Source organism: Akebia trifoliata, chromosome 3, assembly GCF_017979445.1.
Source record: "Akebia trifoliata isolate Shusen 1 chromosome 3, ASM1797944v1, whole genome shotgun sequence".
NCBI lineage: Eukaryota > Viridiplantae > Streptophyta > Magnoliopsida > Ranunculales > Lardizabalaceae > Akebia > Akebia trifoliata.
The window spans coordinates 55,397,414-55,469,502 of record NC_141377.1 but is presented as its reverse complement, the minus strand read 5'-3'; the positions used below and the strand labels follow the sequence as shown (position 1 = coordinate 55,469,502).

At 33.4% G+C, this 72,089-nt stretch overlaps 4 protein-coding genes and 1 long non-coding RNA gene across 10 annotated transcripts in view; 3 read left to right on the top strand and 2 right to left on the bottom strand.

Moving 5' to 3' along the window:
* LOC147408119 (RGG repeats nuclear RNA binding protein A-like) overlaps positions 1–7,046 on the bottom strand; it is a 7,203-nt gene extending 157 nt beyond the window's left edge. The window contains exons 1-7 of the mRNA XM_086436997.1: positions 6,664–7,046; positions 5,313–5,622; positions 5,138–5,203; positions 4,314–4,446; positions 2,073–2,231; positions 1,904–1,960; positions 1–291 (exon numbers count right to left, since the gene is read on the bottom strand). The exon at positions 1–291 is cut by the window's left edge and continues 157 nt beyond it. Of these exons, the coding sequence (XP_086293123.1) occupies positions 109–291; positions 1,904–1,960; positions 2,073–2,231; positions 4,314–4,446; positions 5,138–5,203; positions 5,313–5,622; positions 6,664–6,838 (1,083 nt within the window). The 5' untranslated portion in view covers positions 6,839–7,046 and the 3' untranslated portion in view covers positions 1–108. The remainder of the gene's footprint in view (positions 292–1,903; positions 1,961–2,072; positions 2,232–4,313; positions 4,447–5,137; positions 5,204–5,312; positions 5,623–6,663) is intronic.
* Positions 7,047–12,930: 5,884 nt separating this feature from the next.
* Positions 12,931–16,162, bottom strand: LOC147408118 (uncharacterized). The gene is made up of 5 exons (XM_086432880.1): positions 15,810–16,162; positions 13,901–14,097; positions 13,738–13,800; positions 13,533–13,649; positions 12,931–13,359 (listed from the first exon to the last, which is right to left on the bottom strand). The coding sequence occupies exons 1-5, from the start codon at positions 16,129–16,131 to the stop codon at positions 13,042–13,044; spliced, it is 1,017 nt and encodes a 338-aa protein (XP_086289006.1). The 5' UTR covers positions 16,132–16,162; the 3' UTR covers positions 12,931–13,041.
* Positions 16,163–20,657: 4,495 nt separating this feature from the next.
* LOC147408117 (polycomb group protein EMF2B-like) lies at positions 20,658–40,232 on the top strand. Of its 5 annotated transcripts, none has more exons than XM_086436993.1 (15): positions 20,658–20,814; positions 23,823–23,991; positions 24,140–24,195; positions 26,042–26,106; positions 28,095–28,147; positions 28,265–28,318; positions 28,417–28,476; positions 28,967–29,013; positions 29,126–29,262; positions 30,146–30,440; positions 31,714–31,762; positions 33,550–33,633; positions 34,453–34,532; positions 37,266–37,355; positions 39,784–40,232. In XM_086436993.1, exons 2-15 carry the CDS (start codon positions 23,866–23,868, stop codon positions 39,905–39,907), a joined length of 1,320 nt encoding a protein of 439 aa, XP_086293119.1. In that variant the 5' UTR covers positions 20,658–20,814; positions 23,823–23,865; the 3' UTR covers positions 39,908–40,232. The 5 variants fall into 5 exon arrangements, with proteins under 5 accessions (XP_086293119.1, XP_086293121.1, XP_086293122.1 ...); XM_086436995.1 differs by having other exon boundaries at positions 20,676–20,767; XM_086436994.1 differs by having other exon boundaries at positions 20,680–20,921.
* A 9,439-nt stretch (positions 40,233–49,671) lies between these two features.
* LOC147408116 (disease resistance RPP13-like protein 4) lies at positions 49,672–60,123 on the top strand. 2 transcript variants are annotated; one of them, XM_086436991.1, is made up of 4 exons: positions 49,672–49,739; positions 49,830–49,900; positions 56,275–58,942; positions 59,680–60,123. In XM_086436991.1, the coding sequence occupies exon 3, from the start codon at positions 56,279–56,281 to the stop codon at positions 58,925–58,927; it is 2,649 nt and encodes an 882-aa protein (XP_086293117.1). In that variant the 5' UTR covers positions 49,672–49,739; positions 49,830–49,900; positions 56,275–56,278; the 3' UTR covers positions 58,928–58,942; positions 59,680–60,123. The 2 variants fall into 2 exon arrangements, with proteins under 2 accessions (XP_086293117.1, XP_086293116.1); XM_086436990.1 differs by lacking the exons at positions 49,672–49,739; positions 49,830–49,900 and adding an exon at positions 53,001–53,739.
* Positions 60,124–66,868: 6,745 nt separating this feature from the next.
* On the top strand, positions 66,869–69,851 carry LOC147408115 (uncharacterized). The gene is made up of 2 exons (XR_015175827.1): positions 66,869–66,948; positions 69,551–69,851. It is a non-coding gene; the product is annotated as an uncharacterized LOC147408115 (long non-coding RNA).
* The last annotated feature ends 2,238 nt before the right edge of the window (positions 69,852–72,089 follow it).

Genomic DNA, 72,089 nt, shown 5'->3' with positions numbered 1-72,089 from the left:
TCCTGTTGATATTCTACTAACTAATCAAATCCAAAATTAAAAAGAAAGGTCAACCCCTAATAGAGAAAAACCACAGTATGCACGAGAGAGTTTAGAGGTATAATTATCTCACTTGGTACTTAGGGTTGGGAACTGTCGAGGATCTTCAATGGATGGAGCCGCCACCACATTCATATCGCCTCCAGTGTACCCACCACCTCTTGAACCACGGCCACGTCCCCGGCCACGTCCTCCTGGGCTATAGTACCTCTCCCCATCAGCAGGCTTCAGAAACTCATTTATGCTCACAGACTACAAGGACAATAACAAGTTTAAATAAATATAACAAACCAGTATGGAAGACAATGACCAAACAGCAGCTAAGGATATTTTCGCTAGCCATTTAATGGTTATTTTTTATCACCAATCTAAAGAATGATCAAGAACCCTATCACCAATTGTCATTAAGGGATATACACAACGTGCCATGTTAAAAATGGTGTCATATAATCAAGGTCTCGATACAACTGAACTCGTGTATACCACTATCGACTTGTCACTTAATATCAAAGATTACATATGACCGCTCGTTGTGGAAAATTAATTGTAAGAACTATGACACCATAAGAGGGCACATGAGATCACAGTTCTCATTTCCTAAAGCTGACACCACTGTTTAAGCAATATATTAATATGCAGCAGGGCTATATTAAGATATAAATGGCAAATAAAGAATCCTAGGGTGAAGTAAAAAATATTTATCTGTCCAATTCATGACTTAATATAAAAATTTCAATAGCAAGTTTAATCAACTTGAAATCAACTACATAGAAGGTGACCTTCTTGAGGTATCATATTAATTTGACAGCAAAGCTATATATAGATCATTGGCAAATAAAGAATCTGAGGTGAAGTTCACAAATTTCATTCTGTCAAATTCACATCCATGTTCATGCCTGGAAATTTAAGACATTACAATATTTAACCCTCTCTTTGACTCCAGGTCTGGGCACCCTAGAAATTGCCAGAAAACAACTTAAAACATACCAAGGCAAATTTGATGGTTACCAAGAAGACAAGTTTCTGAGTCTAACACGAATGAAAAACAATAGGGGAATCCAACATTAAACCCCTAAAATCTCTTCATAACCAAAATTCATTGAAGAAAATGAAAAAGAGAATACAAAGGGACCTTAAGATTGAGGTGACCCCCTACACAGAAAGGGGGGAAAAAGAAGTAATTACTAGGCCCTCCCATCAAAAAAGAACAGCCCAGATTACCCCACCCCACACACCGTGGACTCCCATCCAAAGTGAAATAGTAAGGAATCCCGAATAATTAAGCAAGGGAAAACCTCCAGCAACAAAAAAAAAAAGGGGGGGGGGGGGGGGGCGCGGCCAAGTCAGGATTTGGGAAAACATCGGAGAAATTTAAAAACAAACAAACTTTATAAAAATCTAGAATAATATAGAAGCGAAAAAGTGAATACAATAAACATATAGCATAATTGGTGGTATTTCTTCAAATTTTGCCAATTTGAGATTTTTAACATAAATAGGTGTTCACAAAAAAATTGATTTATTCGTATTTTTTCAAGAAATTGCCAATTTTAGTCACAATGCTCCCATCTAAACACAACTTGGGGAAAACCTTAATAAACTTTAGACCAAAGATTTCAAGAGAGCTTTGATGCCCTTGAATCATGCTGACTCCCCCCCCCCCAACAAACAAATTAAACTATCTCCTATTTCTCTCCTTCCAAATAAGCCAACAAAGAGCAAATGGAAAAATGTAATCCAAAGAATCCTACGTATTAGGCGTGACAAGATCAACTACTAAAGACATCTAAAACAAAAGACAGGGGAATTCAATAAATGTAAATGAGAGAAACTGGCACCAGATGCAAAAATAAACGAGTACTACCTTTTTGGATTTATCGTCCTTGTCAGCAATTTCTTTTCGTTTATCCTTGTCAGAGCCCTAATATTAATAAAGCGAGATGGTCAAAATCTTCGGCATCAGATTATTAATTATAAGAGATCGGAAAAGGTAACAAAACATTTCAGGAGTTTCAGTAGAATCTAAGTCTCACCAATTTGATGAAGCTCTCATCATTGGCCTTCTTGTTCGACAGCTGCAGCATGGATTCGAAGTCCTTGTCCAAGTCAACCTTCCTCACCTCAGTCTTCAGGGCTTGTAGAGCCTTCCTCTTCTCTTCCAGTACCTTCTGATACTCCTCAAGCGTCATTTCCTATTTCAACAAGAACAAGGATACTATGCATAATTATTATATTGAAGGTGAGAATATCATAAGAGTGTAGTTTATTTCAAGGGGATACAAAGTGATTTAGTTCGCTGGGAAAACAACCTTATATGTGATAAAAAAGAAAATATGAATATTCAAAAGGTACAGAGAGTGACAAATGTTCAAACTTAGCAAGATGGCTATCATATAGAGGAATACACAATAACACACATGTGTATGATCCCTAAATCGATATTCATGAATTTTCCAGAAGGAAAAAAAGAAAAAGTGGGTATTCTATGTTGATTTCATGAAGAGTTGCCATAAATACAATAACTGTGATTGGTTTCCATTTATAGGTAAGTAATTACATTTTTCCTCTTTGACAATTGCTATATAATGAATTAGAATGCAATTTCTTATTATTAAAAAGAATACCATTATAAATGAACAAGTAACCCAAATATGATTTGTGTAGATAGTTGTGATCTGTATTTGACATCTGTAAATAGATTTAAAATATGTAACAGCGACTCTTTCTCCGAGAATTTGCTTCAAGTGTAAAACATAGGCCTACCAATTTACCAAAGAATATAATTTTTTTCAACTATTTATTTCAGCTATTATTTATATCTCACTTGTAAGTGCAATGTTTAGCAGCTTACTCTAGTTAAAATCACATGAAATATAGTCATTTCATGCATAGTAACCAAGTCAGGGTTCAAAAATTAGTCAGCAAGAAAATATTTTTTTTAAATGGGAAAAAAAGTAAGGCTGGGCTACATAATTGCTCTTACAAAGTGGTGTTCCCATATTTTATCATCAAATCTCATTAAATTAAATTACAATAAAAAAAATCAAAGCCAATACCGATATAAAAAAAATGAGTATCAATAAAATAAAAAGTTACTTATAAATGTGATAATCTAACTTGTAATTCTTCAATTGGAAGTTAAGATCTACAATAAATTCTTCAAGCAAATCAAACTTTTGAGAATAAAATCATGGAAAATTATCATTATAAATCATTTATTTGTCATTGAAATTGTATAAAAAACAAATGAAAAATAAATGGAAGTTCATGTAGAGAAAAGGTAAAACTATGGACTTCGACGTTTTCTTTGTATTTTAATTTTACATCAACTACATTTACTTCAACTATCTCTTCATAACCATTTAATTAGACTACTAATTTTATTATAATATTATAAATTTACTAGTCGGATACCCAACGGGTACCCGAAGGAGACCCCATTCTTACGGGGTCCTTAAGATAGTTTCCCAGAACAGGACCCGAAAATGATCGGGTCCATATTGGTAAACCCAAAACTGACTTAATCAGTTCCGAGTACATCAGGTACCCATTGACTAGTCGGATACCCAAAGGAGACCCCATTCATATGGGGTCCTTAAGATAGTTACCCAGAACCGGACCCGAATGATCAGGTCCATATTGGTAAACCCAAAACTGACTAGTCAGTTCCGAGTACATCAGGTACCCATTGACACCCTTCGTAGGAAACATATTGCAAATCAAGCAAGAAATTGATCAGGGAGAATGCCCGTGTTGAGCAATTATTCATATAAACGAGATTTGCAGTGCAGTCCACAGACCCAAACAGCATGCTATTGCAAATGACTACTGTGCCAAATGGATAGGCAGGGGAGTGAACCATGTTATCTAGACATTAAAACCATTTCAGGATATACTCCATGCGGAGTAAATATTTACAACTAAAATATAGCAGCCAAATTGATTTTTTAAGATAGCTTTTAGGCTGCATTAATGAACCAAAACTTATCAAAATAGGGGACGCGCAGAGATCCACAAATGTTTTAATACTATCAGGAACATAGTAGATAATTATCATGCTCATATATTACCTATCTCCACATATGAGAAAGCAGCCAATCACAAAAGATTTTTTTAGGTCAACTTTTACCTTACCTAATTTTGTGATACTTTGGATAACCACATGTCTCCTCAACAATCAAAAGAAAAGAAAAAATCATGGGTGACACTTAGAAATTAGAAATTTGGCTTTGAACAAGGGAACATATATATATTCAATAAAAGGAAGTATTCACCTTATCTTCGGGTTCTTTCTGTTCAGGCTCATTCACAGGATTCTCCTTGCTGGCATCTACAGCATCTTCCTCTCCAGCCTGTTTCTCTGTGCTCAAGCTCTTCTCATTTGAATTGACCAGTTCCTCAGTGTCCCTACATCACGTAAAGACACTCAATAAAAATGTTTCTAGGTAAGGAAAGTAAGTACAGAACATAGCTCGGATAATATGGAATGGCGTATAGGGCTTAAAATGAGTAAGATTTGGGCCGGATCTGAGTGTATCCATATCCGAATTTTATATAGATCCACATTCATTTTCGAATCCGACTTGGATCCTACTAGATAAACCATTTTTACGAATAATTTTGATTTCACTTAATCCAGATCTGGATTCAACCCGACCGAATTGCTTGATTCAGGTAAGATAATTGCGGATAGTTCAACATCATTTCTTCTAAACTTATTTGTTAATTGCTATACTATTCTATTTTACCATTGTAATCATATTATTTTATAGAATTTATGTTATAATAAAGATTTAAAGTACTATAAAAATGATATTTTGAAAAACCTAAACATCAATCCAAAAAAAGACCTAAAAAATATAATTTTCAAAGCAATATATAATTAGGATCAAGGCAGACATATGGATGAATCCATATCCAACTCAGATCATGGGACTCAAACCATATTCAAACCCACTAAATTCGGATTTCGGATCACTCGGATTTCAAAAATAAAATCCGACCCATTTTATGCCCTAATGGCATATGCAATACGGTCACCAGATATTACTAAATTATATGTAAAAAAATGATTCAAAAATGCAAGGAAGGTACTCACTCAACAACTTCATCAGTGGTAGATCCCCAATTTCCTTTACCAGATCCATAACGTTTGATCTCACTCCTGCACATACAACAGAAAAGCAACTAAAAGATTAGAAACAAATACTCAGTTACTCCATTATAATAACATACAGGATAAGTAGCCAAAGAGATTAATGAACATTATTCACCCGCGTCCAGTGCCACTATGACGTTCAAATACCCTCCGAGGGCGTTCTCCATCCCCCGCTTCTCCATTATTGAAACCACCTCGACGGCCACCACGGAAAGGACCACGAGGACCACCACGCCTTTCTGATTGCTTCTCGACATCTCCATCTTCAGTAGCACCATACCCTACAGGTGCTTCATTGTTGCTAAATGCATTTTCATTATTGATCCTGTCACGATTAAATCCTCCGCCACCACCACCACGTCCACGACCAAATCCACGTCCTCCACCACGGCCCCCTCCACGCCCTTCACTCTTTGCCTCCCTTACTATTCAAGAGAAACCAAAACCAGAAAATCCTCAGAGAGAGTATCAACTCTAACAAAGAACGAAATCTCCAAGTAAAATTCCTCATGTAACGAACATACAACTAAAACCCAATGAGCAAACAAGGCAATAACAAATATGTTACATTCCAATCAAATAAAAAATAGGAAAAAAAGGATGGGGTTCGATACAATATTCCTATCTACTGAAAAAATAAAAGCATTAGAAATTTGGTACAAAACCCTGACCAGTGTTTTCAAACACTAAGGCATATAGATCATCCTCGCAAAAAACTGTGGACCGTCCAATTTTTGTAAACCAATTTTCACGGGATTAGAAGTTTCAAAATGGCTGGTTTTTTGTGAGGATGATCTCCTCACCATAGATCATCCTCGCAAAAAATCAGCTCATTCCAAAACTTTTTAATCTATATATTGAAAAATGTTTGGCACAATGTTTGTTCTGTTATATGCTCCCCCCCCCCCCCCCCCCCCAAATATATAATAATAATAATACCAAAATTCTGAATACAAAAATATCCAAACTCATTAAAATTGAAAGCAACCAATGTTTGCTTCAAGGGGCAACAACCTTGACACTGCTATTCCTCGTGAATGTAAACAGGCGTCCATATCTAAACCTGTAAAATGGATAAAAGATGGCTCATTTCCTTCGCCATCCAATGATCATGGATTCAGTTGTTCCCAAAAAGGGAAAAAATGGGTAATCTTTTACCCTTCATCTTCTTATAACAATAACAAAGTGCAGATGATTGACTTTACCCCTACTTAAACTTCAAAGGTTTAGGTTAAATTAACGAGATTGCCTCCAAACAAACAACCAAATCATGATAAATAACAAAATGTTGAATTTCTTATTCTACTAATCGAAATTTCAGTCAAACAACAACAGATATACAAATAGAACCCATCCAACATTCCAAGCACCCCTAACTCTCACTTTCTCTGAAATCTGAAACTCAACACAATCGAATCAATCACAAGGAGGTTAAAAGAACAAAATAAAAAACACGGAAATGTCACCAGATTGAGCAGGAGGGAGGGGCTTGGAGGGTAACTTGGCCTGAGGTTTGGGTTGGGGTTTGGGCTGCTGTTGAGAAGGAGGAGTTGTTGGAGCTAGGGATTTCTTCGCAATCAACTGCGATGGATCATCATTGTCATCGTCCCCCAACAGATCAAAAGGGTTTCTGGACGCCATTTCTTGGTTCCCCACTCGAATCAGAACCCTAACTCCCCTCAAAAACCAACTGCAACCTCACGAACCCTAGTGGTTCATACTCATAGTTTCCATGGTTGTAGATCTGTAGTAAACGATCGATCAGACAAGTTTACTTTGAGATCGATAGAGAGTGAGAGAGCGATCTCCAGCCGCAACAGCAGGGAATAGATAGAGAGTGAAGAAGGGGAAAACCTAATCTAAAAACCCTATTTATCGCTTTGAACAGGTCCTCGTGAATTGCTTTATTAATGTTTGCCACTTTCTTTCAAGGAAATTACGATAGTAACACTTGGTTTGAAAGCCTTCGAACTTGGTCTTGGGTAACCTTGTCTTCTCCTGCCGAGTGTCGAGTGATCTTCGGTGAATAATCGCGAACGAGGGTTTTAGATTTGGAAAAATACTTAATAGTCCCGACGATAACTTTTTTTTCAATTTGGTCCTTAACTTTGGCGTATTATCAAAATAGTCTATTTAGGGTATGTTTGATTGCACATGAAAAATAGGGTGGAAAATCAATTTTCATGAAAAATAATATTTTTCAAGTGTTTGATTGCACATGAAAATGAAAATTCATTTTCCACCCCATTCAAAAAGTTCACTAAATCATGGATTTCACTTTCCCACCCATATGGGTGGGAAAATGAAATCCACTCATATTTTCCATCCTCAATTCTTCGCTACCACCACCACCACCATTACACTAACCTCATCGTCGTCGTCATCGCCGTCGTTACCATCGCAGTCGCCGTCGACTCCATCTCCGACCACCTTCTCTCTCTCTCTCTTCTTCTTTTTCTTCTTCTCCTTATTCTCCATCCCTCACCTCTTCCGCCACCACCACCACCACCACGTTCTCCCCCCATCTTCCTCACTTACCTCCGTCGCCGTCACCACCGTCACCGCATCCTCCCCCCTCCCTCTTCCTCGTCATCTTCTTCTTCCTCTCCCCCTCCTCTCCTCTTCTTCCTCCTTCTCCTCTTCTTCTTTTTTTCTTATATTTTTCCATGATTTTATTCAAGTGAAATCAAACAATGGAATTTGATTTTCCAACCCTACCTATTTTCCACAACTAATTTTCCATGGACTTCAAATTGCATGGAAAGTGACTTTCCATGCAATCAAACATACCCTTAGTGAATTTCTCTTTTTAACAATTCTGGAACCTCACTCTAAGCATTTCTTGCGATTGAAATATCGAAATTACTCTAGTCATTCAAACATATCATTTTTTTCAATAAAAAAAAAAAAGAATTTTTGACATCCCGATTGAATTTTGAAGATTCCATTTCGATGAAAAAAATTTGAGAAGGAATAAGAAATCATTTTCAAGTGATTTTTACTTCTTTTTTTATTATTTTTTTTTTTTAGTATTTTGCAGATATATGTAAAAAAAAATACTTGGATTTTTCAATTGTTTTACTTCTTTTTTTTATTAAAATTAATTAAAGGTGGTTCTTTTGACTTGAAATCATCTATATATAGGGGTGGAGCCAGGATTTTCTTGTAATGGGGGCAAACTATGGTTAGTTATATAGTTGAAAAACTTGAAAATGAATGATTTCAGAGAAAAATTCAAAGATTTTTTTATTATAAATTGAAGAAAATGATATTTAAGTCATTCCCAATTAATATATGAGAAGGCTTGGTCAAGAGGTAATGTCATAAACAAAAAAATTGAAAAAGGGGAAGGGATTGGACAAATGAGGAAAGAGGCGAGGGAGTGAGGACAAATGAGGCATATAATTAGTTGAAAATATAGGGGTGTCTCAAAGTTTTGTGGGAGCAATTGCCCCTACTAGCTCCGCCATGTCTCTACAAGTGGTTATGTCAAGTTTTAAGTCAAATTTTCCATATATTTTAGTTGAAAAAATGAAATCAGGTAGATTTTACAAAGTCCAGGTCAACAATTTTTATTTTTTATTTTCAATATTTTTATTGTTGAAGATGCCAATTTTTTAATTATTGTCCAGCTCAACAATGAAAAAAAAAATGCTAAGGTCGACAATAATTAAAAGAAAATTGGTGATATCGACAATAATTTTTTTTTAAATGTCGATCTCGACAATAAAAATATAAAATTCAAAAATAAAATTTGTCAACCTTGACATTGTAAATCCACCCGATTTCATTTTTCAAGTTTTTTACAACTAAAATACATGGAAATATCAACTTAAAATTTGACATGATGACTTAAGTAGGTGATTTCAAACTAAAAAAGTCATTCTTGATCAATATTCATCCAAAAAATAAAAAAAATCAATTGAAAAAATCTCAATTTTTACACACAGCTTAAAATCTATTGAAAACGACTTCTTCTTCCTTTTCAAATCCCTTTCATCGGAATGGAGTCTCTAAAACTTGATCGGAATGTCAAAAGTATTATTATTTTTTTGACAAACATGGTGAGTTTGAATGGTTAGGTCAATTTCGACATTTCAATCATGAAAAATTTTTAGAATGGGGTTCAGGGATTGTTTTGAAAAAATAGAATTTACTAAATGAACTATTTTGACATCCCGCAAAAATCAATGACTAAATTGAAAGATAAGTTAGCATTATGAACTATTAAGTAACTTTAACTAATAGATTTGTAGTAAAGCACCTCGCACAAAAGTTTTTAACAAATTTTGGTTAATTTGGACATAGTCCTTAGGGTTTCGATGAATATTTGAGATATCTTAAAAGTTTCAAAATAAGAACAAACTACCTCCTATAGTCCTATCGCCGTCTATAGATTACAAAATGATCCAAATACCCTCATCTCAATCTCTTGTCAAGAAACCCATGATTTTCCTCCTCAACTTTGGATCTTGATGATAAGATCATCGCTCCCCTGTATGGTTTGATTAATTTCTTAATCTTATCTATTATTCAACCTTCTACATCAATTAAAATAAATAAATTTTTGTCAAAGATTACTTTACCAAATAAAGTAAATCAAGGGATGAATAATATTAAGAAATATCAAGGACTCTTTTTGTAAGTTCTAACGATGTGGTATCTCAAATATTCACCTAAACACATTAAGGTATATCTACATCTTCTTTCCTAAGAAAGTTTTGAAAATCAACCTTCTAGGAAAAATCTATAGAACACCTTTCCTTTTGACCCCTCAAAATTGACAAATAGATTTCTATAAAATGAGAAGATTTCTCTTCTCATTATTTAAAAAGAGAACAAATGAGGTAATGGATTACATTTGTGGAACATCACAACCCAAGAGGTGGCCTATTGGATGGATGGTATAAACATATAGATTGATCATAACCCATCGTTAAAGATGTCAATGGGTTGTATCTAGGTGTGTAATGAGGCCTATTGGATGGTATAAACAAATGGATTACATTTGTTTTATGTGTGATTCAGACATAACCTTTAATGTTTTGGTGAACACTGACCTCTGTATTTGCTGAGAGTCCAACAAAAGATGACCAGAATGCCATTGTTTTCAACAAGGTCATTTTCTTTCTCCTAGACAAGTGCCATTCTCAACCTCAAGGATTAAAATAAATAAAATAATGTATTTGTATTCTATAGTTTACTATTACAAGGAGAGAAAGTAAACTAGAAGTCGTTCGGCACAAAACATGGAAGCTCACAAATGCCCCCCATCTTTACATTTAAAATAAATGTATTTGTGTTTTATATTTTACTATTGGTTAGTTTCAAAATTACAAAAATATCATTTTTTATCTAGGTAATATTAAAATACATTTTAATCAAGATTTTAAATTATAAATAAGCCCTTTTGATATATGTGTATTTGCACATGCCAGTTTCTAATTTGTTTAAATAGATATTGCACGTCTACATTATATATATTAGTATTGGATCCAAATAATGTGATTTATAAATCCCAATATGGCACGTACCAATCTAACGTGCATTGAATCGGGTTCCAGAACTGATCTGATCCCTATCGGATTGGTCTAGATCAATCCGAACCTAATCCATTAACAGCCCTGATTTACAAGCAATCAAAGGCAAGCTGGCCCTAAATAGAAAAAAACAAAACAAAAAAAACTGGCTAATTGATGTGGGATCTGAATTCCTTGACATGTGGGTCCACTAAGAGATTTTCTTTCAACGCAATAGGTTAATTGGAGGGGATTCTGACACGTGGCATGTTATTATTGGCAAGACCTACATGCTGATTGGTGATTTCCAATTGAGGTTATGAAATTTTTAAAAAGTTTATATTGCCACACCAACTTCATTTATTACATCCCAATCAATGAGATTATATGAGGCGTGGGCGCTGACAATAAGGGTCTGTTCTTTATAGAAGTCAGCTCCAGCTTCAGAAGCTGGCTTTTGGAAGAAGTAGAAGTCCAGAGCTTGAAAAGCCACATCCAACAGAAGCTTGTTCGTTACAGAAACACATAAGCCAGAAATTGATATTCGTTTGACAGCTTTTTATTGTTGAATTCTTATAAAAAGATCAGAATACCCTTAATGTTGATAATGCACAAAAAATTAACAGAATACCTTAACAAATATAAAATTACACTAAATATATATATTAAAAAATTATAAAAATAATTATTTTAATAAATTTATAAATTTTATAATTCTATTGAAATTTCGATATCATCTCCACTTAAAAATGAACATATAATAAAGAAACTACCTGCATAATATACAATCTAACATCTACATATAGATGAAAAGTGTTTTGGTAATAAAGTAGTGATGATGAATTACTTTTGGTATTTGTAGTAAAGATGAAGGGTATTTTGGTAAAGATGATGGGTATTTTGATAATTCTGTTTTATTTTTTAAGGTTAAATTTGATTGGAAATTTGATTAAAGATGAAAGGTATTTTGGTAATTCTATTTTATTTTATAAGGTTAAGTTTTGTTGGAAATTTAATTAAAGATGAAGGAAATTTTGATAATTAGCAAAGATGAAGGGTATTTTGGTAATTTTTTTATATTTTTAATGTTAAGTTTAGTTGAAAATTTGATTAAAAATGAAAAGTATTTTTATAATTGATAAAGATGAAGGGTATTTTAGTAATTTCATTTTATTTTTTAAGGTTAAGTTTGATTGAAAATTTGATTAAAGATGAAGGGTATTTTGATAATTCCCTTTTATTTTTTAAGGTTAAATTTGGTTGAAATTTTGATTAAAAATAAAGGGTATTTTGATAAAGTCGAAGGGTATTTTGATAATTCATTTTTTTTTTTAAAGGTAAAGTTTGGTTGAAAATTTGATTAAAGATGAAGGGTATTTTGATAATTCCCTTTTATTTTTTAAGGTTAAATTTGGTTGAAATTTTGATTAAAAATAAAGGGTATTTTGATAAAGTCGAAGGGTATTTTGATAATTCATTTTTTTTTTTAAGGTAAAGTTTGGTTGAAAATTTGATTAAAGATGAAGGGTATTTTTGGAAGATGAAGGGTATTTTGGTAAATATGAAGGTTATTTTAGTAATCTTATTTCATTTTTTAAGGTTAAGTTTAGTTGAAAATTTGATTAAAGATGAAGGGTATTTTGATAATTACACTTGAATTGTTTTTATGTTTTTGGCTTCTAACAAAAGCCATTTGAAGAAGCCCCTCTTAGACGACTTCTTTTAGAAGTTACTTTTGGACTTCAATTGAAATCTACAGGAGTCAAAAAAACCCAAACGAACATCATTTATCTGACTTTTTTCTGGCTTAAAAGCAAAAAAAGCAATAAAAGCTGACTTCTGAAGTTGAAAAGAACAGGGCCTAATTCTCTATTTTTTTTTAAAAATAATTATTACACCTTCTTCTTCCTTATCCCAAGGTGTGTCTTAAACAATCTTGGTGTGGCAATATCACCCCTAAGTATATATATGTATATATTTTTTTTTTCATACAAATCTCATTAGATTAAATTTGGTGGCCAGTTCCATCAAGGCTTGGCCAACCAAGCATTTGTTAGTGGGCCTCTTTACTCTAAAAAGTGGTCCACTAATTGAATGGTCTTGATTGACCTTAACTGTGTCAAATTTAAGAGCCCCCCTTCTGATTCTTTAAATCATCATTTTAGATGTCTTTAAGATACAAAATGATTTGATGTTTAAATTTGGCTCAAGTACTGTCGAAGTGAAAGAATAGAGCTAGAACTATCAAAGAAATGGAACCAATGATATTTTATTTCCAAACTCTTGAAAAACAAATGCACTAATTTCACAATCCAATACAAATCATCAGATCACACTAATGGCGCCAACCGAATTGGATAACTTGGTCTGATCATGCACTTGAGATGGTGCAATACCAAGCTCCAACTCAGTGTTTACAGTCGACGAATTAGGGGGTTCTGTTTTAGCTGCACAATCCAGGGTTGTTTGAGGAGATGCAATCACGGCTGAGTGGGGAGCAATTGGTGTGTAGTTAGTGAAATTATCATATGGTTTAGGATGATAAACGTAACTTCGGTTAGGAAGATTCAGCATTGGGATGAATGACAGCGTTGGGTAGACTTTAGCTTCCAAGTAACTTAGCTTCCCATCGGAACTTCCCTCCTATTTAAAAAATCAAAGATTAAAGTAAGCTAACGAACAAAATGGTCGACCGAAGCGCTTCTATAGGATCAATCGTATAAGAATTTCAATTCAAATATGGATTGTTTGGTGACATTGTTCGGGAAATACACTTCCGAGTTAGGAGCACTTCCTGAAGAAAAAAAAAATCTTACCAAATATGGAAATCCACGAAAATACGGATAGGCACCAGTGGTGGCCATGGGTATAGCTTGGGGTGCTTCGATGGCTCGATCAGCTATTTGGTTTGCAATATGAGCTGAACTACCAACCTAGAACGTGCAAATATACAAACAAATCATCACATGAAGGCATCATAGATAAAATTCTTATTTTGTTTTCGTCGAAGATTAAATTTACCTGTTCAAGAACACCGTTCCTTTGCTTCGTGGATTCAGCGGATTCAGTTTTCGATATTGGACCCTGTATATATGTAATATACACTTAGATTATCAAGACGAAGAAAATGAATTTGGAGGCTAAGGAAAGTGTGGAAGTAATGGCTTACGGAATCTTTAATTACCATGTCGAAAAGGCTTGATCGGCGCTTGTTCTTGTTGGAAATAGCCCGCCTCATAAAATACTTCTGAGCATGGCTGGCCACTTGAGTTGGAGTCCTAGTGGTCACAAAGTTCTTTGAAATTCCTCTCCAATTGCCTTTCCCAAGCTTCTCCAATCCGGCGAGAAATGTTCTGTGTTCTTCCTCGGTCCATGGAATTCCTAAAGCAAGAAAAGAAGGCATTAAAACAAGTTGATGTGTAATTACAAGGTTCTATTCATCCCCATAATGATAGATTCAATAAATATGATTTTGATCCTAAAAAAAAAACTGTTAAAAAAACAGTGATAATAAATGAAAAATAGACTTTGTTTCAATTGTTCAACCCAGAGAAAAATGTGTTGGATGCTTTGAATCTGATGAGCAAAAGAAATATGTACATGTAAGAGATTCATTCTTAGCGTTTGAAATAGGATGATCAAGATCAGAATAAATCCTTTGATTTATATCTTATATCCAAGATATATCAACATGAAAAATCTTTTTCCGTGGAAAATCTAATCTGATGCGAGAGGTGATCGAGTTGACGATGAATTAATTGGAAAAGTAAAAAATAAAAAATGAAACAAACCAAGGAATTAATTTATCCAAAATCTGTTATGAAAGGAAGAAGATTGAGAGATTCTAGCCCTATTTTCTCGGAAATATTGAAATGATCTCATCATGGCATGAACCTAGACATCTTGTCAAATCACGTAAATCTTGTGTTTCTTATTTGTTTCATTGAATACATCACTATATTTAGGGTTCCACACTAAAAAAACCATCGATAATGTTACATGAAAAGAAAACCACATAAACCAATCCAATAAAAAGTTGGGCCTTCATCTCATGACAGAGATTCCCATGGTCAAATTCGACATTCAACAAATCCTATATTTCCCTTAGATTCTACCAAGTGTAAGGCAAAATTAAATCGAGAATGCTGTGGGAGAGATTTGATCATCAACGTGTTAGTCATGAAATTCGTAGCAAATTATGCCTACGAATCCTATTCATTCAAGTTCCAATAGTGAAACAGGTATTCCCGAAATGTCAGGTAACCGGGTTGAATCAGAATCAAGTTTCAAAAACATTAATGCTGATGCGTCCTTATTGAGTATTGGTCATATTAATTTATTTCATGTATTGCAACCAGGTAATTGGTTGGTGGAACCTATAAACTTGAGCATCAATGGCAGTCATGGGTCGGGTACCGAACTAGACCCGATTATGCAAGTCAGATTATAATCCTATTCCTTTGAATTTCGGATTCGGGTTTGGGTCCAATATTGAATAAGTCACAAAATGTCAGGTATTTGTTGTTATTTGGGCACCCTATATCCATTGCCATCTCTATTCCCTCCCATCAACCAAAACAATTAACTAAAGAACAGTTCTTCATGACTATAAATGGCAATACCACCTCGTCCACAAAATTCCAACAAATTAACAATAACCCACTATAGAAGAAAATAAAAAAAATAAAAATTGAAGAAGGTCAATCCTAAGCATGGTTTCAAATCTCGTCGGAGACCGGACGAGATGACTCGCCTGAGTCGTCCTGGTATCACTCATAAACAAATCGGATTTACTCATCCAAGACAGCTCGGTCTCATCCATGAACGATGACACGACATTTCAAACCGATATTTGAAACCATGATCCCAATGGAAAACTATAAACCCATCAAAGCAAATATTTTAGATAAAATCGGAATACCAAAATAATAATAATAAAAATCATGATCAACCATCATAAATTTTTTGCAAAAAAACAGCAATTACCTATGAAAACCAACAAAATATTGATCCAAATAACGTTTTCAAAAGCTTAAAGTCGAATTAAAAGAAAAACAAATTTAGAGAGAGAGAGAGAGTATTGAATCAATCACCTTTTTTTCTCTCGTTTCCATCTCCTTTCAATCGAACTAGCCCATCAGAGAGATATCCACGATCGATGGAGGATTCAGCTGCGTTGTTTGATGTCAAATGTCCCATACTAAAGCTCTTCTTCATCGATTCATTTACTTTATGTTTCAATATCGTCACACCAAAAAGCTTCAATCCAACCTTCTCACTACATGTTCTTGAGTTATGGCCTTTGTTTCCACAATGAGAACATTTCGTACCAGATTGCTTCGTCATCAAAGCCTCTGTCTCTCTCTCCCTCTCCCTCTCTTCTAACACATGAGATGAGAGAGACCTACAAGACATCTATTTCTTATATAAAAGATTGAGTTGGGACTCCACACTTTCTATTTCTAATCTAGGTGTCCTCATTATCGTTCAAAGATTTGGTCATTTCAAATGACGAAAATACCCTTGAGTTATATTAAGGAAATAAACTGGAAGGATTTAAATTTTCTTTGACACGACCATATAGAACTGCCACGTGGTCAACGAACTTCTACTTGAAATAACCTTTTTAGGAAATATAATTACGGCCGCAGATGGATCTGTTCAAATTGATGATCATATGATAACTGCCACGTGGTCAACTTTGAAGGGCCCACATGGCCAACGAACTTCTGGTCTGTGCCCTGTCGGATATGCTACCTGAAAGAACCTTTTTAGGAAATATAGTTACAGCCGCATATCTCTAGAAAATCAGAATGAATCTGCTCGAATTTAATCATTTACTTCAAATGTTGTTTTAAGGTTTAAAATAGCCTATTTTCATTAAGGTGTTTAATTGTGAGTCGTGATGAATTCCCGCCCGGTAAATCATAAATGCGGTTGATGTGGTAGGGACATAGAATTATAGATATTTTTCTTCAGAATACATAAGAAAAAATATTTGTAATTACGTGCCCTTATCACATCAGCCGCGTACACATGATTTACCACGTGCATTCATCGTTGTTCTTTAATTATAAAAGTGTACTGTCAATGGGTACCCATTTAATCTGAACCAAATCCAAAAACCCAATTTTAATTCCATTTTATTAGAGTGGACCTAAAATGGAATTAAATTAATAGAAACCCATCTGTTGGATTCTATTAGATATATTTTGTAATTTCTTTTTATATCTTAAAGAGAGGTTCACCCGGTAAACCCAAGTGTTGCATTTTTACTATAAAAACTCCTTTGGAGGTCTAACAACTCCAAGGGGACCTTATATTATGAAGTTTGTTACCTATCGAACCTTACTTTATCAGGTTTAGTAGCCTGTAAACCTTGGAGTACGATCCATATCATAAAATTCAAATTGATGTGATTAATTTATTATTTAACATACCTTGGAGTAGATCTTAATTGTATCAATTTGTGACATCCAAAAATATGATCTAATGCCACAAGGTTATAAAGGAGAAAAAAAACTAAAAACTTTGAAGAAAAAAAAAAAAAACAAAAGAAAAAAAAGTTAATTTTCACCACTGAATTTTAGTTTTAAATTTGAGAGTTCGATAGTCATTAGGCTGGCAATGGGTTGGGTGTGGGTCGGATGAAGGTATTTTCATATTCTTATCCAAATCTATCATATCCAATATTTTACCCACTTATACTAAGAATATCCATATTTGACTTTTTATCTATTTTTTTAAGGATATCTGTATCCAACTTATACCCTAACTTCAAACAGATATCCAAGTCCGATATATATATACACACCTCATTGTGATTATGACGGAAAAATCTTAATTTTTTGTTATACATATATTTTATTGTAAATCTATTATATTAAACTTAGATAAACATATAATCTAGTTGGATATGACGCATATCTATATCTAACTCTAAAAATATTTTGATAAAAAATAATTGTGGATAAATTTATTCAAATTCTTAATTGGATAACAAATTTAATCCCATACCTGAATAACTTAAGTAGGATGAGTTGGGTAATATAGTCGGATAAGTGGATATTATCTGACCCATTATTAGCCTTAGTAACCATACATTTTCACCACCTTCAGTCAAACTCAAAAATCTATAGTGCTAGATTGCCAATTTGATACTCTATGTGGGCCCATTAGCCATGTTAGCCTGATTCATAAACTAAGGTTCATTGAGTAGCAAACTTGATAAAGTAACAACCCACCAGGGGTTAGTTGAGATGGCAAGACTTATTGAATTTGCTCCCTAGATCATGACTTCAAATCTCTATATGCCCCTCTATAAAAAATATGGTTATTTAATTGTTATACAAGTGCCAGGTGGGATGGTATGTGCGGCATGCCAAAGCAAAAAAATAAAAAAATAAAAAATTGATAAATTGAGAGAGTTTTTGTAATAAAATTACAACAAATGAGTTTGTACGATAAATCCATCTATCTAAAATGTTTTTTTTTTTCAAAAACCACAAATTCACATCTTTGGTAAAATAAATTATAATTAAAATATATTTTGCTAGATGATAGTTATTTTTTATTTTTTGAAAGAAAAACGTTTAAAGTAACCCTATAATGATATTGTTGCAAACTTCAATTAACATTCTCTATCTCAATCACCACGATACCCAAGAATAAGACATTAGTGTCCAATTTGTATTCTCAATTTGATTAATCATAACCTCCCTGAATTCTGCATTTATCTTAAGATTGTTATCAATAAAATCAAACCATCCACTTACAAACACATAATAACCTCGTGAATTTGACTTGACATATAAAGTATATTCGTATGGGTATTTTTTAAACTTGTGACCATGGAAATGTATGTCAATCCATATGTACCATGACCTAAGCGTCTGTTTAATCTCATACAAGACTTTCAAGCATACCATTTAGAAATGCAGACTGCACATCCATTTGAAAGAAATTCAATGATTTTGTACATCAAATACAATGACAATGTGAACAATATCAAGTATAGAAACATATGCAAAAACTTCATAGTAGTTAACACCTGATTTCTGTTTGTAACCTTTTGGCTATCAATCTTGTTTTGAAACGATTCACAACTCCATTCGCACTGTATTTGGTTCTATATATCTTCTTGACACCAATTGCATTCTTACCCATTGAAATATTAGTAATTTCTCAAATATCATTCATTTCGATTGCATGAATTTCTTTGTCTGTAACTAAGACATACAAACCATTACAAATTGTTTCCTTATATGTTACGAGAGTGCAACATAATTAACATGAATTCGAATAATTTCTATTATTTATTTATATTTATATTTTTTTACTTATGGATGGCAGGATATCGGTGGCACAGTTTGGTGGAACCAATAGAATAAGGTTTTTATACATTGGTGCCATCAACAACCATCGATAACCAATTTCTTGGTAGCATGGACATACCTTAGAGAATTTTGAATTTTTTCTTCAATTTTCAATGGTTTTCAGATGTGAACTACTGTTAAATGTTTCAGTGATCACAATTAAAAGGATTTCGATTTCACATTAAAAATTAAAAGAGGGGTTTAAATCATTGATGTCCACAATTTGAATCATTGATCTTGATGATTCGTGTTAAAACGTCGAGATTGATGATTGTAACAACGTTAATCTTGACAACTTGGATCATTGATCGCGTTCAAATGTCTAGATTGATTATTGATCTCGACAATTGTAAAAGGTTGTTCTCAATGATTTGAAAGGTCAATCTTGACTATTTGAATCATCAATCTCACTAATTGAAAGGAGATCAGGGGCATTAAAAAATATGGAAAATGAGGTGGAAAATCAATTTCCATAGTAAAAAAGATCATTTTTCATGTATTTGATTAGTTTTTACGATGAAAAATGAATTTTCACCTAATTAAAAAAATCCACCATGTTTTTCATCCCTAAATCAAAATCCTAACCTTATTTCATATTCTTCCCCAACACCATTATAGTCGATATCATGTTCACCATCTCTGTCACCGACCACCTCCCTCTTCCACTCTCTCTCTCTTTATCTTTTTTTCTCACTTCTTTGTCTCTCCCCTCCCTCCCTCCCAACCCTATCACTCTCTTCTTTTTTCTCGTCCTCCCTCCACCCCTCTCTCACTCTCTTTCGTCAATTTATTCCTCACGATTTTGTATAGATAAATCGAATAATGAATTTTAATTTTTCAATCCTACTCATTCCCACCATCATTTTCTCATAAATACCAAATTTCATGGAAAGTCACTTTCCAATATTCAAATTCATTTCGTGATTTTCCCATTTTTAAAGAGAGGTACTCTTGTCGCCGCAACTTTTAATTATTACACTCCAATTTTTTAATTATCTCTCACATCTTAATTAAAAACTAGGACACACCACGTTATAAAACTTGGCCTAGATTATTACTTCAACATTGCAAAGCATTATAGTAGATACAAACACTTTCAACAGTTGTTTACAATTAGGATCATTAGGCTCGTGTAAAATCCTAAATCTAGCTAGAAGAAATGTAAAACAAAAAAGGAAATATCTATTGTCATCTCAACCATTTATTTATGAGTATTTTAGAAACACCCTTTATAAAATTAGTGATATTAGGTTTCCTCCTTGCAAAATTCAAGATTAGGTTTCAAGGAGGTAAACCTAATATCACCAATTTTACAATGACGTGTTTCTAAAATACCCTTTACTTATTTATTTTTTAGTCGTGCTCGAGTGACCTCAAGTTGGAACCTCATATCGCACTTCTTGACATGATAGTGTATGGGAACTATAGATGCTTTTCATCGAATCATCATGTCAAGAAGTGCGATATGAGGTCACTTCAGTATTATTCTTAGTTTTTATGTTAATTGGAGTATAACAAGTATAAGTTGGGGTGCCAATAGTAACTCTCTTTTCAAATGAAAAAGGACTCTTTGAGATATCCAATTTTGCGAGACAATAGGCATCACCTTCGGAGTTCAGAGACTATTTCCAGCTGTTTTAAGCGGTTAGATTGGATTTTGCGAACTTGTCAAACAGGTCTCTCTCCCTCTCTTTCTCTCTCACGACGCTCGTTCGCAATCTAGGTTTGTTTATGTATCCTGCTTTTTTATTCGATTTCTTCGTCTCTCAATTCGCCACTCGATCTCCATCCCTAAAGTTTTCATATCGAATTGCTTTAAAGCTAGATCTGGTATGTGAGGTTCTTTGTAAAGGTTATAATTGTTTCAATCAAACCTTTATTTTCTTTTTATTCTGTAATTGTTAATATGTATCTGTAGCATCGATGTTTCTTGTGTAGTTTTTTCCTTGATTTCTGAACTGTATTTTTGATTTGTTACGGAAGAGTCTTTTCGTGATGGATACTAAACATTTGGGAACCAAAAGAAATGAGCTAAAAGTTATATATTTTTTAGATGCATTAAGACTTAGCATTGATATGTCTAAAGAAAATGGTTTATTGATAATTCTTGGATGAATCTAGGGTATTTATAGAGATTGGAACAACCAAGATATAGAAAGTAACCTAATATAGAGATACTAATTATCTATAATTCCTAATGTAGAATATCTTAATAGATATCCTCTTTTGAAATAAGGTGAACCTTTACTTTCACAAGTTAGAAAACTGAAAAATGTAGCTTCTTTGGTCATTTCCTAGTATACAAATAAAGCATGTCAAGGATAGGGTCACCTGTTGGATTGATCACGATGAAGAAATTGCATCATTCAAATGGTCTTGAGGCTTGATCATCGAGTATATATCTTGGATAGTTAGGTTAATCTACCCGTAGAATGTAGGCTGTGGATGGTTCAAGCAAGGTTTCCAATTTTGGATTTTTGCCTCGTATTGTTCTTTGATACCGAGATGACTTGGCGTGAAGGAGGAGAGGGAGAAATCGATTATGGTGTCTCGTTCATGAACAATACCGAGATGATTCAGGCGAGTCATGTTAGTCTCAGATGATTTTTTTGAAACTATGGGTTCAAGTGGTTGCGCCTTGAATGAAATCTTGATCAATGGGATGATACACTGATGGAAGTGGGTGTTGGAAGTATGGAATGCATTGCATTATGCAAAGTCACCTCTTAATTTTATAACAAAATAAAATAAAGCACTTACTAAATAATAAAAAGGTTAATCGTGGATTTATTGGGAGTTAAAATATCCTTATCATGGTTTGGTTGGATAGTTGTGGACTCCCATTGGACATAAGCCTAATCATAGCAACCATGTTTATGATCATATTGAACATCAATTTGCTTATTTGGAAATTATAACATTTTGTAGGTCACGGGCCTCGTAGGTCAACATTATAATCATAGGAAAAACATGTGCCACATTAATCAACCCAGAAAAGTATTTTCCACAAAAAAGGGTAATCCACATGCTACTTGATGGGCTAATGGAAAATAAGGTTCAATTGGTGTTCAGTCATATGTGAACAACGTCACCATAAGCTGATGACACAATTTTTATTCAGCTACAAGAGAAGACTTTGAGAGCACAACTGGTTTCTTTTTCAATAGTCACGAATAACAAACATACAAATGAGTGGCCAAGCATTGGAATTCAGACAACTAGCCTTTTGGCATAAACTTCACCAAGGAACTTTGATGAGGAGGTTGAGGTATAGGCAATATGGGAAATGGTCTTGCTTTACTGTCGAATGAGGTCTTAGAGGTTTTCACATATTTTTTTCCTTTGTTATGGACACAACAAGAGATAAAAGGCCGAGTCATCATTAAGTACATTGGGTTTTACCCAAGTACCCCATCTAGAGCTTGACTATAAATTGGGCGCTCATGTTGGGCATCCTTGCACGATCTCTACAACACTTTTCTAGAGGGCCTACTTTGATTTGTTCGTAAAAGAAATGCGATTCAAGAGAAAATCTTTTTTTTTTTTTTTGATAAGTGGATACAAGAGAAAATCTTGAGGAACGTGTCATCAATGAAATGCAAAAAAGACCACCCATTGTCCTCACAACAAAGCCTTCCAAGTCCACACCTTCAATGACTTTTGAAACCATTTGTCCTGAAGACTCGTTACCACAATGAATAGGAAATGGGGGAGATTGGAAGACATGGTCCACCACGTTCAACTGATATCAAAGCCCATTCTCCCAACATTAACCCTAGAATTCACAATTTATGTGGGTGTAGATTGAGATATCGGGATATGGCCTTCGATGAATTTTTTTTTTTGTTTTTTGATAAGTACCTTTGATATGTTCAAATGGAGGAATAGGTTCGATGTCAACCTCTTTTGATGCTTGTGATTTTTTTCTTCAAGAAACTTTGGAAAGTTCATTCTAATTTTTGAATAAAAGGGGCTTCCCTAAACGTTTATATATTTTTTATCGCTTCACAGTTGAAGTTTAAATTTTTATGCAAATTGAGATACCGTGTTCATAAAATGTTAGACTCTTACGGTTACGGCTTCTTTTATCGATTATGGACCACTTTACCATATTAAAGGAGAACCACTTTACCATATTAAAAGGAGCAAGAAATAGAACCGTCAGGTCATCTTGCAATCAAGGTGGAACCCCATATATTATTCCAAGTAACTTTGGGTGTTGGGATGGTAGCGTTAATCGTCTTCATTGCAGTTCATCAATCTTATATATTGTCAAAATCTGTGAAGCTTGAGTCATTCCCTGCATACACATTTATTTTTCAGCTGGTTTTGTACAATAGGAATTAGGAAGATTATTGTGGGATAGAAGGTTGGAACTTTAATCTCTTGTCCATTATATTCTTCTAGGAATTAAATCTAGTTGTTTTTTGAGTCACTTTCACATTTTTGGCGATTGCTTTGGTAGTTAACTAGTCACTTTGATGCTAATATCTTCTAATTTCTCCCATAATCTTATGTGATCTATGCATCTTTATGACACATTTGAAAATTTGGTTCTGGATATGACAAATTTCCTTATTAATGTTCTTGGAGTCTATTTCTAAGTTAAATAGAATACAAATACTTTGTTGGATGTTCGTAAGATGTCAGAGTTTTTCATCTCATACAGGCATGCTTACTTACATTGTGGAGAATAGATTGAAGTATTGGCATGTTATTTGTGTGGCACAGGAATCCTGGTTGCAGTTGCAGCTATTCTAGGATCGTAGATAAGATGTGCCGTCAAGATTCTCGGGTTCATTTATCTGCAGAAGAGGCAATTGCAGCTGAAGGGAGTCTCTCAATATATTGCAAGCCTGTTGAGCTCTATAATATCCTTCAACGCCGTGCTTTACAACGTGTAAGGTTTTGTATTTGTCAGTTCAGTTGAATGAGCAGCCTTTTGTGGAAAAGCTTGTCCTTTGCACTCTATTCTTCTAGTTTGGTGGGGATGTTATATTTGGAAATCATTTGTCTATGATTCCAACTGTATATTTTTTGTGCTGTAGCCTTCCTTTCTGCGAAGATGTTTGCATTACAAAATAAAGGCAAAGCGCAAAAGAAGGTAACTTATTTTCCATTTCAATTAATTGCTGGTAACTCTAATATATATATATATATATAGGGTCAGGATCCGTGCGCACATATATCTACTCATATATCTATAGCGTGTTTTGTTCTATGTGGGATAAAAGTTCCAGATTGAGCTGATTTTTGGTGAGGATGATCTCTATGATGTAGAGATCATCTTCACCAAAAATCAGCTCAATCCGAAACTTTTAACCTCGTCAAAAGTGGTTTACAAAAAATGGACGGTCCATGATTCTTCAACTCATAAATATGGGGTTAGAAGTTTTAGAATTAGCTGATTTTTGATGAGGATGATCTCCTCGTCATAGAGATCATCCTCACCAAAAATTAGCTCAATCCGAAACTTTTATCCCACATAGGACAAAACACATTGTAGATTTATGAGTAGATATATGTGTACATGGATCCTGACCCATATATATATATATATATATATATATATATATATATATATATATATATATATATATATATATATTTCACTAGAGTTTGCATGTGCCTACGGCACGATCATCCTCTTTCGGGTTAAGGGTGTAATAGAGGAAATGCTATAAGGTTGTAGGGTTATTATTGGAAAAGAGGGAGAAGAGGAAAGAGAATAAAGTTGGAGGAGATTATTGGAAAGGGGGTAGAAGAGGAAAGGCAATAAGGTTCAAAGTGTATTCTTGGAAAGGGAGGAGAGAGAAGGAATAAAATTGAAATAGTACCTCAAGATGCATGCGAGATTGAGTATGAATGCTCCATTATACATTCTTTCATTCTTTAAGCAAGTAGGGTTAGATGCTTGATTGTTTATCGGGTTACGGTTTTTTTTGTGTGTGTAATAATTAAAATACCCATCTTTTATTGGTCTCTCTTGAAGAGGAGAATTTCACAATCGTTGATAGACGTTAAAGTCATAATGCTGACAGTTGGACTGATTTTTATTCCATACCCATGTCAATCTGATATCTGAGTCTATTTTCCTACATAGACAATTAAAAAAAAAAAATCAAGTTTCGAGAAGGGATAAATAATCTACACGTTGTCGTCAGTTTTTTTTCTTCAATCAACTTAAGAAACACATATGATGGAGTCTATAGAGAGTTGGCTTGGTGGATATTAGGAAAAAAAGGACTCTCAAGTAGACATTTAATTAAATGCAAGATAATTAAACTGAGTTCTGCTCCATAATAATGTGAGCAAAGAACATGTGAATTGTTTTCTCTTTCATTGGGGATTTGCTAGAGGAGTTGGAGTTCCTTTCTTTGAGATTTATTGCGTTTTTCTATGGTCAATGTTGGAAGTGTTCTGTAGCATTCCCTCAAAATTCCTTTGTCTTTGGAGCTACCTTCCTTTTGCCATCCGTTGAGACCTATGGAAGATAGAAACTACAAGATTTTTTAAAGGTTAGAGAAGAATAGGTTCACTCCATCATTCTTAGTGGTTTTACTGTTTAAGGCTCCTATGCAAGTCTTTGACGCTGTTCATTGAATTTAAAGGGTGGTTCTGTGATGAATTTGCATATGAATGGAGATATATTGTATTTGGAGGTAGATCCCTTATATTATAGTCTTTGGAGGTTTTTGGGACCTCCCAAGACAAAATATTTTTTTGCCTTTTCTTATAAAATTTCAACATTTAACCCAAAAGGAAGGGAAAAAACTATAATTCAATTATATTATAAAAAAATAAAAGAAATAAGGGAATGGTATGCTTACTTTTAATTGCGTGCTTCTAGTTTGTCCGTATTTTCTTTTTTCTTCTCTCAAGAATTATTTATATTTTTGGTTTGCCTAGATAGAAATTCCTTGATAACTTCAAGTATTTGTGATTTCTAGGTTGAGAACTGGGAATGTCATTTTCAACTATAAGTACTATAACAACACACTACAAAAGACGGAAGGTATTCCCTATCATTTTTTCCTGACTTCTCTTTTCTGGGAAAATTGCGTTATCCTTCCCTTGTAAGTGTGTTTTCTTAGTAGTTCTTTTTTTTTGTTTGTTTTGAGAATTGGTTTAGTATTAGTCGTAGTCCATTTTCTCGAAGACTCATGCTGTATGAAGATTGTTTCTTTATGGACTAGTTTGCTAATGGTTAAGTTTCTTATATTCTTTTACTGAAATAAAATCTCACTTACTGTTTCTTATTGTAGATAAATCATGAAATGTTTGGTGATATCATTGTTCATTTTTTGACCAAAATTTGGGTGAACAATGGATTTCAACTAAACTTTTACAATTTGCCTGTGTGGCTGTGCCTTCCTCTCAGGGGGTTAAAGGGGTAGAAAAGGAAAGACAGTAAAGCTAGACGGGTATTGTTAGGCCCAAAAAATTTAGCCCGAATCTCCATGATTCCAAGGCATGATATCTATCCTATATCATAATAATCTCATATAAAACATAGATTTCTAACAATGACAAATAAACAACATACGTGGAAGCAATTTAAAAATATAATGTATCTGGCAGACCTGATCATTTTCCAAAATAGATTTGAAAACAGACATGTGTCCATGAAACATCCACACACACCTGGCATATACATGACCAAAAGTAGTGACACTTATTGTGCCCATATATAAGATCTCAAAAAATAAAATAAAACCCAACCTGGGCTTTTAGTAATGGTACCCAAACTCCTCTCTCGGAAGCTTGGATTCCACATCTAGTTGATACTCCCGAAATTGAGGCTCCTCGAAAGAGTCATCTGGAGCAGGTACATCTGAAACTGGTGCTTCATAGGGTGAGAATAGGGAAGTTATCTAGCAGGTATCTCACAAGTTCAAACAATAGTCCCCTAAGTGAAGGTTAATCATTTTAGGCATGGTAAATCATGCAGTTGTTTTTTTTTTTTGAAGAGTAAAATCATGCAGTTGTTTTGACATCAGAATATGACTGGAGGCATTTAAATATCGAAAAATCGTAAAACAAAATACAAAATTGAGACAATTCTTAAAGTAACTGAAAATATAACTTACTCATAATATATAAACCAATGATAGAGTACTATAGTAGAGAGTTGAGGGCCACGATTGATGTATACCTTTTTCCTGTTATCCTGTAGAAGTATGCAATTTTTGTTGGATGGATTAAGTTTTTGGCTGGAGTTTTAGGGAGTTGCAATGATGCAATATGTTGTCTTGTAATTTAGGAGGGTCACCTCAGCCTCCTTCCAAGATTTTAATAAAATTTATACTTTATTTGAAGGGGAAAAAATTATATTCTTAGACGGACCATTATGAAGGCTGGATTAAATTCTATTTTCTGGCCACATTGAAATAATAATCTGAAATGAAGAGGAAATCAAAGCAATTCTTTTGAGGATTGAAGTTTTTGAAGTCCTTTTAGGTTGAAGGTGACTTGTCAAATGCTATAAAGTGGCAGGGTGTTAAAGACCTATATCATTGGAGATTTGTGAATATTAGTGTGATGATGGATCATTATCTTTTCTCATATTCATCATAGTGCAAATTATGCAAGTGGATACACTTCCTAGAGGCATTTTGCGTGAGGATGCATTGTATTTACCCATAAAAATAAAATAAAAAATAGAGTTCCTACTCCTTACACCCATGTAATTTTCTTTGGACGCTGATGCAATTCTATACTAATCACAAAAAATGTTTCTAGCGTTCCTTTATAAATGAGTTCTTCTTTCCAACAAATGGAAACATTGATTTGCAGTGAGATTCTTCATCATGGAGATGGTAGAATCCAGCTTTCCTGTCACAAATCCTTTCTCACTACCTCTGAATCCATTAAAGCATGTTTCTTCAAATCTTTCTTGCAAGTGCTTTATGTTCGAATTTCTATCATTTTTCTCTTGTGTTTTTTGGTTATGTTGTAGCAAATACTTTCAGCTACTGACTGATAAATTCTCTCTACAAGCAGTTACTGTGAACTTCTCTTGTCCTTTTTGCTTGGGGCAATGTGCAAGCTTTAAGGTACACTTCCGACTTTCCGTTTTTTATATACATTATTTTCGTTGCTTTATTTGTTTTCAAATGAAGGGTTGATATCAGGTTTTTGTACCTTGACTTGATGCGGATGCCTTGTTGTAGGGTCTAAGATATCACTTGTGCGCGCACCATGACCTATTCAATTTTGAGTTTTGGGTTGGTAAACTTCAAGAATCTCCAATTATGCTCCTGTTCATTAAGCTGGCATGGTCTATAGTCCATACAAATCAAACTGTGGATAATAAATCTTGTAGGTAACTGAAGAGTACCAGGTGGTGAATGTCTCGGTTAAAACTGATGTTTGGAGATCTGAGGTCAGAACTTCTATTTCACCCTGTAAAATTACTTTTGATATATTATTGGTCATTGACTTAGTTATTGCTTTTCAGAAAATATTAGCAGTGAATTGCCCTCAATCCTAAATAATTATTTAAGAGAGATTCTATTGCCACACCAACTTTTGCTAACACCACCCCAATTCATATGTAAATCATCAAAGAATTAACACACATCTTGGGGTGGCATTAGTAAAAGTTGGTGCGGTAATAGAAGCTCTCTTATTTAATTGGACAAACATCAATATTTTTGGGCTTAGACCATAGCTCAGTTGGCTTGACACATTGAAAAACAACTGTGAGGATGTGGGTTCAAGTCCAGTAACCCATAAAAAAGAAAAAAACCAAAACATCACTATTTTTTTCCAGCCAAAACTACTGACACAATTTTCGAGTTGCTATAAGCTTGAAAAACCATTGTATCTTGATTTTGTTTCTTTAAAATTTCCCCTCATGTTTTCTTTTTCAGATCCTTGTTGATGGAGCTGACCCAAGGCTACAACCGTTTTTCTTGTGGTAATTTCTAGATTGTGGATGTATTTCTCAGTATAACTTCCTTCGGGTACATATGTTTTGCTGGTTAAAATAAGGCCAAGGACTGCAAGGAGTAACTCAATTGTTTGGGCAGCTCAAAACCACGAAAGCGAAGTGAATCAAAGAGCCTATTTCAAAATGCAAAGGATGTACATCCACTTGTCTTGGACTCGGACTCACCCGAAGTGATTGGGGAAGGTTTTCTCGTTGGTCTTCTGGTAAAGGATGCTGGTACAAGTTCTTTTCTTGTGTCTATTACAACATCCACAATGGATGCCAAACCTTCAAATCAGCTCTCTTAAAAAAAATAAAAGTTGAGAATGGTTTGTAATGTACGGACCACGAGAATGAGACTCTTTTGACTTCTTTGTCCTCGGAGACTAATGTGAAGACGGGAGAGCTATTGCTGTCTACTTTCCTGGATGTATGCATGGCACACATTCAGGGCTGTTGAGACTTGCAAAATTCATTCCATTTAGTCGAGTTTTTATTTTTGCACAATCAGAATAGAGTATTGTGACGGTTCATAAAAACGTCTAGATTGGATAGCCAACACTCACGTGATTGGGTCAACTTTTCGATCTAGGAATATTTTTGGTAGGAATGTGTGCTATTGCAGGGAGGGCAGGTTGGAATGCTTCTCCTTGTCTTGACTTTTAGGTGTATTTTTTTGAAAAACAATTTCCTTACTAACTTAGTGAGATTTTAGCTCTTACTACTCAAATGGATTACCACATATGCAATCCAACACCATAGCACTCTTGCTTTTCATGGAAAAACTCTGACCACCCCCCAAAAAAAAAAAAAATAAAAAAATTCAAAAAACTATTTTTTTGAGCTTGATCCAAGGTTTTGAAAATGGACGGCTACTGAATTTCCAAATTTAAATTTAAAATTCAACGGTGAAAATAACATTTCTTTTTTTCAAAGTTCATTGAATTTTGTTCTCTACATCCTTGTGGCATCGGATCATGTTTTTGGATGCCACAAGGTGAGCTCAAGGACCCTTAGTAAGAGTTGAAATCTTCTAAGTTAGTAAGGCTAGTCGAACTGTTTCTTTTTTTCTTGAATGCTACTTGTAGGGGAGACTAAAAATTCAACTTCATGGGTTCAGATGCTCGTTCCAGTGAAGAAAGGATTAAGGCTCCCAAGGCTTTTCTCAGTGAGAATGATCTGCATAACGGAAGGTATAACGCAGAAAGCAATAGTCCTGAGAATCATTGTGTTGCAGAGTGCTTGGAACGTGTTGCATCCAGCCCAAATGTCATGGGTGTTTCAACTGCTGCAACTCAGTCTTCTGCTGACCCTGAATGTGCTCAGGCAGTATCTGGAAGCAAACTTGCTCCTTCGGCCATGCAACAATTTGCAAAGACAAGAAAGTTGTCCTTAGAACGATCGGAACCAAGAAAGTATGGTCATCAATCTGAATTTATTTGAGCATGTTTTCACTTATGAATCCTGGATGCTAGAGCATATATGTAGTTGCCTATGCAGCGCTCTAGATTTTTCTATCTATGGGCCACCTCTGGAGATATCCCAATTCTGAATTGGGATATCTCAATATGCATTCCACAGGCTGCATTTTTCATGATATTTTGGGAACATAGAAGAGAAGGATAGCTTTTTAAAAGTTAATGGAACTGAGGATAGTGGACTGAAAATATGGCAACTAAGGCACCTAAGTCCTTTTTATCTCAAATCTTCCTTTTGATTCCTATTTTCCCCTTGTAGTTGAACTTTTTTAATACAAAAAATAGATATATTTTTTATTTTTCCCTTCGGATATTTCTTATAAAGAAAACATGATGATTAAAACCATTTCTGTTAGACCATGCTTCATTTTCGAACTTTATATTTTTTTAAGCATGGTTTAACAGAAATGATTTTCTTTATAAGAAATATAAGACCCATGATTAAAAAATAAAATTCGAAAATAAGACATAGTTTGACTGAAATGGTTTTAGTTACTATTAGGGACAAAATTACCTTTGTTTATTATTATTATTTTTTTTTAAAAAGAGAAAGGAAAAATAGGGAATTAAAAGTAAGATTTGTGTAAAAAGGACTTCGGTGCAATTATTTGTGGAAAGGCTATCCTTGGTTACCACCAGCCCACTGTTTTTAGTTGCAATAACTTTAAAAAATTATCCTTTTCTACAAATTCCCTAACATTTTTGCCACAGCATATCAGAAGAGTGCATGCTTGAGCATATCTATCATTATTCTTGGATTGATTTGGACTTCTGATTCTGTTAAGCACGAAAATATTTTCTTCAATGCTAGGCTTTAGATGTGGCTTGCTAATGAATCAATATGGATAGCTCAAGTGGTGGCCTATGACTACTGCACGTTTGCCAGAATCTGTACTTAGAGCCTGTAAAAGGCACAGACGTTGTTTCCTTGACTTACATGGCCTTCCCTTGAATCAATCTGGATGGTCGATTGGTAGGCCATCTCCTGGATGGACCAATATGCAAAAATTAAAATGACTGACTTTCTAGATCATAATTCAAGAAGCAAACAAGCAGAAATTTGGGGACAATAAAACGAAGTTTCTTAATGGTCTAAATATAGATGAGTAATTGGAAAAATAGGAATTTTATAATTCACATTCGTGCGACACATTATTATGCAAATGCGATTGCCTTAGCCTGTTTAACCAACTCGGTTCTAATTTTCCAGCCTTGTACTCCTGCAGAAGCGACAGTTCTTTCACTCTCATAGAGCTCAGGTGATAATGATTCTTTTACCTTATTAATATTTTTTCTGCTTTCTTTTCTTCTGCAAAGTTTGTGTGCATCATTGGCTTTATCACGCATACCTAGCCGTTACCTCCTGTATTTTCTGAGCTTTTTGTAAAGGGTACACTTGACCTCTGGTAAGTTTGCCTTTTTTATTTTCAGGATGGGTAAGCTAGGTTTGAACTATTTGGTGTTGCTGTGGGGTGTCTGTTTTGATCACCTTCTCAGAGCCCATGTGGACAGGAGTCGAGGGCTTTTTCTTTTGGTGAGGATGATATTTTCACTATGAAATCATCCTTACCAAAACTAGCCCTTTATGAAACTTTGACTTGCATCAAATATGGTTCGGTTTGATGTTGAAATGAATGGTCCAGATTCTTTTTTCAACTTGGAATCCACTTTAGTTGAGGTTAGAAGTGTCGAATTAGATGTTTATTTGTGATGATCTCCATTATTATTATTGGCTAAAAAGCAGGCATTAACTCATCTTAATGGGCCCCGTGATGGTCTATCATAAAAAAATTCTCTTAACACATTTAACATGTCAGATTTCCATTTCAAAAAAGGAATCCGTAAAGTCATTTGTAATTGTGCCAACATATCTACCCTGATTTAGAGGCAACTAGGGCCAGACCCCAAACATCCAAATGTACTGAAAAACAGTATATTATAGGAATGAAATTTTAGCAATTTTTCTTCTGCCGGATTTGGTGCCCTGTGAAATCAATTGAATCCAACCGGCCCTTACTGTTTTGCATGAGTCAAATGGTCCAATGGTTAGGTTGTCCAGAATCCGGGTCGGAGGTTTTCAGGGTATTTCTGGATCACATATACACGCACACACACACACTGGTTTTGACTCCAGGTCAACTGGTCTTATCAGCCAGGATAGTCATGATTTTAAAATTGGTTGGTTTAGCATTAACCAATTTTAAAATGCAAAAAAAATTGTAATTGGAAAAATGGGTGAACATGCCGTAACTGAACATGGTAATGCAAATGATAGTATAGAAAATGGAAAAATGTATTGATAGAAGAACCTTAATCATGAATTTTCATTATCTTTTGTTATTATCTTCTTGAATGTTATTATTATTTTCTATCATACATGGATTCTTCAAATGGATGCCGTGGCTGTTCCCATATCCTTGTCATATCCAGGGGCGGAGCCAGGACTTTACTCATCTGGGGGCAATGTAACAGTAGAAATTTTTTTGGAGGGCAACAAAAATTGTAATTGTTTTGTGTGGGGGCAACATAACAATGGTAATATTTTTGTGGGGGCAACTAAGAGTTTAAAACAAATTATGAGGGCACACTCTATAGAAGTTTTGAAAATTGTTATGGGGGCAAGTGCCCCCATTGCCCCCACACTAAATCCGCCCCTGGTCATATCTGGGTATGATAGGTTGGAATCATTATTATTATTTACCAAACAACATTGTTTGTGTATGGCACTTTTGAGTCATTTTCTCAGTTCAGTTAGTATTAAAAAATCTATTCAGAAATTTTGTGCATGTAAATACTGGTTTTTTGCATGTAATATCTCATTTGCAGTTTTAGGGAAGCGTTTTTTTTCAAGAGATAATCTTCTCTAAAGTTTGATTTCTTCATTATTTCTAATTGGGAAGTATTTTACGTTCTGTTAAAAGTTTTTAACTATATTTTATCAGTTTCACTTAACTCTTTTTCATCAATATTATGAAAAGAAATTACTTGGTTGTTTTGATTGCATGCATAAACTTGTTTGAAAACGGAACTTTTATTGTGCTTGAAGCCAATGGCACTGGAGCAAGTATTAGCAGATCGGGATAGTGAGGATGAAGTTGATGATGACATTGCGGATTTAGAAGACCGAAGGGTATGTAAGCAATTCCCTTAAAGACATTTTGTTATTTTTATTTGTTTTAGTCTAGTTAGAGTAGCAAGAACTGGCTAATTGTTCTGATGATTGATTATATAGTCACTGTTGAGCATCGCCATTGTCTATAAATTGTACATCAGGGTATGTAGGTGGCTAAGCGCACATGAAAATGGTTTAGACCTAAAACCTAAATCTTTAGTGTGATTGTATGGTGGTGATCATCTATCAAAATGTTTGTTTTTTTAATAGATTTTTATGATTTTCTAAAACAATGTTGGCCAACTAATTTTTTTTTACTAGACTAAGGCATTCATCATGTTGAATCAACTTTGACTTGTAAATAACGTATATATTAAATTTATTAATGTATAAAATATTTTAAAATTTAAAATCATATTTATTTTCTGTTTTCTTTAAAAGAACATAAATGTAACAAACAACTTGCTCGAGTTTCAATACAAGTCCGAGTTTATGTACTAAGTTACGTCGACTTTCCATTGATTCGAGCCTACCCGGCCAAGTTTTGAGTTGACTTGTTGAGTTTTAGTACTATGACCTAAAATGCCCAAAATATTTGATGGTTATGATCATCTTATCCAGTTAATTGAACCTAAGAAGTTTATTGATGTGACTCTCCAAGTGCTGCACCCAACCCTCCCAGTATATGTCAAATATCTTAGCTTTTTTTCGTTAATGGTGCTAATTTCTGTAGTGGGCTACCAGCCAGACTTCAGATATAAAATTATGCCTTTGAATAACCTATTTAATGAACTTAAAAGTTAATAATGAATATTATTGTACCATAATATGTTGCAGATGCTTGATGATTTTGTTGACGTGTCCAAAGATGAGAAGAAGATCATGCATCTTTGGAACTCATTTGTGAGGAAGCAAAGGTATTCTTTAATTACAATTATTACTATAATTATTATTTGTTTTTGCTCACAATCATATGCTTGTCATGTCAGAATTTTTCTATGCTTGATGTGATTGTGTGCAACTTGCCGCTCTTGATCGTCAATCTTGATGTTTGTCCTGGGATGGACCCATGGCCAGCATCCCTAGAATATCGTAAGATTTTAGGTTGTCAGACAAGGGATGGCAACAGTTTCAGTTGTCTTCACATGGCTCACGTGTCACATAATACTCACTAATGTCGGGCATAAAAAGCTTTTCTATACTTTTTTATCTTATATATTGTTCTTGTTGTTTTTGTTGTTGGTTGTCATATAAGCTGGACAGCTGGTTTGTCTATTTCTTCTCTTCTTTTATTTAGCCACAAATAGTTCATTTTTGGACACTCTGTCACCACCTACATTGCTATTATGTCAAGAAATCTTTTGCAGTAATCAGTTCTTCACTAAGGCCCTTCTTGGTACTCTACAAATGTTTTGCGATGAATGATTTACTATTGCCTCGTAACCATTGGGAAATCTCTTGCGAATCTTTTTTTTTTGTGATTGGTTGATCTTTGCAATAAAATTTTTCATTGTGATTTTGCAATTGATTTGCGGTACTTTTTGTGCTGCAAAAAGTACCGCAAATCATTTACTGAAATTTCTTAAGAATTTAGGTGATCCGTGCAAATTTTTTTCAATGCAAATCATTTTCATTGTGTAACCAAGCATTGGTAAAATTGATTTCAGAAAATTATTTGCATTTGCAAATGATTTGTGGCATGCCATGCAGGGCCTAAATGGAACTGTCAGGCACCCAGTTTTTGGTAAAATTTGATGGTAGTAAAGTTTGGTTTCTCTTTTGGATGATGAACATTTCAGTTGGAATGTTGGGTGATGATTTAGGAGTCCTCTTGGTATCTAGAGTACTCTTTATCATTTGAATTAAGCAGTGAAAAAAGGAAAAAATGTATTTGTTATTGGCCAGTAACAGTAGCTATACTGTATTTGTCATATTAATTATGAGATGCAAGAAGTGCCACTTAGCTAAATGGTAGGACATGTGGAGAGTTGTTCCCACGTCCTAGGTTCAAACCCCCTTGAACCCGTACTCCTTATGCTAACTACTAACCTACCTTTACCTATAAAAAAAAAAAATGAGATGCACGTGCAGCACAATTAATTGCACTGCTTAAATTTTGTTTATGCATAGATAATTTTTGTATTTTGTTTCCATGATGAAGATGATGGAAATTCTATCAAAGGGTAAGTAGGCAACTTTAGTCTATAGCACTATTTGTTACCTCATTATTTCATAAAAACTAATCTTTTAAAGGCGTTAATAGGATGTTTAAATAAAAATATTTAGTAATAATTGTAAGGATCTCAGCTAGAGCTATGCCATAAATAAATTTCTATGGACCGCAAACTTTCCAGTCAAAAGTTTTGGGTTTTGAAAATCTCTGTAGAAAAAAGACACTTCTGATGAGAGAGGGAGGAAGGGAGGAGAGAACCAATACAGTAAGTTCATAAGCAAAAGGCTATTGTATGGGTGGCTATACCCAAAAAACGAAGGTGGCAGACACCAACATTTATCATGTACTTTTAGTAGTATATTAAAGATATTGTATGGGTTGCCATTAACAAAAGTTGTTGGTGACACTAAAAGGGCCATATTCATTATAGTAGATTAAAATTATTTTTATTATCCTGGAATTTGTAGTGTTCCATCTCACAAAGTGGTTCAGTTAATGTAGTAATACCGTGGTATAGTGGTCATATAAAATTTGGCAAGCTAAGTGAATCGATCTAGGGGCAATGGCTTACTTGACCTTTGGTCTTTATTGCCTGCCTTCATCTCTTGCTTTTGCTTCCTTTATACTTGCCTAAGTCTCTTGCTTTTATCCAATCTACCTTACTTGCTTGGGGAAAAAATTAATTAGTTAATCAGTTTGATTCATTTCCTTTACCATTGTTTTGTTTGGTGAAAAATGTAAAACAAAGAGAGAGGTGGTTGAAATTAAAGTGTCATCTTTGTTATACAGTAAATTAGATTATTTGCATGATCCAAACCATCTAATTAATGCACCTGTTTTTCTCCATGAAATGCCCATGATACGTAGATGTGGCTTATAGTTTGGACCACGGACCACATGTTTGTCCTTTCTGTGTGATGCCTTCTGCATGGTGGAAGGAATATATAAGTTGCTCTTTTAGAACCTTCAACTTGCATGTTCCTTTTTATTGGGATTGTAATTAAAAATTCTCAAACCATCTTAGTCAATTTTATCTCAGTTTATCGCCTATAGAAGCTACTCCTACATTTTCTCAAATGTGTTTATTTTTAATTTTTATCTTTTCTAATCTTTCCACTCATCTATACCAACATCCTCAACTTTGCATTGGTCACAACACTTCAGAAGAGCACCTCTACTGTAACCATCCAACTACGATTCTATGAGAAACATCTTCAATCTCTCCTTATGTATGACATCTTCTTCTATAATGCCTGCTTGTAATTTGTAAACTGTGGCTCCTGTATTCAATTTTTGTATGCATAGAATGTCTTATCTTAATAGAACTTTCACATAATAACAACCACTAAGAAAGGGACAGATTTCTTTTTCTTATCTTTCTTCCATTAATAGCATTGTGTCTCTATGATGATTGTTGTGATGCAGTTTTTTTGTTTTGTTTTAATATCGATTAAAGACCTTGTCTTTGTGGTGGTAGGTTGTTGGCAGATGGTCATATTCCATGGGCATGCGAGGCATTCTCAAGACTGCATGGCCCAGACTTCATTCGATCCCCTACATTAATTTGGTAGCTCCTTTTGCATGTTCATTCTTAAAATTTGCAGCAGTGCACCCTAGTATGTACTTCAAACATTTTGAAAAAAAATAAAATAAAAATTGCAGAGATGCATATTCATGCATGCATCATACCAAATAAAGTTAGGGCGTGTTTGATTGCAGAGAAAATATTACCTAGCAAATCATTTGCTAGGCAAAGGATTTGTTGGGCAAATCCTTTTCTACTGTTTGGGCACAACATAGAAAATTTTGTGGAAAATTATTTTTGTTGCTTGAACTGCATAATAAAAAACCAAAAAAATATTAGTTTAATTTGACTTTTGTTATAATTTGCAAAAAATAATGATAAAATCAAATTTTTTTGGGGAAAAATTTGAATTATTACACCTCAATTTCTTAAATTATTAGAGAACTACTAGTGGCATCCAAATTTTTTTTAGAGAGCTACTATTGGCACCTTACATTTTAATTATTCCACCCCAATTTGTTAAATTATTTACCACACCCCAATTAAAAATTAAAGCACATTCTTCAAAGATTACGAAGGTTTGGCTCAAATTATATTCTCAACATTATAACACTTGTTAAAACAATTTTAGTAGTTGTTTACAATTATGACTAGGCTCATATAAAATCCTAAACCAAAAAAATAGATCAAATCTAGCAAATAATGAGATAGTTTCTTTTGGCACCCCAACTTTTAATTATTATTATTATTTTTATTTGGTGTGTAATCAATAAAATTTGGGATGTCAATAACAGTGCTCTAACTTTACTTATAAAACAAATATTGATATAATTTAAAATTAATTATTCAATCAGAAATTTACAAAAAAGAAGAAGATTGATTTAGATAATTTTAATTTTTTTTGATAAAAGTAATTAATTTTTAACAATTTAAATATTTATTTTATAAATAAAATTATGATTTTGTTTGATTTCCTTTTTTTTTGTGTTTATAAAATAAATATTGATTTTGTTTGATTTGTTGTATGCTAGCAAATCATTTTCCAAGGGGAGGGAGTAAGAAAATGATTTGCCGTTAATGAAGGAAAATCGGGGGTGTTGACAAATCGTTTTCCGCACAAATTTAGAGTTTTTGACGCATCAAACATTGGAAAATTGTCATTTTCCACGGAATTTCAATTTCCCCCTAATTTTCTGTGCAATCAAACATACCCTTAGTAGAAAAACTTGCTCTGAAACATTGAAGATCTCAAGTTTAAAGCACGAGCTTGATCCTAAATTACTTAAGGTGCCAACTTAGCTAAGTTGGCAATGGTGTGTGGAGTGTTGATCCCACGTTCTTGGTTCAAATCCCATTGGATCCACTTTCAAGTTGACAAGTAACCACTATGCTTGACTAGTGAAAAAAAAGGTTTTTGTGCCCCTCCCATCTGTACATGTTCTTTAGCAATGCATCGGTCTAGATAAGTCAATTGATAGGGCATATTTGGGATATACGCTGCCTAAAAGTCTTGGTGTAATTTAGACAGATCCCTCCTCGTTTTGGTGAACAATTGACATATCCACGTGTTCAAACCGATGAACTCCCCTTGACAATTGTGTTCTACAAGAAATTAACAAAAAAGTCCCAAAATGCCCCTCTGCCTCTTGCAAAAACCCATTTATTCCCCCTCCCCCCCAAATACCTTCATCTTCTAACTTGCATTTTGGTGACAAGATAGGTGCATATTCTCTTCAGTGTTTGATTAAGTACTGTTGATTCTCTTTATTACTTTGTTTTCTAAACCATTGAGTTTTTTTTTTTCCTAACCTAGATGTGGCGCCAAATAAATCAGGGGTTGAAGATAATGGGTTTTTGTGGAAAGGTCAAGTGTATTTGGGTAAAAGATCAAGGGTTGCCAAAAATAATTCTAGTTTTTACACTAAATACTGAAGAGGTTGAGAGTTCTTGGGTAAAATATAAGGGCTTCCAAATAAATCAGTGGTTTTATACTAATTATTGAGGATGTCAAATTCACTAGGATTTTTAAGAGAAAATTCAAGGGATTTTGGCTAGAGATTTGATAAGGATATTTCAGTCATTTATGTTAGTCTCTCATAGAAGACATTATCAAGTGGGTCTCTGTCATCGGTTTAAGAATCAATGGTGTATCTCAAATATTCACCAAAACCCAGGTGGGGTATGTCAAATTACCTTACCTATAGGATGTTCTTAATCATTCAATGAAAAGCTGAAAGTTTTGGTGGGTAAATAAAGAATGATCGTGATCGTAATCGTGCAATGCATCTTCAATTGGTTAGGTTTATTTTGGTTCGTGAGATACCATCTATCTTGTGGGACCTACTCCATAATAGATTGTGAGCCTTGGGCACAACAGTCATTCCATCAAAGATTGGATGGTTGCCCAGGAAATTGTTGTATTTTTGGTCACCCAAATTGGAATTCTAGCTGATATCTATGAAACTGGCAGGTCTTGGAGGTTTATTATGATCAAACTTTGGAATCACAGTCTTCTCGACGCACATACAATGGACAACTGTAACAAAATTCTCGAAAGATATCAAAATGAAAGTTCCGTTCTTCAGCAAAGCTAAAAAGTAGATCATTTAATGCTTGGCCATGATAGGAAATGAGGAAAATATTACCGTTCAACTTACCAATCTCACAACGTAGGAATTGTAATTTTTGTGGTGCTTCTCTTCTCAGGATTCTATTAATTTTTCATTGTTTGGTGAGAAATGGGATTATTCTTTTAGATAGGTACTGAGAAAAAGATTGTGGTCTGGAGGTTTCCTTCACAAGGATCTACTTTTTATGTAATATGGTCTTCTCCTCACTATGTATAATTCTAATACCATATCAATTGACACTACTAATTAACCAGAATTGTGGACTTCTAAGATTTCACTAATTTTCTTACATTGTTTCTTTTGGTAGAAACCTATATATCTCTTGCTTTTGATCCAGAACGTTTATCAACATTTGTCATCAATGCCTCCTTTCAACTATTTTGGGTAAGCAACGCGAATCTTTTTGTTTTGCCATTCAATTCTATCTGGAGCCAATCTTTTATTAACATGTGTTAAGATTTCTTTCTACCATGATATTTCTTTAAATTTGGTTCTGCCCTTCATGAACTTAAAAACCTCCATCGAATTGTCTCCTTGCATCCATCATCGTTTTTTTTTACCTTTATCATATTAACGAGCAGTTTTTGTCTGCTTTCTTTTCTCTCTTATTAGAGTTATTCTTAGCTTCTATTGGATGTTGTTATCTCTGAGTTATTTTCTAAATTACCAACTTGACATCCATCTTTACATTCTTACATCAAGTTGACTCAATATTTGGCTAAAATGCATGTTCTTAAGGTCTTTGTTCATCAATCTAGACTTTCCATCTAAATCAATATCTTCTTCTGGGATGGAAATTTGTCAATTGATGCATTTGAATAAAAAACATAGAGCTGAGTAATCATTAGTTTTAGTTTGCCCTAATGATCAACATCTTTACTTAGCTCTTCCCTATTTTGAATTAAACAATCTTATAGTGATTGATGATAGTATTTATATATACATCTATATAATAAAACACAACTGTAGGTCCTATAGTTGCTACAGTTTTGTGGGGGACGAACTTCTCATTCAGGTACAATTGTGTGAGAATAAACATCCTATCGAGCAATAGTTTTTGTGGGATCCACTTTATTGTCTTTCCTCTTCACCCCCTCTTATATTTTCTCTTTTACCCCTTTAACCCACTTTATTTATTTAATCTTTTATCCCCTTAACCTCAATTTTTTTAATAATACATCCAACTTTATTTTTTATTTATTTATTTTATCTTAGTTAAAAATACCATTAAGGCAAGCCTTTTTTACTTACAAAAATGATGAAAAAGCTTTAGAGAAAACAAGAATTTGTATTGTTTTGACTGAAATATTTGAGAAAGTACCCAAATTTAGTTAATATGGTGGATATTGGAAAGAAGTCTCAAATGGACATATTTACATAATTAAGGACACATGCAGGAGGGTTGTGATTTGTGTAAGAACAATTTGTAATGAGACAAATAAGTTCTTTGTTACAGTTGATTTAAATGAACTTTGGGTCCGCATATTTTTGCTAGAGTCATAAATGAATAAATGTTCATATTCAAGAGTAGGTCCCGTGTGTATGATATTGATTGATATAGTGTTAGTTGATTAAATTAGGGGTATAAAAATAAAGCTGGAATGTTTTAGAACTGCTTTGGAATTTAAGAGCTTTAGAATAAGTAAACTCATGAGAGTAAGTGGAGTGCTATTTTAGTAATGATGCCTATGAATGAATGTTTAGTAAAAGTAATGGTTAACTTAAGAAATATCTGGAAGCGATTATTTTGTTACTTCGATTCTCTTATATATAGATGAATGGATTAAGGAATATGTGCCCACTAAGTTAATAGTTGGACAAAACTGAAGTCGTCGTGTGTTTTTGGAGTCTTAAGGGTTTGATGCATTCCAATCAAATAAGAAGAAAAGATTAAGAAGACTACTAAGACCATACATATCTTATAGAGTTTATTGTGGGATGATCAAGGAGCAATATATTTGTGGATTGAGTGCCGCAGAGATGAGATGGATACTGGAAATGATAAGAAAGATAAAAGAAATTATCGCATTCTTGAAAAGTTTGGAGTAACCCTTTAATTGATTTTTTATTTTTGATCGATAAGTTAGGAGTAACCCTAATCGGTGATAAACTAAGGGATAATCGTTTGAGATGATTTGATCGTATGCAATGAAGAAAACTTCAATTGGAAGGATTGTGGGAGTTAAAGACTCTAAAAGAGTGGAAGAAATACATTTCAAAAGAATGTGGATGAAGATAGTGAAAATGAATATGAATACTTGCAATAACATAAGATATGGCTTTTGTTATTATCGAATGGTGAAACAAGATTCGTTTAGCCAGCTCCACACTTTCGAGGTTACACTTTGTTGATTATTGGCGATGAAAGTTCTTATTATATTAAATTGAATTTGGATGAGGATCCCAACAAACACCATGTGTCCCCTCCAAAATTATAAACCTCTGAACATCAGCCCTCCTTGGTATTTTACTACAAATCAAGGCAAATTTTTCTTGAGGGATTGATTGCCTCTTTTATCATTAATTTGTGTTCACGTGCCTCCCTTTAATCCCTATTAGCAAAATGATCCTTGTTTATGCCAAACTTGGATGTCCAAAAATATCGTTATGAAATATTGCAATGTAAAAAAAATTGGGACTTTACTCATATTGATGGGAAATTTTCCAAAAAATTACAGGCATTTTTTCGTTTATTCCGAAAGTGTTACAAGTGTTGACAAAGTTATGATACAATGTTGACACTTTGAGAACAATTTGTTAGTAGTATGTGGTAGCTCTATTAGTCCATGTAACACTTTCGGCATTTTTTGAAAACTTTTGTAATTATTTGGGAAATTTTCTTTTGGTAGTTTTGGGATAATGTTGGATTTGATGTAGCATAGAGTTAAATCACTTCTGACTTCAAAGAATTTAGCCTTGGATCTTCTGCTTGGAATATCCTCTCTATGGCACATGTTCAAATTCTTCAATTCTTCTTTGAAACTCTCCTTTACACCCTTCTTCTGAGAAGAAAATCCATCTCCAGTGGGACTGTAATTTGATGAATCCAATGAAGATCTATCATTAATGGGGAGTGACTTTGGTGGGGTTGGATCATTTCTTCTCCAAATCTTCCACGTTCTTGACTCACAAATCTAGTTAAAGAGAAGTGGAAGGAGAGAGCTTTGTTGGTGAGGAAGATGTGGAATTGGATTGAGATGATGACCAATGTATCGGTGACTGAAAAGCTTATGTTAATGGAGGATGAAAATGACTGATTGAAGAAAAGAAGTTTGAACATGAAGATGACTGGTTTTGGGGAAGCAAAATCAAAGGGTTTTTGGACATGGGTTAAAAGGTTGAAGATAAGGGTATTTTGGCAATTTTACAGTTAATGAGAAAATACCAAGGTCTAAAGTTCGAAAATACAAGGATGTATCTCTAATATTAACCAAAATGTAGGGATGTAGGTCTAAATTATCCAGCTCTTAACATTAAAATACCCTTACCCTATGCTCTTATTGTAGGGATAAAATCGATGTTTCACATTACAATATTCTTTTTGACAGTTTAAATAACAACTTATTTACCCCAACCCTATTCTGTAAATAAGGTCATTTCTAGAGATGATTTGGTAAATCATCTTTTTCAAAAAGAATTTTGCATATCTAAACAAAATTCATTGTTTAAAAATTAGTTAATTGTTATCATAAATTTTTATCCAAAGCATTTGGTATTTGATTAAATGAATTTTATTCCTCTATTCCACTTTTTTCAGAATCATTTTTTTTTTTTTTTGAAAGGTAATTGTGAAATTGGATTATGAGAGAGTCGAACTTAAGACATGGGAACACTTTTGTCTTACCAACTTACTAAGTTGACATCTTCAAATAAATATCACATATCCACTTCTTTAGTTGTTGAAGGTGTATTATATTTTCTTTCCATTATGCCAATTCAAGTTGTTTTTGGTCTTCTTTTTGTTTCTTCAAAATCTTAAACTTGAATATTTCTTCTAATTGAAATTATATTTAAATCTCATTCAACATGCTTAACTCATCTCTAATCTTTACAAATATATGAACGAAAGAAACTTGTAATGGCATAAACTTTCGCCACGTCCACCATTTCTTCTAAAATGCTCTGACATTTTTTAAAAGGTATCCATTGTAAAATATTTCTAATTAATATATAAAATTTATATTTATTTAAACTAAAATTTCATATAATGACCTATAATAACTTTATTTGACTTCCACAAAAATGGTTATTCTGTTGAATTATTGAGGAACATTCCTAAGTAACTCAGGGTGGGTTCGGTAAATGAGTCGACAATGGACAACTCCCATGAGGGGGCAATCCTATCATTTAAGAATATGTGTGTTTGTAACGAAGTTAAAGTGGAGAGAGTATTACGAATTTATGGGAGAAAATGTTAATAATACTCAAGTTTGGGTGTTAAAACTCTCTCTCTTTTAAATGAAAGTTTTAGTAATACACCCCAGCAAAATCGTTAACATTATGTTTATCACCAACAAATGGAATGTTAGGTTTAGCCCTTGATCGAGAGTCAACGTACCTTTCATTGATGAAATAATGGTAAAATCTAATTTATTTAAATTTAAATTTTAATCTAGTAATTAAAACTTCTCAAGTCAAAATATCAACATTTATTTAACAACAAAATGGAACGTTGACTTTCGAGATATTAAAAACAGAACAGAACAATCTGATTTTTCCTATAAAGTGTAAGATGAATTCGGATGAATTTGCCACAAACGATTTATTAACAGATAAGTAGATCACTTTGGAATGACACACACATTACACATCCTTGATCAAGTAAAGATTGTGGGTTTTCAACAAACCACTTTATTTCATTACAAATTGATGATATGTGAACATTACTTTCTAAGGGATGCCGAGTCCAAGATATGGAAAAATTTTGATTTTGAAAATGAACCATTGCTAGGGGAACACGTAAATGCATTAATCCATTGAGATATACATGCTAAAAGTGAATATTAATCATAAAAACTGTATTTTAATTTTAGAATGATAATCCCTATAATCTTACTCCACGTATCATCTCTCTTTTTTGAAACATAAACCCCCTAAAAAAAATATCTATGGTTGTCTAGCACATGCCACGTTAGGGGTATATGCGTGACTCTCTTGACGTGACAAGCTCGTGAACAGTTGATCAGTATGTCTCGAGATACACAATTCAAGAGAATCGATTGAGTGTGCCACGTTAGTGGTGTACATGTGACTCTCTCTCTCTCTCTCTCTCTCTCTCTCTCTTCTCCTTAACACTGTAAGATCTTTATGCTTTTATTTAATTTGATCTCTATTATATGAGTGGCGTTGGGAGGCCCTAAAATGAGTCCAACATTGTGTCAAACATTTTTCAAAACATGGCTTAGAAGTTTTAGAATAGGTTGATTTTTTCTGAGGATGATCTCTATGATGAGGAGATCATCCTTAGTAAAAATTAGTCCATTCCAAAACTTCTAACCCCATCAAAAGTGATTTACAAAAATTGGACGGTCCACAATTCTTCAACTTGTAAACTAAGGTTAGAAATTTCGAAATAATTTGATTTTTGGTGAGGATGATCTCTTCACTGTAAAAATCATCCTCACAAAAAATCAGCCCATTCCAAAGCTTCTAAATTATGTTTTGAAAAATGTTTGACTCTTTTTAGGGCCTTCGAACGCTCCCTCTATTATATATTGCATCATGGGATATTTGTTTATTGGATGTTTTAATTTCAGAAACCCTGATTATCTAAAGAGATCGCCAATTTCTAAGGAAGGAAGCTATTTTGCATTTGCACCAATTTAAGTCCTTTTTTTTTTTCTCTTTATTATTTTGAAGCTTTTATGTATTTATTTCATTTTTTTATTCCCATCAAATCCTATATTCTTTAAATACATTTTTTGGAAATTGGTCCTGTAAATCTGATTCAACAGTATTCGTGACTGAGACTCTCTATCAAATTGATGGTTGAGATAAGAGATAAGAGGAAAAACACAGATTTCATAGATATCAGTATACATCTTCTAGAAATCAGTATACCTCTTAGAAATCCTTAATAATTCAACCGTCAGAATGAGCCTCAACCTTAGTGGTATTTCTATTAAAAATGTCACTCCATGTACATCTTCAAATGTTTTAAAAATTGAAAAAAAAAAAAAAATACTAATTCTATTTAAAAGAATAGAAGACCTAGAATTGATCTAATCAACTCTTGTGACGCTTTCGCCTTTCCTTGAAAAATTCTAGCATTCCTTTCTAACCAAATGCCTCATAGAACTGCAAATGGGGTTAAACTCCAAATTAACTTCTTAGGATTACGAAAGCTCAATTCCAATTGTAGTTACTCCCCAAGGACACCTCTAATGGAGCCTGGAGCACAACAATCCACCCCAAATAAGGAGAAGATATGATCCCATACCACCTTTGATACCTCACAATGCACGAGCAAATGATTAGCGGATTCCTCGCTAGACAAACACATATAACACCCGTTTGATCTGCAAAAATCCCTTCTAAGAAGGTCTTGCATTTGAATTCTTTCCCAAACTGTTGTTTAAAAAAAAAAAAAAAAAAAACTTTGATAGCACCCTTGGACCCCAAACTGCGACATGAAGGGAAGTCAATTCTCTTTTCGAACTTAGATCCTTATAAAAGTCCTTAACTGAGAATACACTTTTTTTATTGGGGGGCCACAATCTTGCATCATCTGCCTCCTAACACACTATCAAGGCAACCCATCTACTTAGGAACCTCTATCAACTCCCAATTGTTTAGTAATATATTAAGATCCAAATCCCACGCTATAAATCCACTCTCCAACACTGAAAAGTTTGCAACAGATTGATTTGTTTTCACAGATAACACATATAACACTGGAAATCTCTTTCTCAAAGGGCTTCCCCCACGCCAATCATTCTTCCAAAATCTAATTTTGTCCCCCTTACCTACTTTTGAGGTTAAAATCTCAAGTCCTTAGGCTAGTTTGCAAGATAGATTTGGAGAAAACTTACAACCACGTTAGTTGGAGCTGTCTTAAGAATTTGTTGGGCAGTTTGGAGTTTGGTCATAAGTGAATTTATTGGGTGATGAGGTGTGTTTCTTCCCCCTCTTTTTCTATATTAGTGAATGGATCCCCAGAGGGTTTCTTTAGGAGCTCTAGGAGTCTTCGATAAGGATACCCTCTTTCTCCCTTTTTGTTTGTGGTGGCGGTAGAGGTTTTGGGTAGAATGGTGGGAAAAAGTAGTGGAGAATGGAGATTGAGGGAGATTTCGTTCAAGTGCAGATGGTCTTCTTGTTACCTAATTGCAGTTTGTGGATGACACGTTGGTTTGACTAGAAGCATACATTGAGTAAGTGAGGTTCTTTGACGGTTTATTGTGTTGCTTTGAGTCGGTTACTGGTTTATGTGTTAATCTTAGAAAAAACAAGGTGTATTATGTGGGCCAAGTGTCAAATGTGGATCTTATGGCAATGACTTTGGGGTGTTATGTATGCGTTCTTCCTTCGTTTTACTTAGGCTTATCCTTGAGATCTCCTTGCAAGAATAGGAGTTTCTAAAAGTCAATGCTAGAGAAAATTGAGATCTTGGCAAGCAAATAACCTTTCTAAGGACTGCAAGCTAACCTTGATTAAGAGTGTGTTATCCAACATTCCAGTATATTATTTTTCCTTATTTACTATTCCTAGAAACGTGGAGTTGAGGTTGGACAAGCTATTTAGATATTTTTTATGGCATGATAAGATAGGAAAAATCAAACTTCATTTGGTTAGTTGGAGGAATGTGTGCTCTATCAAGAAATTGGGAGGGTTCAACTTCAGGAAGTTGGGGAGTTTGAATGGGGCTTTACTTGATAGCTGGCTATGGAGGTTTAGCGCTGAACAAGATAATCTAGTAAGAGGCTATTGATATTGTGGGTTTTAATGACTCCTAAAAATGACTCATGAAAACACACGTTTTTTACCACCTTAAATACCAAATCAAATGGTTGAGATTTGTGAGTATCTTGATAACACAAATCTCATAAATAATTATCTTGGGGATAAATATCAACCATTGGATTTTGCATTTAAGTATTGGGATCATGAGTTTTTTTCATGAGGCACTCTTAGGAGTCAAGGGATCATCACCCAATATACATATATATTGAGGTGTCTGGACCCGTAAAAAAATTAATTTTGAAAAGGGTAATTTACTGTTTCCTAAATTAAAATGATTACCGTGTTGTTTTTGTAATTTTTCAATTTTATTGTGCTGTTTTGATAATTCTCTCAATCTAGAATGTATAGGAAAAAACTAGATTTTTCATGGTAGTATTATAATGATAAATGTATCGCCACATCATCAACTTTTACTGCCACCACCCCAAGTCATGTAAATCAACAAGAATTAGAACACTTCTTGGGATGGCGTTAACAAAAGTAGGTGTGGTAGAAGCTCTCATTATAATTATGTCCTTAACGAGGATTTGTTTTGTCCTTATCTATTTATTTATTTATTTATTTTTATTTTTTATTTTAAGGGAACTGACTCCAAACCTAAATGCCTCATCTTCAACCTCTTGCTAAAACCCATTGATTTTTATCCAACAAACCTACAGTTATCTTTGTTTTGGGGAGCAGTTTTTTCTACACTGGTCTAAACCATAAAAATCTTCTCCTTCAACCTCAAACCTCAAGTATAAATATTTAAAAATTAATTATTTTTATCATTTTTTTAAAATTATCTGAATCAATCGTTTTTTTTTTTTTGGTAAATTTCTGATTAAATAATTATTTTTGAATTATTTCCATATTTATTTTATAAATAAAAATAGAAAACCACTATTATTGATTACATCCCAAATAAAAAATAAAAAATAATAATTAAAAGTTAGGGTGCTAATGAAAACTCTCATTATTTGCTAAATTTGATCTGTCTTTTTGTTAAAGATTTTATATGAATCTAATCATAATTTTAAACAGTTATTAGAATTGTTTGAACAAGTATTATAATGTTGAGATTATAATTTGAGCAAATCTTTATAAGGTTTGAAGAATGTGTTTTAATCTTTAATTGGGAGGAATAAATAATTTAAGAAATAGGATGTAATAATTCAAAAAAAAAAAATTGATCTTATCATATTTTCTTATATAATTATCCCAAAAATCAAATTATTTTTTTTTATAATTATTAGTAGGCAATTCAAATAACAAAAATAATTTTGGACAAAACTTTCCCTAGAAAAGTATTTGCCAGACAAATATTTTCTCTGCAATTGAACATGCCTTCAAATTTAAATAATCCGGAAACTCCGTCAAAGTCCCAAATTTCAAGGTTTTTTTTAAAATCATTTTAGTCTTAACTTTTGCTAAAGAAAAGTTTGTTGAGGTGGCCCCACACGGTTTGGAGAAAATAAAGAAAAACAGGAGCGGGACACGATGAGCATTTTACTTTTGAGTCTGACTAGCCTTACTAACATAGTTAGGAAAAGAGGCCTTATTAAGCCTCATCCACCGGCAAAGAGGACTCGAGATTTGAATAGACATTCCTCAAGATTCGTAAATATTTCAAATTTTAATTTACGTATCTCGAGGCCTTTTTTATATTATGGATTAGACTTAGTAAGGCCTTTTTCCTCACTATCTTAGTAAGGAAAGGGTTTCTCTTTTACGTTGACCCTATACAAGTTGCCACTCAGTTTTCTCTGCATTTCCATATCAAAAATTTTGTTGCCTTACCATTAATCCCCACTGCTTTGCTTTGCTTTCCCTCTCTTCTTCCTTAACACGATAAACTGTAAGTTCTTAGTGTTTTTACGTCTTTTAATTTCATTTTTCTCTATTATTACATCATAAGATAATTGTTTATTGGATGTTTTAATTTCAGAAACTTTAATTATCTAAAAGGATCTTTATAGGCCAAGTCCAAAAGAAGGAAGCTATTTATCATTTGCACTTGTAAGTCCTTTTTCTTCTCTCTCTCTCTCTCTCTCTCTCTTTATTTTTCCAAGCTTTTATGTATTTATTTCATTTTGTTTATTCTCTTCAAATCCAATATTCTTGAAATTAAATTTTTGGAAGATGGTTCTATAAATCTGATTCCACAGTATTTAAATTGACTTTTCTAACCTCAACCCACACCTGAGACTCTCGATCAAGTGGATGATTTTACGATTCTGAATTAATGATGAATATATCCAAATGTTTAATGCAAAAAACTACCCCAACTTCAGGTAACGCAACAGCCCAGTTGGTAAACCTTTTCTTGCTTAATATGCCTCCTCATCCCTTCAATTTATCAAATTCAAATTTCACAAATTATGTGGTCGTTGACTTAAATTTACGATTTAAAATGTCGAAATCAATGCTTGTAAAAAAGATTGATATCTATGATTGGACTGAAATATGTCGAGATCAACCATTTTGGATTATACAATGACTGAGATTAGTCATTTGTAATCTTATACCCATGATTTAGATTGTCCAAATTAACACTTACAAAAAAGATTGATCTCAACGATTGAATGAAAATAGGTCGAGATCTGCCATTTTAGATGAGAAAATGGTCAAGATCAACCATTTGTAGACTTATATTTGACGATTTAAATAGTTGAGATCAATACATAAAAATAGTCAATCTCAACAATTTGAATCAAAATAGGTTGAGATTAACTATAATGTCATCCAAAGTGTGGAGGGAAACATTGAGTCATTGATTTCATTAGAGCGTTGTGGTGATCATTTCATATACCCCATTGCATATTTAAAATGCCCCTATCTTCGACCTCTTGAAAATAGCCCATGGCCAATTTTTATATTTGTAATAGCAATTTGGCTGACCCATAGCTCAATTGGTTTGACTCATTGCAAAGCGACTTTGAGATCATGTTTACAAGTCCATTCCTTGGCCAATTTTTATATTTTTATATATTTTTTAACGATTGAATCTTATAGACAATTGTTTCAAGTTCACCTTACCCCAGTTATCATAAAAAATATAATAAATAATAAAAATGAAAGAAAAGTATTAAATAGGAGATGACAATAATATAAATCAAATAACTAATTCTTCACTGTCCATATTTTAAAAATAATGTATAATTTTATGTAAAATAAATATATAATTCACGTGTAACACACCAAAATTTTGCTTGTACATAAAAGGTCAAAAACAGTAACATGGAAGCCCAAACTGAGAAATACAAAATTTTCTATTGTGTTTTGTGTATATATTTGTTGTATAATATACACTAGGAAGAAAGTTTGAATGGGCATCTTTTGCACTATCATGTATATTGTTTTAGGGGCCTATTTGTTCTTCCAATTTAGTCCCATTATGAATGGATCTCAAAATTCTGTATCTTATTTGTTTGTATTAGCAAGTAGCAACTTCTTCTTCTTCCAATTTAGTCCCATTACATTTGGATCTCAACTTCTTATTTGTAGTAGCAACGATAATTGGTTTTTTTTACCATAATAATTAATCAGGATTGCACATTCGATGATACAATTTCATAAAATTTTACATTATTTATATATTAAATTGGCTCATTATATAGACATTCGTGTGTGTTTGCATATAGGGTCAGATTCCGTTGACTCAAGAAATATGACTTAAGGAATGACACAAGATCTTGACCATGTAAACACCAAATCTAACAGTTGAGAGATATCTCTACAATACATATCCCGATATACTAATCTCAAATATAAATTTCAACCTCTAGATTTTGTGCTTACATGGTCGAGATCTTATCTCTCTCTCTCTCTCTCTCTCTCTCTCTCTATATATATATATATATATATAGGACATCGTTCCGTAGACAACATTCTCAACAATGTTTTGTCCTATATGACAAAAAAGTTTTGGAATTGGCTGATTTTTTTATGATGATCTCTATGGTGTGGAGATCATCTTCACAAAAAATCAATCGATTCTAAAATTTTTAACTCTATGAAGAGTGGTTACGATTCTTCAACTTGTAAATTGGGGATATCAATTTTAAAATAGGCTGATTTTTTGTGAGGATGATCCTTTTACCATAGAGATCATCCTCACAAAAAAAAAAAAAAAAAAAAAAAAATCAGCCCATTCTGAAACTTTTAGCCCATGTAGAAAAAACACGTTGCCTAGATTCTAGACCGTGAGTATGATCTCTATAGTAAGGAGATCATTTTCACAAAAAATCAACATATTCCAAAACTTCTAACCCCATCAAAAGTGATTTACAAAAAAGTGAGTGGTCCACAATTATTCTACTTATTAACATAGGGCTAGAAGTTTTGGAATAACATGATTTTTTGTGATGATGATCTCCTCACCATAGAGATCATCCTCACCAAATATCAGCCAATTCCAAAACTTCTAACCCATGTAAGACAAAACACGTATGACGAAACATAGGGTGTCGAAAATGACCATATATATATAGATATGGAGACATTAGCATTGTCCACTACATTTACTTTCCAATAATATCTCTCATTTTACCTTTTAGTTAAAAAGACAATTGTATATTAGCCTTTTACATAATAAATGTTAAGGAAATTTTGATCTTTTTATTTGAATGCCTTTTCTATATATATATATATATATGGGAGCGGTTCAGCAGCCCCATCATGGTGCCCCATATGGTGCCACTCATTTTTCAAAACATGGGTTACAAGCTTTGGAATGAGCTGATTTTTTGTGAGGATGATCTCTATGATGAGGAGATCATCCTCACCAAAAATCAGCTCATTCCAAAACTTCTAACTCCGTCAAAAGTGATTTACAAAAATTGGACGGTCCACGATTCTTCAACTTGTAAACTAGGGTTAGAAGTTTCAAAATCAGCCTATTCCAAAACTTGTAACCCCATCAAAAATGATTTACAAAAAATGCGTGGCACCATAAGGGGCTGTTGAACCGCTCCCTATATATATATATATATTATAGTAAATACATTACCAATCAATGCCAACATAATAAATGCATTTATTAAGGGCATGATAAATGTATTTATTATGTAAAAGATTAACATACTATCTCATTTTTAGTAAAAGACAATATATATATATATAGGATGGTTCAAGGTACAACAATTGTGACAATGGTGTTTTGTAAATCATTTTTGATTGCATTATTAGTTTCAGAATTAGTTGATTTTTGGTGAGGATGATCTATATGGTGAGGAGATCATTCTTACAAAAAATCAGTCCACTCTAAAACTTCTAACCGTAGGTCAATATTTTTGTAAATCACTTTTCATCCTTACTAAAAATCAGCTTATTCCAAAACTTCTAACCCATGTAAGACAAAAATCATTGCCACAATTATTGTCAATTGTTGTCATTTTGGCAAAAAAAATTAATTTTGAAAATGGTTTTTTCTTTTTTCCTAAGCGAGAAAATAATTTAATTAAAGAATAAGGAATCGTCGAGGCATATCCCATGTTTAGACATCAGAATTGGGAACCCAATTGTTGACCCCAATGACATCAGACCTTCTTCCAATCAGCAAAGAGAGTTAGGAAGAGCCTTATTTGAGACTAGCGAAAGTAAGGAGGAGAGCTTCACTGAACGTAAGCGAGGTGAAGGTGTTAGATCAGGGCTAGAGAGAGTTGTGAGATCGTCAAACTCAATAGAGCCAGGCAGTCATATCCTCTTTGCTTATTCGCTTTGGCTAGCGGGAAGCCATGCTTCCGTTTGCTGGGCATGGACCTACTCTACTCCTTTATAGTGTAGTTCTGTCAAGTACTGTCACCGTCTGCCCATGGTGTGTAAGATGGGGGCCCTTCTCTAAGTAGCTCAAGGAGGTACTGTTAATCAAACCAACCACCGATGAAACTTTTCTAGTGACTTTTGGTGATGCCTTGCCTAACTGCCAGTAGGATTTTTGAGGTGGTTTTATTAAAAACTATTAGTGGTTTTAGATGGCCTCTAAAATTGTTTATTTTGTAGTGTAATTCGAAACCATACCTTGTGCCATTGATATTAGTAAACAAATTTAAGAAACCTTTAGAAAACAAGATAGTCTCCCCTTCGTGCAAATTTAATCAAACTCACTTCTTTGATTACTAAACTCACCTTCTCCTCTCTCTCTCTCTCTTCTTTGGATTGGCTAGGGTTTACCATCTTGATGGATTAAGACCTACCACACTAGAATGAGTGCTCAATGTTTTGGTCGATTGCTATAATATGGGTGACAATCCATTCTTAATAAGGATTCTTCCTTATTCTAGCACTTTAGGGTTTGCCAATATATTAACATTCCTTTTGTACAGGCACTAGGCCTGATAATATGACTTGCCAAGGAGTGATTGTTTGTGCACAACCCAACACCGTTTTGACATGTGGAGCTGATACATAAGTAATAAGAGAGAAAGTTTTCTCCTAACCACACATTGACTGCCCCAGAAATGTTAATTAGTATTGTGGGATGGGATCCACCTGGATTATCATACTGGCAATCGAACACCACAATCTTATAGATTTCATGAAAAATCTCATGGTAAAAAAAATGAAAAAAGAAACAAGAAAAAACAAAGTTTTTCGAGTTGATCAATGGTATTGAAATTGGATTGCTACCAAGAACCCAAATTTAAAATTAAAATACAACGGTGAAAAATAATTTTTTTTTTAAAAGTCATTGAATTTCATCCTCTACAACACTGTTGTATTGGATCATATTTTGAATGCCACAAGGTGGTCTTTTTAGGAAATTTTGGTTTTTTACTTTGAGCAGGAGAGAGAAAACTTCTCTTAATATTGCTTATGTCATCAACACCACATGTCAAAATAGTATTGGCCTGTGAGCAAACAATCACTCCTCGCCAGGTGGTATACTCAATCGACTCCCTAGCATGGACAAGTTCAAGAATCGTAGATCTATTCGCCTCGAGATACACTTTTTTAAAATGTGGAAGTGCAATCGTGTATCCCGAGGCTTACAGATCTATGGTTCTCGAACTTGTCATATCAGGGAGTCGATTGAGTATGCCACATGGCGAGTCATATTATCACGACTCTTTTAGGTATTAAGGAACTGGTCAATTAAATCTCATGTCAACCCGAAGCTGAACCCTTTGTTTCCAATATAGTCTTACCTGGAGATCTTTTCATGTCTCATACCTTATTGATCATCTCATAGATCAACATAACTTGATTATAGATGTTCCATGGAAGAAGGACCACTTAGGTAAGTGGTAAGACCTTGGGAGGATGTCATGAAGGTCTTAGGTTCAAACCCCTACTTATACTAGAAAAACAAAGCAACTTTGAATCCACCACCTCAAAGTTGCTTTGCAATTTGTCAAAGACTGACATATGGGTCTAACTTGAGACTATGTCAAGATATTGTTTCCAACTATGAATTGGTATTATAATAGTGATTCTAACCTATTGCAAAGTCACCTTGGTCAAAAGATAGGAATTGGTATTATAATAGTGATCAACTTGGAGTAACTTGATCTGGGACCTTTCCCTCTCACTCCAAGTTGTGGCCACTACACATCGGGAAAAGGTCCCTTTTGATATTGCCTTGCATCTTGAAGTCCAAGCCCAATAAGAATACTAGACATCTCACAACATAGATGATTGTATATGAAAGATGGCGTGCCTTGCAGTTTGTCCATAATGGCTTTGGACACAATTTTCTCAATAGTACTTCTGTCTTGATTAAATTACATATTTTTATTGATGCATGGTTCAGTAAGTTCTAAAGATGTACCATTGTGGATTTTTTTTTTTTTTGGTTTAACAAGCAAGATTAGTGGTCAGTAATAGTAGATGAAAGCAGGTTTTGAACCCAGATCATGGTATCAACACTCAGCCTGTAACAAACTTAGCAAGTTGGCGCCTTCTAACATTGTGGATAGGCCTCTTGTTTAGGGATATACAATGATTTCAAAGAGTTTGATGGCTTGATCACCATATGGCTAATTGACATCACGACTTTGGCCAATCGACCACTATATAGCAATTCTTGGTCCCTGATGGACAACTATTGATATATCTTGAGAAAATATCATTTTTTGTCATTTTGCATGCAAATTCACTGATATTTTAAGTATTACTAAGCTATTTCATTACAACCGACATTAGATTTTCTATTACATTGCTCACATGATATGTGTTAATTTGTAAGAATATTTGGATTCTCTAAATACTACGGTCAATATTTAATAAATTGGCCTAGATGCCCTGCACTTTTAATACTTTAGTTTTCTTCTCTATCATTGGAACAACTACAAGCAAAAACACTATATTGGGTTTTTTTGTTATTACTTTTTGTAATTTCCTAATTTTAACTTTGAAATGGTTGTAATATTTCAATATAAAAAAATGTGCAGGGAAATGGTGGATTCGGTCATCAATGTTCTCATAGAAAAATTGGTCGAAGGCCTCCTAAATGAAGGTTCTCATGTGCTTGAATTCCACAAGCAGTTCAAGACTTTAAAGAAAAAGCTTCAGTTAATGCAGAGCTACATTGAACATGTGGAGGGAGTGAGAAGGAAGGACCACAATAAACTTCTTAAGACTGTTGCGGGACAATTGAGAGAGTTACTATATGATGCAGAGGACATTACATCGGATTGCATGTTATTTTTAGAAAGAAGAAAAAGGGCCTCGAAGTTCAAGCATTATTGCTCTCCTTCATTCTGGAAACTCCGTTATAGAATGGGAAAGAAGCTTGGTGAGATAAATCAAGACATACGAAATCATTTGGAGACGATGAGTTCTTTCGTTAATTTGGCAACTCTTATCCCTCTGAACCAAGAACAATTGGGGAATGATCGACCGACGAGATATCCAATTCTAACGAAAGATATTGATATTGTAGGCATGGATAATGATGTGAAGAAAATTAAGAAATGGGTCTTAAACCCACCACAAGGGCCCTTGCACATCATTGGAATAGTCGGTATGGGTGGGATAGGCAAAACAACCCTTGCCCAAAAGATACAAAATGATGGTGATGTCAAGCATTACTTCGATCATATCTTGATGGTGACTGTCTCGCAAACTTTTCAATTTGAAGAGTCAATCAAGGCTATGTTGAAAAAAATTAGCGGGCCCAGAGACTTCGCAAACATCAATATTCAGGATTTACTGCAGGAGCTACAGAACATAATGGAGAGGGAGAAATGTTTGGTTATCCTAGATGATGTATGGACACTAGGCTCATGGTGGCAGAGTTTGAAGGTAGTTTTTGATCACAGCAACAGTTGTGTCATTGTCACAACCAGGAATGAAGATGTGGCTCACTCAATGGGAGTCACAGAGACACGTACACATCATCCTCATCTTCTTTCTAATGAGGACAGTTGGTCATTGTTCACAAAAATAGCATTCCCAAGGGAACAAGGCCAATGTCCGAATTCAGAGCTTGAGCTTATCGGTAAGGAGATTGTTGGTAGATGTGGAGGGCTTCCATTGGCAATCTTAGTTGTGGGGGGAATGATGATGAATAAAGGAAGTTCGACTAAGGAATGGAAGCGAATATCTAAGAGCCTACGCGAAGAGTTCGATAAGAAAGATGAACTATTAATCTTTCCTATGTTACAATTAAGCTATGATGAACTTCCTTCGTATTTGAAACCATGTATGATGTGTTTGGTTGTATATCCCGAGGATTATAATATATTTTCTGAAGATATCATTTCTTGGTGGATTGGTGAGGGCTTTGTTCAAGGGAAGCAAGGAAAGACTGTATATGATATTGGAAATGAGTATCTTGATGAATTAATCAGACGATGTTTATTACTTGTTAATTCGAAGGAGTTTTATGGCGCAAAAGGTGTTTGGATTAGAGTACATGATATGGTAAGAGAAATGATTAGAGGGGTCGCAAAGGAAGAAAATTTTATTTGCATAAATGATGGGGGGAAGTCTTCCTCCATCCAAATCCAATCACGTCGAATAGGTATGGTGATGAACACAGATATGTATCTCTTCATATCTGTGGAGCATACCAATTTCAAATCATTGCGGACTGTGATAGGGATTGATTTAGATGAGACTGAGGAGTTTACTCTAAATCTGGAATCAAATCTATGCCAATTAAAATGGTTGAGGGTTTTGGATATTTGTTTTAAGGATTCATCATCTCAGAAGACCCTTAAAAGAGTAGATTGGTTGAGTGGGATAGGATCACTGCAACACCTTGTTTGTCTTCATATAGAAAACTCCCGATTAGAGAGACTTCCAGATTCTATGGGAAATCCTCAACGCCTACAAATTTTAAGCCTAATCAATTGTCCTAATTTAAAGAGATTGCCAAAAAATATTGCATCCTCGGAGAAATTATGCAAATTGAGTTTAATAGGTTGCAAGTCTTTAGAATTTCACCCCAATGAGATTGGAAACCTTCAACAACTGTGTATATTCTCTTTTAATGTGAATTCTAAAGGCAAGGATGGGTTTCGCATTTCTGGGTTGAAGAAGTTGACTCAAATCCGAGAACTTGAGTTTTATATAGATTCAGAAGATGGAATAGAAGAAGGGGAGCTGAATGTGTTGTCAGAGCTCACACAATTGGAGTGGTTGCGTATAGGATTTCTATTTTACTTCGACAATGATGTTGATGTGGAGGAGGAACGACTACGACTGGCAAGGAAAGTAGATCATCAACTACCCTCACCTCTTAACCAGCTGTCAGAGCTATATCTTGAAGGCGAAGTAGGAGAAAAGACACCTATTTGGCTCAATCCACACTCTCTTCCCAATTTACGGTATCTTTACATTGGCTGTAATAAATATCTCAGGCATATGAGTCCAGAATTCTTTGGAGATGATGAGGATTCTAACAACAATAATACTACTACCGTCTGGAAATTGGAAGTCTTAGTCCTTGGCCTCCTATACGAATTGGAGGAGGAGTGGCCGAGAATGCATAAGGCAATGCCATTTTTAAGACTCCTAACAGTTTATAAGTGCCCAAATTTGAAAGGACTCCCTTTTGACTTGGATGAAGATGGTAACGGCACTTGCAGGAAAGATTAAACTATTCATTTTGATGTAAGTTAAGTTCCCTCCTTTCATATGTTTTTTTATTTTTTATTATTAATTGTTTCCATTAAATAGAAGGTTAGGATTAAAGAAGTTCAGATTTCCTAGAAATAATTAATACTATCTTTCTAGGGATGACTCCATTTTTCCCTTAGTTAATGAAAATTTAGTTAAAAATCGCTAATCCAAATTCAAATTCCCATTTTGATGGATCAGATTTCTTTTAATGTTGGGTAGACACCATTCATTTATCATTTGGATTTTATCACTTCTTTTAATTCTTTTATTTTTATTTTTTATGTACCCATTCAAAGCTATTTTTCCTTGCTATATATTCATATGTTCCACAAAAAAATGAGCACATCATCTTATTCTACTCATCGCTATGAGCTAGCTCTTAATATTCTTCATTTATCCAACTAAAATATGTTCTTTAATCATATCCAGACTCATGGATTTCACATGTCATCTCCCATAATATCGAGTTGTTTTGTCTCAAATGAGTCATCTTGTTAAAATCATTTTGGATAATTTTTTAAAATAATTATTATTTTTCTATTATAAGCTGGATCAATAGATGTAGCTCAATCATTAAAAAATATATATAGATCATATAAATAATGTAATAGGATTCGTATAGCTGACTCCAAAATTTTGGGATGAGGTTTTGTTGTCGTTATATTTGATTGATTTGGGATAAATATAGTTGGTGATGGGGATATAACTTTTGATTTTTATTGACCCAGATGACTAGGCGTTGTGTTTGGTAATGCTGGCAGCTTCTATGATTGGGATTTGCTTCTTGGAATTGCTCTTGGGAAAAGCGAGAAATAGCATTTTGGTAAATTACTTTAGTGCTGTGACGTGTGTAAATTCTGGAATAATTGCTTGTTGAAATTTATATAACTATTGGATTCTATTAAAAATGATCAGAATACCTTTAAATGTAACTAAATTAGGAATCAGTTTCTATGTTTTAATCATCTCTGGCATATATTATATTTTGATCATAATAATAAAATATTACTAAAAGTAATTTTTTATATTTATATACCAATATATAGTCAAATTCATTTACACAAAATATAAATTATTTTTAATCAACCCTAGAAACCCTTCTCTTCCCTTAATGTGATTTATTGTTCTCCTAAATATAAATAAATAAATAAAAGGAAGATGAAACCAAACCAGTAGAAGTCCTCCACATGAAATTCAAGCTTGGATTGGAGGTTTACAACAATGCCTTGAATGAAATTGCATTTAAACCTACAATTTTTTTAGTAGTTGCATTGTAGATCCCAGGTCTTCTTATAAACCGCAAACAGCTTCTACAAATTAAAGAATAATTGTACCCAATCCTAATCTTATTTCAAATCCAAGGCTTCATGAAGGATTTCAAACTAGTGCGCTGGTGTCTTTTTTTATTGGCTTCGGATGCATTTGGCCAAGTAGGGGCATAAAATGGTTTTGACAAGTGTCGGACCTGAGTATCAGATCCATATTCAGATCTGAATTTTTTATACTTTTACCTCGATTCGGATCCTGATCTGACTTTGCTTATGTTAACTAATACTATATCTAGATCTGATCCATGTCAAATAATTCTGTAATGTTTAAGATTTTTACCTGTTTAACTTCTTTGCAAACTTATTATATTGTAGAGAAGGATGTTAAATAAACAAAAATTATAGTTTTCAAAGCAATATATTTGGATCCGAATGGTCAAGACAGGGGCGGAGCCAGGATTTTCATGTAGTGGGGAACAAACTACTTGTGTTTTATTTTGTCAGAAGTTGAAGAAAATGATATTTAAGTTATTTCCAATTAGTCTATCAAAGGAGTCCTAGTCAAGACGCAAAGTCATCTTAAAAAAAGTGAAGGAAGGTTTTCAAGAATCGGAGAGAGGTGAGGAGGTAGGGGCAAATGGGGAGGGAGTGGGGCATGTAACTACTTGTGTTCAAAAGTCTTGTGAAAGATACAAGAGTAAGCAAATTGGGTATGTAATTTGTGAAAGATAAAAGAGTATTTGAAAGTTCAGTGGGGACAATTGTCCCCCACTGACTCCTAACTAGCTCTGCCCCTTACTCAAGAGAAAATCGTATTTGACTAGCATTTGATTCGGATACACTCTAAGGATCCAAATCCGTTAAACTCAGTTGTGACTATTTACCTAAGTTGTCTAACATTTATGTTAATTAAACCCTATGATGTTTTAATGATGATGAAGACCCATTCCTCATGGTTCATATAACTTACATGAGGAATGACTTTAAATTTGTAACTATTTTAACTCAGTAACTACTTAGTTCTCAAATATGTTTAGTCGAATTATGTAGTCGCAACTCTTTCAATTACCATATTTTTCCTTGGTGATGGAACTTGTGTTATTTGAGTAGTCTTGACATATACTCTTGTTGCTTAAATAGCTTTTTATAATTTTGCCTCTTTAGTCATTGAGTAGATCGGTCTACTGCAATTGATTATGATAAAGTAGAGTTGGCTTTTAGAGCCAAACCTATAGTAAATTAATTGGAGGGGTCAGCCAATGAGCTTGAACCTCATTGAGCAATTGATAAGAGGGTTGGTCAATGTGGTTGAACCTCATAGAATAACTGATAGGGGGTCGGCCAATGAGGTCGAACCTCATTATGCCTTTTTTGAATTAGGTTTATGGGTCAGATCAGGTTTAGGTGGACATGATTGTCTTAATTTAGTAATTTATTAATCCTTAAGAAGAAATATTTTTGGTTCCTACAATGTCGCATCTAACACCAAAGGATTGGTGAGATGGTCATACCACGCCTCACGAAAACAAGGTATTGAGTTCGAATCACCCGCTAATGGCCACCCTCGGGGATTTATCCCAAAAATTATCGGGTGCATGTGGAGGGGGTAGGGGATTGCACGTGCTCGAGGAATAGTTAGGTGCTCTAAGAGACTCGGATAAAAAACAATGGTCTCTTTATCCACTCCCCTTACATATATTTGGGCAGAAAAATGGAAAAAATAGCTTCAAATGACCTCTTCAAATATTTTTCCATCACAATCTTCCTTAATTTCTAACCCAAATTTGAGTTTGTTTTTGTACAAGAGAAACAAGTCTTTTTCCACCTTGAAATCCTATTATATTACTATATTACTACATCAATTATTTAGATTTGTGTCATTTATCTTATTAATGGCACCATTAATCAATAATTGATAGTATTAATTACAAGTCTTTTTAAAAGTAATTTTTGCAAAAGAGGGTGAGGTGATCAATTACAACACCTTCCTTGTTTTTTTAAACTTCCTCATACGATCTTTCTTCCTTGTTTTTGAAGATAGGGAGGATGGAGATTGTTAGAGGTGCTATGAGCCTATTTGAATAATTCAAAACAAATAGAGTACTTCTAAACATATGACATTTATAGGGGCACTTTATTCCACTTATTTTAAATGAGATGAGTTCTTTTAAGGAATATGAAGGGTTGAAATGAGTACTTCTAAACAAATTGATCCAATCTCTAGGAAACAAATTTTCTTAAAGCTTTCTTCGTTGGTATATTTTATTAGTCAAGCTTTGTTGTTATCTTCCCCAATGAAGTGATCGAGCTCATATGTTCACACACAATCCAATCGTGTAAATGCAAATTCAACTGTCTAGAGAGATACATCTATTTTTGTGATATGTGATAAACAAAGATTTCCATCATTGAGCCGACCTAACAAATAACAAACCAACTAGGTATGCAAATCGATCACCAATGAAAATGGTTCAATCATGTTTGCAAATTAGTGAAGAAAACAGTCCACAAGAATAGGATTTTGCAACATGAATAATAATCTAAAAATATGATTAGAGGATCTTGAACAAGCCTAGAAAAAGGAATTACCCATTTTTTGTAGCATCAAATCAATCCAAACAGGCCCTTAGAGAGACAATCTCCATGTCGAGGATGCCATCCCTTGATTTTAACAAACCGGATTGGAATCCCTTGTATTTCAATTTTGTTAAATCTTTAACTTTCTTAACATTTAAAAAAAATAAATAAATTAAATGTGAAAATATTTAAGATTCTTACAAGGTTTTAAATGTTTAGTTTTAGGATTTTTAATTAGTTTTAAAATTTGTTAAAAAAATTTAATTGGTTTAAGAGTTTGTTAATATTTTTAACCCTTTGAAGTTTAATTGATTTAAAGTTCGATTAATTCAAGGTTTAGCACTTCTTTTTGTGTGTACGTGTTTTGAAGGGTATTTTGGTAATTTTAGGAATTTACCCCAAATTAACCTATTTCTAATTGTAAACAGCTGTTTAAGTTGTTTGAATGAATTATAATGATTTGTATTGTTGACGTAATAACTTGAACCAACTTTTCCAACGTTCTAATGGTGTGTTTTAATCTTCAATTAAAATAATTTAAGAAATTATGATGTAATAAGTTAAAGAATAATGATTTCAATTAACTCACAAAATCGTAGATCATTTGTCTTTGAATACATAGAATCATAAATCTTTTTCTTGTGTATCCCTAATCAAAGTGATGGGGTGTTAGATTATCACCACTCTAAGTAAAAATTGAGGTGCCAATAGAAGTTTTTAGGAAACTTATTAGTCTTTTTCATTTTAAATTTAAATAATCCGGAAACTCACTCAATAGTCCCAATTTCAAGGTTATTTTAGTAATTTTATTATTTTATTCTTTAACTTCGAAAGAAAACTTTAATGAGATAGCCCCATTATTTTGACGGGACAATAATTGAATCACCCTATACAACTTGCTCCTCAGTTTTCTATGCATTTCTATATCGAAAAGTTTTGCTGTCTTTTCATTAATCTATTGCCCTCTCTCTGTCTCTCTCTCTCTCTCTCTCACAATAAACTGTAAGTTCTTGGTGTTTTTATCTTATATGTTTTGATTTGATTTTTATTTTCTGTTATTACATCAAGAGATATTGTTTATTGGATGTTTTAATTTCAGAATCCTTAATTACCTAAAGGAAAGCTATTTATCATTTGCACGTTGTAAGTCTTTTTTTTCTCTCTTTAATTTTTTGAAGTTTTTATGTATTTTGTTTCTTCCCATCAAATCCTATATTCTTGAAATAAATTTTTTGTAAAGAATTTACATGTAAATCTGATTCCATGGTATTTAAATGGACTTTTCTAACCTTAACCCACGAGTCACAACGGATGAGACTCTCCATCAAATAAATGGCTGAGATAAGAGGAAAAACACAGATTTCACAAAAATCCTTAACATTTCAACTGTGAGAATGATGGAGAGCCTCAACCCCAGTGGTTTTTCTAATTCCTTGATAAAATTACATATTTTTAGATAAAATTATCCACAAGGTTTTTGGATGATAAAATGATTGAAATCGATCATTTGTAATCCTATACTGATGATTTAAATTATCAACGATTGGATCAAAATAGGTTGAAATCAACCATTTTAAATGAGAAAATGGCTAAGACCAAGAATTTGTAGATCTATATTAACGATTTAAATTATTGAGATCAACTCATGAAAATAGTCAATCTCAATTATTTGAATCAAATTAGGTAGAAATCTACCATAAAGTTATCCAAAACAGGAAGGGAAACGCTGAGTCATTAATTTGGTGTAGTCTAAAAAGATCCTCTTATGGTATTCTTTTTAATTAAAATACCTTAACTACCCTTACAAGAGCAATTTTAAATGTATATGGAAATCCCATTTTAATAAGATGTGGTCCCCCCAAGTTTTGATGAATACTTTAGATACCCCCCTATGTTATAAAATTGATGACATACCCCTTGACCCTACTCTTCTATTAGAAATTAAAGAATAATAATTAAATGACCCTAGTCATCCACTTTTGTCCATGTGTTTCTCCTTATGTATTGAAAAATTAATTAATTCTATAATTCAACCTCAAAAATAATTAAAACTTTTTTTTTCTTTTTAAAAGCTACTATGAATTCATCAATTAACCATGTCTAACTAGTAAATGAAAGTGAACATTAAAAAAAGAAAAAAAAAATTAACTTATCCAACTCACATCAAGATTATATCATATATATATTGAGATTTTTGAATGGGAAATAACATTTGAAGAAACCGAGTGAATCGAACTAAAACTGATTTAGCGAACTTTAGAAAACAGAGAAATGAATATTTTTTACATATGCCTACAAATCATATTCATTCTAGAGATCTGAATCACTATGCTCCAATGGGGCATATGAGAGCAGGATGTGGATAGCCTATTTGAATCAATTTTTTTTATTACAAATAATACTACCGCAAAAGTTTCAATGGAAATTACAGGACCAATCATTTTGATATAACATTCAAGATAACGGTAGAAAGTCACCTAAATCTTAGATACTAAAAAAATTCTGACTTTTGTACAAATTATGATCGTTCATTTTATTAATATAATATTCAAATAAACTCATAAAACTATCAAAATACGCCATTTTCACACTAAATTACGAAATACTAAAAAAAAAAAACACTATAAATAATAAAATAAAAAGTCTGTTTTGGATTAATAGATCCAAAATTTCTATAAAATACCTAAAAAAGAAGAGGAAAACACTAATGAAAGTTTCCCAATTGCTCATCCATGTGATCTCTAAAAAAGAATATATATATATATATATATATATATATATATATATATATATGTGGGTGGGTGGGTGGGTGGGTGGGGATCGGGGGACATAAATAAAAACATATGTAAAAATAATCATTTTTTAAAATATGGGTTAAAAGTTTTAGATTGAACTGATTTTTTTTTTTTTTTTTTTGTTGTGAGGATTATCTCTATGATGAGAAGATTATCCTCACAGAAAATCAGTCAAATCTGAAACTTCTAAATCAATCAAAAGTAGTTTACAAATTATAGATAAAATATCGATGATCCATATACTAAATCATTTTTTATGGGGTTAGAAATTTTAGATTAGGCTGATTTTTTTTTTTTAAAGAATAATCTTCTCATCATAAAGATCATTCTCACAAAAAATCAGGTCAATCTAAAACTTCTAACCCATATTTTGAAAATGATTGTTATTACATTGTTTTTGCATATGTTTTTACTTATGTCCTCTCTCTCTCTCTCTCTCTCTCTCTCTCTCTCTCTCTCTCTCTACACACACACACACACACACACACACTTTAAAACAAAAGAAGAATTTGCGAACCAATATGTACCCAATAACTCTTAATTAAGCTTTGAGTATTTGGGCATAACCTCACTTCAAAATCACACAAACATCATGGCTTGTTCCCCTGTTTTAGTCCCATTATGAATGGATCATACTCAATATTATGTCTTGTTTGTATTAGCAACTTCTTCTTTTTCCAATTTAGTCCCATTACAATTGGATCTCAAATTCATTATTACGTCATATTTGTAGTAGCACATGATTTTAAATCTTGTTTCAGATCGAGATGACTCATCTGATTTGTCTTGGTATCGTCCACTAACGAGACAAATTGACAAGCCATCTCAAAACCTGATGTGTTTTTCAAATAAAATGAAAGGCGTTCATCATCGAATGAAACAACTCAAATAAATTGGACGACCTAGTCTTGTTCATTGATGAGACGAGACGTTAAACGAGTTTTAAAACCATGTGTGTGCATAAAGAGTCAGGTTTTGTTGACTGAAGAAATATGACTTAAGGAATGACACAAGATCTTGACAATGTAAACACCAAATCTAATGGTTAATATTTTATGCACATCTCAATAATACCTATCCCGATATACTCATCTCAAGTATTAAGTCTCAACTATTAGATTTTGTACCTACATGTTTAAGATCTTATTTCCTGAGTCAATGGAATTCACCTCATATATATACACACACACGTGATTCCAACACTTTAAATACAAAATCAAATGGTTGAGATTTATGAGTATAAGATTTCACTAATGTTCTTACGTTGTTTCTTGTAGTAGAAACCTATGTTTCTCTTGCTTTTGATCCAGAATGTTTATCAACATTTGTCTTCAATGCCTCTTTTCAACTATTTCGGGTAAGCAATGTGAATCCTTTTGTTTTGCCATTCAATTCTATCTGGAGCCAATCTTTTATTAACATGTGTGAAAATTTCTTTCTACTAAGATATTTTCTTTAAGTTTGGTTCTGCCCTTCATGAATGTAAAAACCTCCATTGAATTGTCTCTGGCATCCATCATCATTTTTTTTTTCTTTATCATAGTAACAAGTAATTTTTGTCTGCTTTCTTTTCTCTCTTATTAGAGTTATTCTTAGCTTCTATTGGATGTTGTCTGTAAAATCTCGAATTTTTTTATTCGTATCTCGAGAAAAAATAAATAGTAAAATTTTGATAAAGTTCTAAAAGTGGGACTTAGGGATAAACTTTTAGGAGGTTTCTGATCATTTTTAATGGAATCTGACTTTATCATTAGATTTAAAATGATTGAAAAACATACTTTAGCCTGTAAATACGGTCAAATGCGAGTCTGAACACAAAAATTACAAAATCCTTAATTATCGAGTCGGACCAGATTAAAATAAAGATTTTTTACTAAAGCAAGAATTTTTAAGATTCGATCATACCATTGGGTACGTAATGAAAAATTATTAAACATAAACATTTATATGTCATTTTTGGAGTATAGAAAGTCGAATTATTGTCAAAAACGAAAATAACGTCAATTTTGGGGGTCACCTCAGGTCAAAAATGTAAATTTTGTTAAAGATAGAATTTATAGAAATTAACCACACCATTAGATTCAGAACGAAAAATTAGACAAAATAGAGTATTCATTTGTCACTTTTGGAGTTCAGATGGTCAAGTTATCATCGATCGAAACAATAGGTAAAATATCGATTTCATCCCAAGATTTATATAAATAATTTTTTTAATTTTTTTCACTATTCACTTTTGTTTTAAACGACCCAAATCAGCCAACAAATTTTTTTTTTAAATTTATTTATTCTTTTATAATTTTCAAACTTAGATATTTCGTGAATGGACCGTCATTGACTTCCGTCGCAGAAGGAAAAAAGATCCGTAACCTCGACATCTATAAAATTCACCCAAGATCTATTCGTTTTATCTTCTTTTTCATCCCGTATCGTAAAAAATCAGCCGTATATATATATATATACAGGAGTTTCAAAACTTCGACCTCGGATTTCGCCTATTTCGGGGTCAAATCGTCCTCCGTCGCAGAAGGAAAAAAGAATGATGGCATTGAGATCTTAAAAACCACCTGGTCAGATTCAAAAATCAGTCACTTCAAAGTCCGATCTATCTCAATTTTTGCGTTATTTGTCTCGATTTTCACGCACGCGCTTCAATCATTTCGGGCCAGAACTTGCATGTTTGATATGTTTAAACTGTATTTTATAACAAAATATACGTGGATAGGATATATCATCAGATTTTTTTTCGTCAGGTGGGTCCTGAGCACCGCTCGGACTCTGTTTTGATATAAGTTTTGATATTTTTTCAATGTTATTGATAAAAATGAATTTTATAGTTGAAAAAATGATTTAATATTCAATGAACTCAAATTGAATTGATGAATATCAGAAAGTGGATATTTTGTTTGAAACATTGAAAATGGTAAAAATTGAAAAAAGAAAAAAAAGGTATGAAACAATAAAATCTCAAAGTCACACCCGAGAGGTGATGTCTGCATTTTACATTGTTGTGTTGTGTGTAGGTTGGTGAATGGATATCTAGGAATAATGTTACTGGTTTCAGGTTTATTTATTTTCTGTTAGCGCGATGAGCTGTTTACTTTTTCGTTCTGTTATTTATTTTAGGCCAGGTGACCACACTTACATGGTAGGAAACTTGATATTCATTCTCAATCTTGTATTGTTAATTTCTCTTTTGTTTTCAAATGAAACTAATATATATATATATATATATATATATATATATATATATATATATATATATTCTATGTTTGAGCTGTTAAAGAGTTTGTGAATGCCTGAAGGGATAATACGTCATATCATCCGGAGTGGTGTACTATCCTTAAATGTACGGTAGGGACCACCAAGCTCATACGTGGTATGAGACGCGTATGAGAATGGAGTCACAATTGGAATCACATGCACGCCTGATAGGCATAGACGAAGATGATTAGTCAGTGATCACTAACAATCTATAGTAATCGAACGTTTTGACACATCGAAAAGAGATCCATTGCTTACGGTCACGTCAAACGACTAGCCTAAGTTGGATAAATGATCTCACAAGTGTGGTAAATAGCAACCAGCTACAAAATTAGGAACTAATACTTATTATGAAACATCATGTCCACCTTGTGTATTATGTATCTGTTGTCTTATTTTGATATATAAAATGAAATGTATGTTTAATGTTTTCATTTGATCAATTAGATTTGTATAAAATGAAAATGTTATAGTGAGTATTGTTGATTGATGTAATGTGAGTTTTAAAATATTTAGTTGCTCATCCTTGACTATATGTATCAGTTAATCATAGTTTATTCTATAAAACTTTGTATGTGTTAAAATAATTTAGTATGCTTATTCGTTCATGTTAGGAGAAGTTATTGACAAAAATTGTTTGTTTCCCTATTGGATAATTATTATTACTCACCATTTTCTTTTCCATTTTTGAGTTTCAGATCCAAAGCTTAGCGAGGTAGGTGTAGAACACGAGTGAGAATCATTTGGTGGGTCAGATAGACAGTCAGAGTCTGTCATTTGGTGAGTATTGGGGTTATACCCCCTAGTGGTGTCGATTTGTCCAAGAGTATTATAGATTTTATTTTGAGCGATAGGACTTTTGTTAGAGTGAGAAATTTTTGTATAATCCCATATATAAATTTTTTTTTTCGCACTTTGATCTATCGTATGTCATTAGATATATATAGGCTTCCGCTTGTATTATATTTTGTATGTATATATGCATGATTGTATGTCGTTTATCAGGTGTAGATTGAACGCCTTGGAATGCTAACATAAACAAAAGGAGACCATGCCGAAATTTCAAGGTGCCACCTAGTGCCTCGAGATTTGACATGGGACTTTGTGTTAGCGTTTGGCGGGGCTCCACATTGTCATCTATGAGTTATTTTCTAGTTTACCAACTTGACATCCATCTTTACATTCTTACACATCAACTTGACTTAATATTTGGCTAAAATGCATGTTCTTAAGGTCTGTGTTCATCAATCTAGTTCTTCCATCTAAATCAACATCTTTTGGGATGGAAATTTGTCAATTGATGCATTTGAATAAAAAACATAGAGCTGAGTAATCATTAGTTTTAGTTTTTCCTAACGATCAACATCGTTACTTAACTCTTCCCTATTTTGAATTAAACAACGTTATAATGACTGATGATAATGTATATATATCTATATAATAAAATACAAAAGTCCCACAGTTGTTACAGTTTTGTGGGAGATGAATTTCTCATCCAGCTACAATTGTGTGGGAATAAACATTCTATCGAGCTATAGTTTTTGTGGGACAAACTTTTCACATCTTCTAACTTTATTATATTTTCTTTTTTATCCCTTTAACCCACTTTATTTTTTTCATATTTTATCCTCTTAACCTCAACTTTTTTAATAATACCTCTCCAATTTTATTTTATTTTTTCATTTATTTTATCTTAATTAAAAATACCATTAAGGCAAGCCTTTTTAACTTACAGAAATGATAGAAAAACTTAGAGAAAACAAGAAATTTGTATCGTTTTGACTAAAATATTTGAAAAAGTATCCAAATTTAGTTAATATGGTGGATATTGGAAAGAAGTCTCAAATGGACATATTTACATAATTAAGGACATATGCGGGAGGGTTGTGATTTGTGTAAGAACAATTTGTAATGAGACAAATAAGTTTTTTGTTACAGTTGATTTAAATGAAGAACTTTGGGTCCGTATATTTTTGCTCGAGTCATAAATGAGTAAATGTTCATAATCAAGAGTAGGTCTCGTGTGTATGATATTGATTGATATAGTGTTAGTTGATTAAATTAGAGAGAGATAAAAATAAAGCTGGAAAGTTCTAGAACTGCTTTGGAATTTAAGAGCTTTAGAATAAGTAAACTCAAGAGAGTACGTAGAGTGCTACTTTAGTAATAATGATGCCTACGAATGAATGTTTAGTAAAAGTAATGGTTAAGTTAAGAAATATCTGGAAGCGATTATTTTGTTACTTTCGATTCTCTTATATATAGATGGATTGATTAAGGAATATGTGCCCACGAAGTTATAATTGGGCAAAACTGAAGTTGTGTGTTTTTGGAGTATTAAGGGTTTGATGCATTCCAATCAGATAAGAAGACTACTAAGACCATATATATCTTATAGAGTTTATTGTGGGATGATCAAGGAGCAATATATTTGTGGATTGAGTGCCGCAGAGATGAGAAGGATACTGGAAATGATTAAGAAAGATACAAGAAATTATTGCATTCTTGAAAAGTTTGGAGTAACCCTTTTATTGATTTTTTATTTTTGATCGGTAAGTTAGGAGGAACCCAAATCAGTGATAGATTAAGGGATAATCGATTGAGATGATTTGATCATATGCAATTAAGAAAACTTCAATTGGAAGGAATGTGGGAGTTGAAGACTCTAAAAGAGTAGAAGAAAGAAATACATTTCAAAAGAATGTGGATGAAGATAGTGAAAATGAATATGAATATTTGCAATAACATAAAATATGGCTTTTGTTATTATTGAATGGTGAAACAAGATTCGTTTAGCCGGCCCCACACTTTTTGAGGTTACAGTTTGTTGATTACTGGCGATGAAAGTTCTTATTATATTAAATTGAATTTGGATGAGGATCCCATCAAACACTATGTGTCCCCTCCAAAAATATAAACCTCTGAACATCAGCCCTCCTTGGTATTTTACTAGAAATCAAGGCAAATTTTTGTAGAGGGCATGATTGCCTCTTTTATCATTAATTTGTGTTCACGTGCCCCCCTTTAATCCCTATTAGCAAAATGATCCTTGTTTATGCCAATCCTTGGTATTACTGCAAATCATTGCAAATTTTTGTTAAGTACTTGGTTGCCTAGTTAATTGTTAATTTTTGTGCCCAAAATGCTTCCCTGTAATCCCTTTTTGGCAAAATTTTGTTGATGTCCAAAATTATTGTAGCAAATTATTGCAATGTAAAAAAAATGGGACTTTACTCC

Bases quoted from the DNA above. Each gene is read 5' to 3' on its own strand.
- LOC147408118 (XM_086432880.1), bottom strand. From the start codon at position 16,131: ATGTCTTGTAGGTCTCTCTCATCTCATGTGTTAGAAGAGAGGGAGAGG. The intron at 13,650-13,737 runs GTAAATTTAATC...TGCACGTTCTAG, and splicing joins GGAACGGTGTTCTTGAACAG to GTTGGTAGTTCAGCTCATAT. The intron at 13,360-13,532 runs GTAAGATTTTTT...TTTTTTAAATAG, and splicing joins TTCGTGGATTTCCATATTTG to GAGGGAAGTTCCGATGGGAA.
- LOC147408117 (XM_086436992.1), top strand. From the start codon at position 23,803: ATGTTATTTGTGTGGCACAGGAATCCTGGTTGCAGTTGCAGCTATTCT. The intron at 28,319-28,416 runs GTTGGTAAACTT...TAAATCTTGTAG, and splicing joins TATTCAATTTTGAGTTTTGG to GTAACTGAAGAGTACCAGGT. The intron at 31,763-33,549 runs GTGATAATGATT...TTGTGCTTGAAG, and splicing joins TTCACTCTCATAGAGCTCAG to CCAATGGCACTGGAGCAAGT.
- LOC147408116 (XM_086436991.1), top strand. From the start codon at position 56,279: ATGGTGGATTCGGTCATCAATGTTCTCATAGAAAAATTGGTCGAAGGC.